The following is a 72089-nucleotide window of genomic DNA, read 5'->3' on the forward strand; positions in this document are numbered from 1 at the left end:
CAACATTGGCATTCTTCTTGCCACCCCAGGATCTATTTCCTTTTCGGCCTTCAGCCACATCCAGGATCTGAGAGGGGTTGTTAGCAGTCATGTTTGTCATGCCTTGTCATCTCCTGCCTGTGAGCCTCAGTCTGAGTCAGACGAGGACATTAGGAGCTCTGACATGTCTGTCATGTGTTATGATGGGGGAGGCTAGTCACTCTCGACTGGCTGTCTTAGGATGTGTATTTCTTTTTGGCCTCTTTTAGTGGGCAACCAGTGGCTGCCCGGCCACTTTTTGGTCACTGTTGTGGGGCGTCCATTTTAGGGCACTTTTAGGGTTTGCGCCCATTTTAGGGTTAGGGTTAGGGTTTGTCCGTTGCCTATTTATTGGCAGCCCCCCTCCCCACTTGATCACTTGTCTTCTTGCAGATTCCGACACTCCTTCTCCCCAGTGGTGGTGCTGCCATCATCATCAGCCTGATCTCGTGCCCTCACTGATGCTTCGGGCTGCGTGCAGGGACTGATCAGTCCATTTCAGTGTATTCAACATTCATTTCAGTCAGTGCAGATTTCTCTTCCTTATTTTCTGTTTTCTCTCTCTCTCTCCCTCCGTGTTCGTATTTCCTCTTCTGCAGCGCACTCTCACAAATGAATGGGATTAACCATATGCGTGTGAAATCATAGTATTAGTGCTACACTATCATCTCATTGTAAAGTTTGCTAAAACTTTTTTAATTCAATTTTTTAAAAATTTCAATAGAACCCATATTTCACCCTTGAAGGATATAAGTCACGCATCAATTAGACCTTCACGCATGCACACACGGTATAACCAATCAAGTGGTCTACTAAAATTGCACAAGTGCTTGTATTGTTGGTTAATATGTTGTGCTATATTGCCCACCAGATTAGGTAGCACTACTCCACTAATCCACTAATAATGATTATGCACGAGAAATGCCAAATTATTAATATCACAATAAAAAAATAGTGTAAGTTGCACAAGTCCACTCATCCACTCATTGTGATTATGCACGAGAAATGCCAAATTCATCGATCTGACCACATTAAAAAGACAGTGTAAGAATATACGGGAGAACACGGTAGAGAATAAAGAGACAAGCTTGGGATATGGTGGATCCTCGTGCATGTGCTGGGAAGTAAGGCATGAAATCAACAAAAGGAAAGGATGATTGTTGCACCGGCCAAGTCTCTGCTCTTCAACCTCACAAATGCACCTCCATTAGACCTAGGCCTATCACCATCGTCATCATCCCACCGGGAGAAGCACAAGTTGAAGCTGGGAACTACACAAGGCTTCTTAAATTCCATCTCAGAAGCTGCGTTTTCTCGTGACAACGGCACAAGGAAGAATGGGCTGCCTCGTCGTTCCTCCGGCAATGCAAGGGCAGGGATGCTGGAAGACGTGGCAAACGTGCAGGTGCCGACAAGACATGGCAGCAGAACCATCCAAGCATTCCTTGCAGGAGGTCCTTCTGCCAATGCCCAATCACCAGCTTCCGAGAGAAGAAGGGTGCCTGTCGTCATCCTCCTCCATGAGTTCTGGGGTCTGGCTCCTGAAATTTGCGCGTAAGTAGAACTGCCTGTTAATCACGGAGGCAGTTGTGTTACTCTGACAAATGCAAATGGGGAAGGTGGAAATGTTGGCATCTGTTAGGAATGTAGCAATAGTTCTCATTTGAACTTCGAAGCCATTAATTTGCTAGGGTAATGCTTATTCTATGTCTGATCGGTTTTTTGAAAAGAATGCAACAATCAATCCCCATTTGAACTTTGAAGCCGTTAATTCGCTAGGGTAATGCTTATTCTGTGTCTGATTGGATCTTTTTTGGAATGTAGCAATAATACCCATTTGAACTTTGAAGCCGTTATTTTGCCAGGGTAACGCTTATTCTGTGTGCGATTTAATTGTTTCTCTTCCAATTTCTTGTTAAACTTTCAAGATACAGCTTGCAATTCAATAGGCTGTTTCAAATGCTTTGGATCAACAAAAGGTGTGCTTTTCCTTGAAATTCTGGTTAAACTTGCAAATTTAAGCTTGAAATTCAATAGGCTGTTTCAAATGCTTTGGATCAACAAAAGGTGTGCTTTTCCTTGAAATTCTGGTTAAACTTGCAAATTTAAGCTTGCAATTCAATAGGCTGTTTCAAATGCTTTGGATCAACAAAAGGTGTGCTTTTCCTTGAAATTCTGGTTAAACTTGCAAATTTAAGCTTGAAATTTTCAGCATGTGATGTCAATAAAATGTTTCCAATCCTACTCAGGTTCTTTTATCTTTATCTATTTATTATCCAGATTGAATCTGCAAAAAGCCATGAAAGAACATATGCACCTCTGCATCTGAAGGGGCCCTTACATTCTGTAGCTTGCATGAATCTTTTCATTTGCAATTTGCAGCAGGATTTGCGAAATGTTTCTTGTTGAACCGTACAAACTTATAGCGAAAACCATGTGTTTTTTCAATGGAGGGGTTTTCCAAAGATGAACCAGCTCTAGATTAAAGCAAACCTGTCATTTCTTGAACCCTGAATTGCAGGAAAGCTGAAGCACTTGCAGAGGAACTCGACTGCATTGTGATCGCACCTGACACATACCGTGGACAAAGTACTCGTTTTATACCCAAAGCTATCTTACTTGCACTTACAACCCCCCAGGTCAGTAGTTGAAATTGTAACCATACTCTAGGGTAGCGTTGGAGACACTTGATCAATAAATGGGAGTACAACTCATATGGCTAATACATCTATCAGTGCTTGTACAACACAGGAGCATGTCAACGAGGACCTCGATGAAGTCTTGTCCTGGGCTTCTACTCTACCCCAAGCTGACATAGACAATGTATGAACGAAAGCTTCAATTATCCTGTATATAATGGCTGGAGGCAATTCTCCTCAAGTAATTTGAAGTGCAGGTAGGCATCATTGGATTTTGCTATGGCGGGGGAAAAGCTATTCGCTATGCTTTGCATTACAAGAAAGTAAACGCTATTGCAGTCATATACGGAAAACCAGTAGGTCATATACCCTGTTATGGTGTGTCAAGTTGCATTTGTGCCATTACATCTCTTGTGACAAGTTTGTGTTATTTTGCCTGCTAAATGTAAGCAGGTGTTGGATGTTGAAAGTCTGAAGACTATTCAAGGATCTGTCCTTGCAATCTATGGTGATCAAGATACACAGTTTCCACTAAAGGAGGTAAATGACACTCTGTAAAATTCAATATTATGGTGGAGATTGTGAACAAGCTAGACTTATAGACTAGTTTTGCATAGATTTCATGCTGCACTGCTAGGGCTTGCATATGCACATATGAGCTCCTACTTTGAGCAAAATATACCAGCATTGTCAAGTCTATTACTGCAGGTAGGCAAAGTCCCGGGAACTATTTTTTTTAGGTCTTTTAACTCCTTGGAGAGGGTGTCAGTTTAACATGAGCATAAATTTCACATTTGATTTTGTAGTTCAGTCAGGGAGGCTTTTCAGGATGAAGAGCAAAATTTATCCCATTGAAGGTTCATGAACATGTATTCTACATGGTTGTAAGACAGGTGAAACGTTTTGAAGGAGCCTTATTAAAGGCAGGAATCAAATGCAAAGTCAGCATTTATAAAGATCAACGTCATGCTTTTTGGCAGGACATGGATCAGGTGAATTTTAGATGATTTAGGAAGTTCAAATGGGCACTCTGTTAGCTTCATCACAGATAAATGAGTTGTAATATTAACTTGCAAAATTTCTCAAAAAAACCTTCAAATTTGAGACAGAGGGTGAAGCACTAGAAATTTGGCAAATTTTTAATTATATGACAAATTTGATTAAAATTCACTCTAAAATATCAAGTTAAAAATATTGTATCTGCCAACAAAAACATTTTCCTAAACACAGGTCTGTTTTCTTGTCATGTATGAAGCAGGTCAGAAGAGGAGATGGACCCCAGAGAACAGCTTGGATTGAGCTTACAAGCTTTCTTCATACTGCTCTTGATGTGTGAGTTGCAAAGTAGGAGGTTTTTGATGCCTGAATGTCTCCTCTATGAAGAATGCTTCTATATATTCCATATGCATATAATGTATGATGCAAGGATTCACCTAGCCTCTTCCCAAGCACACAGGGCAGCACTAGGATTATCCTGCACCCTCCCTCTCTCTCTTTTGTTGTTTTAAGAGACTGAAAATGTATTTCAGAAAAGGAAAAATTATTGGAAATTGCCTCTTTTGTCACTGGAGCCATTACCAGCAGCGTCAATTCTCAAAACTCTTTACATTAGTTTGACAAAAGAGGGTCTGGAATGCCTTAAAAGCATCTTCCATAGAAGAGAGGAGTAAGGCTATTTTCGTTTTCTGTCTTGTTAATCTTCCTCAGGCCTGAAACATGTCCTTGCACCCTCCTCTGTGTTCTTACGTGAGCGTCAGTCTACACATTGCTGCTCCTGAGATTCAACCTGGGCAGCCAGAGACCAAATTCGTTCAGAGATACTTTTAGTGCTGGAGTCCTTAAATATGCTTGCACAGTCACACAAATCACAAGACTTGAGATCTCAACCAACTCCAAGTTTATCTTAGATTACATTAGGCTTCATGCAAGAGAGTTTCCTTCCAATTAAGTTTGAAGGGGTGAGGATACCTGATTATATGCTGAAAGGCATCCATTATACCTTTATTGTGATTGCAAGAAAAGTAGAGATGGGTATTACATCCTTGGACATCTAGATGGGAGCTAGTACCATTGAGCATAGTGGTCATGAAGTGACTTAGTGTGAATGCACTAAGGGTACTTCATGGCTAGGGCAACTAAGTCCTATTTATAGGACTCAAGGCCCTATTGTGCACATTATTGTGCCATCACCACTCTTGGACACTTATAGACCAACACATACATACACCAGGATGGTGTTAGTTGGTAGTATGGGACTTCAATTCTTGGGACATAATTGTGATCTTGAGTGCTGCAGCTCGTAGGCTTAGGAATGAGGAGGTGAGTTTGAGTGGATATAGCTTGTGTTGTATCTCATGTTGGATTCTGGGTGGGGGCTGCATTAGTATCAACCTTCTATTTGGCATAAAACCACTTTCACTTAAGGATTTAAGGTGGTATGGGGTAGTGACAAGGGTATGCATGGAGGGTACGTGTTATGGGTGATGGTTACGACAAGGTAAATCTCTTGTCTAGTACTCATGTTCGGGATTTATGCTGGGAAGATGCTTGTGTGCAAGGTTTTTCAGTGGCATTGGTGATTAAAGTCTGGGGAGCTGCCACTCCATGAGAGGGAAGCAATGGTGGGTTGTGAGATGGAAGTTATGGAGTGCAAGAGGGTTGAGAGAGAGAGAACATGAGAGTTATATGGACACAAAATGAATTGTGCTCTTATTCTTTGTTATCTTTACCTACATATAATTGTACAATATAGACTTACATAAGAAGTGTTCGCTCGGTTGTAGGCCATTAACCTTTAACCCAACAATCTCTTACTCAAAGGCCAATGCACCTTTATGGGAGTATAAGAAGAAAGTGAATATATTATCCAATATCCATTAGCACTCTATAGTGGAAGGGGGTGAGCCCAGAGTGGAAGCATGCGAGTGGAAGCAAGAGCTGTGGTGGAAGGAGAGAGAGAGTGAGTGAGAGTGAACTCCAACAGTCACAATGTGTGACTAGCCTTTCCTTTATTCAAATGTAACTAAAAGAATTAAGAATGAAATGACAATGATAGGTGCTTGGCACGTGTAGTGTACAGGTATACGGATATTGTCAATGTAGTAATACACAGGTGGTTAGACACAAGTACCTTTACCCCTAATAACCTCCCACTTAAAAAGTAAATGTGTTCCTAGTGAGGAGAGAATATGAAAAAATGTGACAAAGCACAAGTATACATAAGTACAACAGGATAAGGAAAACCGTAATCTCATCCAATGCCCATCAACTTCTTAAGGAAGGCAAAATACTTCTTTAAGAAACTTTTTATGAGCATATCTATAGGATCTTGATTAGTTGAGATCTTGACAAAGTCAATAGACTTGTTCTCAATAGTCTCTTTGATGAAGTGGTAATGCACCTCAATGTGTTTCGTTTTCGCATGGAAGACTGGATTCTTAGCTAACTAGATAGCAATCATGAATCCAAATGCAATGTAGACACCACATCGGTAATACCAAGGTTTATCACCAAATGGCCTAACCAAAGAGCCTCCTTGCAAGCCTTAGTAGGTGCAACATAATCCGCCTTCGTAGTAGAGATAACTATGCATTTTTGCATTGTGAACATCTAAGAAACAACACCTCTAGCAAAGATGAAGACATAGCCAGAGGTGGACTTTCTACTGCTTACATGTCTTGCATAATCAAAGTGAGTGTATCCCATGACTCTTGTATCCTAGCCATTATATTATATGCACATAGTTGTTATGCCCTTTAGATAACCCATGGTATCCTTGACGGCATCCCAATGTCATTTGCCACGTATAGCCATAAGCGTACCACAACTCCCATTGTAAATGCTATGTCAGGACGAGTAGCTATCATGGCATACATCAAATTGCCCACAATGAATGCAGAAGGGATCTTGGCATGTCAGCCTTTTGCTCATCAGATTGCAGACAATTAGCTTGACCAACCTTTACATGAGAAGGGAGACAACAACTATATGCTTACCATCTTGCATATGAAACCTCTCAAGAACTTTTCGGATATACTTCTTTTGTGGCAAATAAAGGATCTTTTTAGAGCGATCATGTGTGATGTGTATCTTTGGAGAATGTGCAAGGCCTATCCCATGTCCTTCATCTCAAAGCTCTTCTTAAGCTGAATTTTCAAGGCATTCAGCTCATCATAAGCTCTTCCAACAATAAGCATATCATTCGCATAGAGTACCAAAATCATAAAGCTGTTATCATGAGTTTTCTTTGTGTATAAACACGGACCCATAGCACTACAACTATATCCTTGTGAATACATAAAAGCTTCAAACTTATTGTACCATTCCCTAGGTGCTTGCTTAAGGCCATAAAGGCTCTTTCTCAACTTGCACACTAGGTGTTCCCTGCCTTTTTCTTCAAAGCCCTTTGGCTACTACATATAGATCTCATGATGCAAGTCCCCATGTAAAAAAGTTGTATTTACATCCATCAGATAAAGATCCCATTGAGCAATCAATGCTAGTACAAAGTGTAGGATTGTAATTTTGACCACGAGAGAAGACTTCATCAAAGTCAACACCATATTTCTGTTTGAAATCCTTAGTTATCAATTTGGCCTTTTAAGCGGGGTTGGGGCGTCATGGGATACTTTTCAACTTGTATACCTACTTGCATGGCAATGCCTTCTTGCCACTAGGAAAAGGAACCAAATCCCATGTATGATTAGTTTGTAAGAAGTTAAACTCTGACTACCTAGCCTTGTCCCATGAGTTACTATCATCTCTATGCATGGCCTCATTATAAGAGAGAGGCTTGCCTACATCTGTCACCATAGCATAATCCATGGAGGGTGTAAAGTACGCAGGTTGATGTCTAGCTCTAGTAGAGCGTCTCAAAGTAAGTTGATCTATACAACATGCAAGGCTTGGGTCATTGGCACATCAGTTGTTGCAGGCTGTCTAGTTAGTTGTACGGGAACAAGAGGCTCTTCCTGAAAGATCACCTTGCATGCCTCAACCACCTACGTAGGTTGTTTATACATCTTTACCTCGTGGAAATCTACATCATGGCTATGGATAATCTTACAAGCCTACGGATCCCATAGGCAATAGCCCATCTCACCTGCATCCCCATAACTAAAAAAGATGCATTTCATAGACTTAGGATCTAGCTTATTGTGCTCGTCCTTGGGAACATAGTTGAATGTCTCACAACCAAAGACATGCAAATGAGCATATAATAGAGGTTTCTTGATCCAGACCTTCTCTACAACCTAGCAATCAGTAACAATGCAAGGGGACCGGTTAATCAAGTATATGGTAGTAGTAAGTGCATGAATCCAAAAGTGTTGTGGTAAGCATGCCTAGCTAAGTATAGTGCAGACTCTCTCTTGAATCGTCATATTCATGCGTTCGACAATACCATTCTAGGGAGGGGTGTAAGGAGCAATCAACTAATGCTTACTACCTTGCTCATCGCAAAACTGTTCAAAAGCTTTTGAGGCATACTCACTTCCATTATCAAATCTTAGGCATTTCAACCTATATCTAGATTGGTTCTCAACAAGAGCAAGCCAACACTAAAAGGTAGACAAGACATCTATTTTTTGTTTAATAGGGTAAGCTCAGACCTTATGTGAGTAAACATCAATGAATGTGACAAAGTACTTCGCACCATCTAGTGACTCATAAGGCATAGGACCACATACATCCAAATGAACAAGAGCTAAAGACTCCCCATGCACTTCATGCCAATCTTCTTATGCGTATTATGTGTATGCTTGTAATATAAACAATGATCATAAGACTTAAAACTGAAGGGGAGATTGTGTAATGGTGTGCGAGATGAAGGCATTAGTTGAAGAGAAGAGCTGATCTGAGAGTTAGAGAAGTGAACGTAGAGATAGGTGTATCGTTGTGATGGTACACTTAGAATAAAATAATGTATTTATAAGTTAGAGTACATTAAGGGTTTGTTTATACCCGTAAGTCTATTTACACGGAGACGAAGGGACTTTACACCCAACAACCTCCCACTTAAAGGCTCGAAGTGGTACCTTTAAGCTAACCAACTTTCACTAAACGAATGCAATGCTCATATTGAGCCTTTGCAAGAGACTTAGTGAGAACATCTACAGGGTTATCTTGGGTTTTGACCTTAGTCAATGTGACCAGACCATTATCCAAGACATGTCGAATAAAGTGATACCGAACATCTATGTGTTTGGTACGTGTATGGAACATGGCATTCTTAGCTAGACATATTGCCCTTTTGGCTATCACAACCAAGCACTGGAGTACGTGAAGAAAGACCAAAATCCTTGACTAAACGGCCAAGCCAAATAGCTTCCTTAGAAGCTTCAATGGCTGAAATATATTCGGCTTTTGTAGTACTCAGTGCCTTTTTTGCAATCTTGAACACCAAGAGATAGCCCCACCAGCCAAAGTAAAAACATACCCACTGGTAGATTTCCTATTATCAATATCTCCTACCGTGTCTAAATCACAAAATCCCTGCAACTCTAGTATACCCTTTCCATAGCATATACACTTTTCTTGTGTACCTTTCAAGTATCTAAAGATACATTTCACTGCTTCCCAATGTGGCTTGCTAGGGTTAAGACATAAATCTACTAACAACTCCTACTGCATGAGCAATGTCAAGGTGAGTTGCAACCATAGCATACATTAAAGGTCCAGAAGTTGATGCATAAGGCATACCCTTCATGACACTAGCAGTTGCATTATCCTTAGGGCTATCAGATTTGCTAAGCTTTGTATGTGGCGGTAAAGGCACACCAAGACGTTTAACATCAATCATATTAAACCTGTCAAGTGCTTTGCTGATGTACTTGTCCTATGAGAGAAACAACAAATGCTACCCTCTGTCTCTTTTAATGCGCATGTCCAAAATGTGTTTAGCTGCCCCCAAATCTTTCATAGAGAAGGCTGAACTCAATTGCCTTTTAAGAGCGTTCAAAGTACTCTTATGCTGTCCTGCAATCAGCATGTCATCCACATATAAAACCAGCACAATAAGGTTGCTATCATCAGCCTTTTTAGTGTATAAGCAGTGATCTGCATGACTGTGTTTAAATCCATGATTGAGCATAAAAGTATCAAATTTTTTGTACCATTGTCTAGGGGCTTGTTTTAGCCCATATAAGCTGCGTTTCAGCTTACAAGCCAAATGCTCTTTTTTTGGAATAGCAATTCCTTTTGGCTGCTTCATGTACAACTCTTCATCCAAGTCACCATGAAGAAAAACAGTCTTCACATCCATCTGATCCAACTCTAAATCCAAGGATGCAATGAGAGTAAACAAAACATGGAGCGTAGTTATCTTCAGCACTGGTGAAAATATCTCCTGGAAGTCTATGCCTTCCTTTTGTGTATAGCCCTTAGCAACCAGCCGTGCCTTGTACTTGGGCTTCCCACCAATACATTTCATTTTGTAAACCCATTTATTAGGAATAACTTTCCTATCCTTGGGCAAAGGTACAAGCTCCCATGTGTTATTTGCATATAGACACTTCATCTCTTCATGCATAGCAAGCTTTCACTTTCTCTTGTTTTCACATGATTGTGCCTCTTTAAATGTCAGAGGCTCACCCTCATAGTCAACAAAATGTAATCCAAAGATGGCTGAAACCTCTGTGGTTGCCTTATGACACGTGTAGACCGTCTTACCCAATGATCTGTATTATCAAGCAGTGGATCTACATCCTGATGAATGTGCACACCATCACTAGGTAGCTGATTTTCAGTATTTTCTTGCTGTTGTAATCTATTTTCAGAATGTTCTTCTGTCCACGATCTTCTGTCTTTAGCACAATAGGTTGCTGCTCATTTTCAGCATCAAAAGGGACATAATTTTTAGTTAATGGCTGCCAAATGGCTGGCTGTTCATGCTAAAATTTGACCTTTTTGTCAAGATCACCATGTGTAGTATTTTTCAGCAACTTTGCCTCATTAAATACTACATCTTAGTTGCGTACTATCTTCCTACCCTGAGAAAGCCAAACTCTATAGTCCATCTCTCCCTCATCTCCATATCCCATGAAGATGTCCTTGATGGATTTCATGTCTAGTTTGGTCCTTTGTTCTACAGGTGCATGTAGAAAGATTTCACAACCAAATACACGCAAATGGTCATATGAAGCAGGTTTGCTAGACGAAACCTCTTCAAGAATGCTATTTTCCAATGCATGATTGGGAGAGCGATTGCATACATGAACTGCAGTTTTAAGAGCCTCTCCCTGGAATTTCGTGGGGGAATTAGCTATGGACAAGGTGTGCAGTTAAATCTTTCAGTCACGCCATTTATAAGGGGCTGTCAACTCCCTCTTAATGCCATGTATCTCACAAAACTTGTTAAATTCCTTTGAGATATACTCACCCCCATTATCTGTTCTTATGGCTTTCAACTTAAACCCTTTTTGTGTGGTAACAAAAGCATGAAACTTTTTAAAAGAATCCAACACTTTCTTTTTGCTCTTAAGTATATACACCCATGACTTTCTACTGAAATCATCAATGAAAGTAACAAAGTACCGTGCACCCCCATACGAATTAACAGGCATAGTGCACACATCAGAGTATACTAAGTCAATAGCATTAGACTTCTTAACGACACTTGATGTTCACAAGTTTACACATAAGATGCACTTGATTCACATGAGTTGTATTTTCGTAAGTATCCTTAAGCTTTTTCCATATAGCATAACCTATATCAAGACGCTTGATGTCTGTAAGTACATCATCAGACACTGCCATCTTAATGTATGCAATGACCTTCTTATTAAGTCTAGCCCAGTCCACATCTGTCATAGCTGCAGGCTTAGTCTCCAAGAGAGTATCTTCATAGTCCTTGAGAAACAAAATGCCTTGCATCCTATCCTTCCACAAGTCAAAGCTAGTGCCATCAAACCTCTTGATTTCAAAGAGGGATTTAGTGTCATTGTTGCTAGAAGCATTTGCAGCCATTTTTCAGCAATAAACCAGAAATTCAATGTTGCAATTTATGAGAGCAAAAATGAGCTGAATATTCATTTGATTTCAGCCAAATTTTCTAGCAAATAATAGCAAGATTCAATACAAGTACATGTACAGTAGTAGAATGAATGACTTTCAACAGTATGATTGCAATTTCAGCATACATTAAATGCATACACCACTGCCACGTAACTCCCACTTCAGCAATATCAGCAAAAATACATATGCACCAATCCCAAATCTGCAAATGATTACTAAGATTGCTGCAACATGAATAACAAGCAATACAGTAACTCAATGGGAGCCGTCGAGCAAGTGTACTACATACGTATGTGCTTGTATCGTCTTTTGATACCCAAAACACCAAGAAATCTCTGCAATTTCTCTAAAATCGTATAAGTGGAAGATAAAAATTGTCAAATCACTTTGCTTATAACCACAAGATTGCTTCAACAATATTCCCAAAGTGCATCTCACGCACTAACTTTGCCAAAATCCACAGATTTCAGCAAAACCTCAGAAATTTTACTATGAAATCTACCCCAATTGCATTAATTCATGTTCACAAGAGCCTAAAATGGGCAAATTTAGCAAAATTTCACAAAACTTTGCAAAAGCCCCAAATGTCTCGAGTCCAATTGTGCTCGAATGTTAGCCACTTTAACTCAGCTAAACAAAATTTCACCAATACAGCCAAAGCCCCAAATTTTATGGGTCCAATGTTGAGAAATTTCAATCGGATGAGCAAAATTTTAGTAAATTTGGCAAAATTCCCAATTCAAACGCGCACAATGTCCGCAATTTTTGACATAGATACCTCAATTTCGCATGAGCAACACTCAACTTGGAAAAGCCCCAATTTTCTGGGCCTAAATCTACACAAATTTGCGCACTGTGCTTGCACGTGGGAATACTCGGAAGAGAGGAGGTAAAAAAAATTCTCAAATATTTTTGAAAAAAAACCGAATATGGGTCCGTTGAATTGACATTTAGGTCGACCCGTCAAGTGACGTGACGTCTGCCAAACTGTCGCCTATGCTGGTCGCGTTGCGCCAGGTGTTGCTGGCGTGTCGCAACTTGCAAGTCCACTTCTTGATGCCGTCACGCCCGTCTGATGCGCGTCAACTGTCACGCCCTACTGTCTCACGCTTGCCTGTCTGACGCTCCATCACACATCTGCTACCCGCTGTTGCCCACTGGTCCATGATGGACCTTCGTCTGTTCTGCCGGACTGTCCCCCCTCGCCTACGACTACTGAGTGTTGGCTGTTGCTTGCACCTGTCTTGTTTGTGAGCTTGGACCGTCGCGCTCTGATACCTGTTTGAAGGGGAGATTGTATAATGGCATGCGAGATGAAGACGTTAGCTGAAGAGCAAAGCCGAGTTGAGAGGTAGAGAAGTGAACGTAGAGATAGGTGTACCATTGTGATGGTACACAAAGAATAAAATAATGCATTTATATGTTAGAGTACATTAAGGGTGTGTTCACACCTGTAAGTCTATTTACATGGAGACGAAAAGACTCTGCACCCAACAAAAACACTTATAGTCTAAGTGTGAAAAATATTGCAAATTGATAAGTGTTTTCATTCATTTCAAAGAAATGTGCCCAAGGCTAAGATACCATGAGATACATGTGGAACTGCAACTACAACCAAAACATGGTTAACTAGTCCAGATACAAACAAAGAAATAGAGGGTACTAGACTTAGGACCATGTGCAATAACAAGATTCCCATGGGAAATCTTCCATGAGGAACCACAAAAAATGACAACATGAAGAGTGAATATGTTGCTTGAACCAAAATGCAACTAGATATTACCAATACTAACTATCTCCAATGCTAGGTCATTATTAAAATGGATAGATCCAATCATACTACGATAGGAGTGAAAGAAAGCCCCTAAATTTATCAACCAACACTGATTATCTTGACAAAGCATCAGTCATTTGTGAAGCATTCAAAGAAGCTACCAAGATAAAATCATCAAATACATCAAACTGCACCATATTAATATCTTCAATCTTGACACTAGATTTACTAGGGACAAAATGCTACAATTATCATTTTTATCCTGCTCTTTACCCTTTTCCTTTTCCTTGCGCTTGTCTTCGTACATTTTATGACATTGTGGCCAAATATGACCTACTTCCCCATAATAATAACAAGTAAGACCAGACTTATGTCCATGCGACTTACTATGAGATTGTCCGCGTGTCTTAGACCAAGACCTGTCAGAGTCTCTACCACAGCCATTTCCATCTTGTTGGCCTCTCATAGTTAATGCATGTGGCGCACGGGAAGCATCCACATTCTTTCTTTTCACCTCCTTTGTTAAGAGGGCAGTTTTAACATCGTGCAATTTCAGCCCATCCTTAGTACATAGAGCTCTACGGAAAGTGTCCCATGACTCAGGTAGAGTAGTGAGCAAAAACAAATGATGCAAAGTATCCTTGACTCAATCTCTTGCGAAGCTATAATCGTTGATGATGGAGTGAAACTCATTAAAGTGTGTAGACATTAAAGTCCCTTCCTTCGTGTGAAGGTCCATAAACTATTTCAACCAATACATTTGAGATGCAAGACTCTGCTTGTCATAAAGATTCTTAATTTGTGTCCAAAGCTCATATTCAATCGGATTTCTAGTTACAACATTGTAGTGAACCTGCTTAAAGAGAGAAAATAATTATGGACTTGCATAGCTCATACAGTTCATTCCAACCTTTAGTTGCAATGTTTTTGGGTTTGATACCCCCCATTTTTGAGTGGTCTAACCTGTAGATTCTGCACTAAACTTGCCATATTCGGGTCTTCCAATAGCTGTAATTGGTTCCATCCAGTTTCTCAATATTGAAGCTAGCATTGTTGTGAGAACCACTAGCCATAATGAAACTAAGCAAGTTCACAGAAGGGCCAGACGGGTTGTTGTAATACCCTGCAAATTAGCCCCAAAACCACTGCTAAATCAAGCGAGAGATAGAAGATACTGCCAAAGTAATGAGTTATCCACAAACTATAAGCAAAAGACTGTCAAATCCAGGTGATTGTCCTCAAGTAGAATGCATAGAATTGAAATGATAAGTTGTTGCAATAAATTGTAGCAATATGCAAACAATTAACTATGAGCAACCAAGAAGGAAGAAGCCAAGAACAACTAGTACTGAATGCTCTCATAACTTTACTATGTCAAAAACCATGCATGCAATAGGCATAGACATCATGCAAAAGGTAGCTCTCAAAGGTAAATGAAGAGAACTGCCAAATGCTTAAGCCACTGAGCAAAGCTCAATACCTAACCTAGAAGTACATAAATACCACTAACAATACCCTAACTAACATAAGTACCATGTCCAAGCCAAAAGATCAAATTAGTCCATGATAGGGTAATTGGATCCAATAAATATCAAGAGAGCATGTACATGTCACAATGAGTCCCACTATCTCATTGTAATAAGCTCAAGCTCAACTGCATAAACTAAATGCTCTATAGTATATCCAAGTGTCAATGCGGCTTAGTATATAAAGCCGAGTAGCTCCCACTGAAGTAAAAGTATTAAATGAGCAAGCAAAGCTCAAAACATGACATGAATGACATTTGAGTATACAAGATACATGAAATATAAGCCAAGAGCATAAAACCCAAAAGATTCTTTAAGCACGTAACTACATAAGCCAATGAAGTAACCAAGGCATGTAACCACATCCGATTTCAATGTAACAGAGGTTAAATCTCTGCTCAAAAGCATGCCATAGCATATCAGAAAGTATATATAACAATCGAAGTAGTGGTACATCCCCTAAGTATCCCATAAAGCGTCAATGAGCATTAGGTATAAGCTTTTTAATAACAAATGCTTGTTGCTATATTATTATAGTACTAAAATTAGAATGAAATATGATCTATTTGAAGCTCAAATCAATCCCAAAGGCATAACCATACCATTCAAGCACCAAAATAGCATCCCTGAAGCATCAAATATATATTATGGACTTTATTGTTTATTGTCTAAACTAGAACAATTCTATTCTATGTGAAACAGAGAACAAAAAACTACATAGAATCAACTCTATGAGTGCACAGATTTGTAGCTCTCGTCGTGCTCTTCGTTTCTAGCTATAGAACACCTAAATTCTATATTATATGTAAAAGTTATGGTGGCCAAAATATGACAGCGCTGTCAAGCTGCCATAATTGTCCATGACTTCTACAACATGCTTTGTATTCACTCAAAATGGATAAAATGGCTACTCCTGAACTCAATAACCACTCAACAAGGCTCAACAAAGCATTGGAAAGCTTCTTAACAAGCGTGAAGCAAGGTGGGAAAGACTCAATACATATCTCGAGAGAAAGGAACAATGGTTGCTATGAAACCTTGAGTTGAAACTTTGAATCTAGGTTGAAGCAAAGGATGAAGAAACTCTTCAAATGTTTGGCTTTGATACCAATTGAAGGGAGCGAGCCTAGGGTGGAAGCATGCGAGCGTGAGCAAGAGCTACGGTGGAGAGAGAGAGAGAGAGAGAGAGAGAGAGAGAGAGAGAGAGGTGGAATCTCCAACAATCACAATGTGTGACCGGTCTTTCCTTTGTTCAAATGCCATTGAAAGAATAAAGAATAAAGTGACAGTGACGGGCATCTGCCACTTGCAGTGTACAAGTGTGCACGTACTATCAGTGTAGTAATACACAGGTAGCTAGGCATAGGCACCTTTATTCCCAACATACAAAGCATCCGAAGCTAATCTCTTTATGAGGTCTATAGGGTTATCATATGTTATCATATGTATGGATCTTGATAAGCTCCATGGGATTATCTTTTAAGCACCTTTATGATAAAGTTATACTTCACCTCAATGTGCTTTGTCTTTGTATTAAAGACTAGGTTCCATGCCAATTGAATGGCGCTGTGACCATCATAATGCAATGTAAGTATCTTTGCTATAATAAACCCAAGTCTTCCACTAGACGAGTAAACTATATAGTTTTTTTATAGGTCTTATTGGTTGCAATATACTTTGTCTCAATAAAAGATAATGCCATACATGATTGCAATTGAGAGATCCAAGAGATTGCATCACTTGTAAAAGTGAAGATAAAACCTATAGTGGACCTCCTAAAGTTTACATTCCTTGCAAAATTAGCATCTATATATCTAAACACAGATACATCCTTCTTATCGAAGCATATACATATAGACTAGTGTGGCTCAAGTTATCTCATGATACTTTTGATTGTCTCCCAATGCTTCTTATTAGGGTTTGCCATATATTCGCCGACTACTTTCATTGCATAGGCAATGTTTGGACGTGCAGCAACCATTGCCTATGTTAAGATATCAAATGTGGATGCATAATGAATCTTGGCCATTTCAGCCTTCTACTCATTTGACTTAGGTTGTCCTCTTGGCTAAGTTTCAAATATGGAGGCAATGGAATATTGGTAACCTTTCCTCTCTCTATATGGAAATGCTTTAGTACCTTTCCAATGTATTCCTTCACATAACATTCTCGTGGCTTATGTAAAATTTAGAAATCTAGGTTGTCCTTAAAGGTGACAATGATTGGCCTAATTTGACATTTCATCATAAAAGTGACAATGAATACTCAATTTGATTTTTTCAACTTTTACTCGTCTTTTATCCATCCTTATTTCCTTATTTCTTTCTTCTCCTTTTTGCTAGTTTCTTTCTTATTCTTTTTTTTTTTTTTGAATTCACATAGTTTTCTGATACTGACATGTAAATCGTATCGTTAGCTATTAATCGATCATCCAATAATTTTTACATTGTTGGTAAAAAAATCTCTTTATTATATTTGTATTCAACTAGAATATAAGTATGAATCGATCATAAAAAGAACAAAACTTAATACTATTTTAGAGTCTATGAAGTATGTGTGGAGATTTGAAGAAAAGAAAAAACTTGATATTTGGTTGGATGGAATGTTATATTCTAAAGCTTCCATAAACAATAGCACATCTTCTTTTTACAACTCCTATTTGTTGATGAGTTTTATTGGTGATGGTTTTAATTTTTTCTAAGAATATAACACAATCTTTTAGAGAAACATGTTTGGAGATTGAAGAATCACTTATTAACAAAAGTTAGAGATGAGTTGTTGCATGGTAAAAGTAAGTAACAAAAGTTAGAGATGAGTTGTTACATGGTAAAAGTTAAAGATGAGTTGTTGCTTTTTGCGTTTATTAGTAGTAACATATTAAGAAAATAGGTGTACAATAAAATTTTTACAAATTAAATCATAATTCATCGCAATTACACATCAAGATTTCTTGTTTGAAGAGCTTTCCAATGTTACATAACAAGTTTGCATTTCAGATTATATTTAGATCTAGCTAATATATGTCAAATTTATGTTCGTTAGCATGTCCATGGATATACTATTTGATAAACATTTAATTACTTTCAATGGAGCTCCATCTATAGTAATAAGAGTAGTCTTAGGAGCATTAGTGACTTAAATCAATGTAATGTACATAATTGTCAATTGCAAGACTCTCTATATATCTAGATATAATCTTCCCTATAAACTTAAAGCTTGTTAATAAGATCCTCTAGAACCTCTTGAAAGTTGAAAGGAACATTCAACCTTACCTTTATATAGTTGAACTTGGATGAATTTTCCACTTTGTCAACAAAAGATCCATTTATTGGATTTTCAAGATGTTTTGAGATTGGACTCCTTATTAATGAGGTTTCACCTAGTAATAAGAGTTTCCTTGGGAGCACTAGTTGCTTGGATTAGTGTAATGGACATAATTATCAATTGTAAGGCTCTCTATATATACTATAATCTTTCATGTAACTTGAAGCTTGTTAGTAAGATTCTCCACAACCTCTTGAAGTTGAAGGAACCTTCAACATTGCCTTGATATACTTGAACTTAGATGACTTTCTTGCTTTGTGAAGAAAACGAAAAGGCATATAATTACTTATCTCCTCAATTAATTTGTGTGTCACCTCTTCAGAGGATAACATATTTTTTATCAAATTTTATCATAAATATATTTACATGTTCTTTTTCTCTACCTAAAACAAAAACCCATATTAAAAGTTAGAATGTTGTAAGAAACATGAATTTCTTGAAGATAGGATACACAATCATAAACTAAAATCACATTTCATAAGATAAAGAATAAAAAGTTAGACTATCGTAATAAATGTGAATTTATTGGAAACAAGCTATAGAGTTGGAAACTAAAATTGCATTTCATAAGGCAAGGGAGAAAAACTAGATTTTAAGGTTTAGATGGACCAAATCTTGTTATAAGGCATGCACAATATAAATCTATACCATTAGTTGTTATGTTGATTATATTCTTATTTCATGAAATAATCAAGTTTTCATTTGAATCTAAAGATTTCAAAATATACTAGTATGAGAAGTTTTTTAACATTAGTTTTAAATACACATTGTAATAAAACATACCTTAGCAATTCAATATATAAATATTTATTCTAATTTATTTAAAAAATAAGTAAACTTTATTCCATAACATCTGAAATGAGCAAATAGACATATTTAAGAACCTATAAGTTCAAGGTCTTGAGTGTATGCATGCAGTTATATAGTTTGAGTGCCTAAAGAAATAAGTTGAGAATTAAACGGAAGTGTTTACAAAGGGACTCCAAAATAGAAAAAAAAGAGTTGTTTTGGACTTGAAAAGTATGTATCTTTTTTACAAAATGGTCCTCTTTTTTTGGATCTAGGACTATTGATCACATTTTGAGAAGTCCTATATAAAATAGCTCTCTATTTTCAAACAAGATATATATGAGGACTTAGTTTATTGCATTTCAAACCTACTTTTCACGAAAAGAAGTCTAGTTTTGGCAACTGCATACCTCTTGGAAGATATTAATTATTGAAACAAGAAAAATGTTATTCCATTAATTCTTTAAAGAAATCCCATGGAAATTCCAAGATGTAAATGAAATGATTCAAGGCTTATCTCATCATTTAACTTTTGCTACTTACAAAATATTCTAATTTTTTTAATTATGACTATTATAGCATATGGTTATTAATTGTATCCAATCAGGAGAGAAAGATCATCAAGGTAGAAAGATATTAAAAAGGATGTTGACCAAAGAGAAGCATGCCATGGATAGAGTGAAAGTGGACAAGGAAGAGGATTTTCCCAAAGCCATAACAAACTGAAGGCATGCTCTTAATACTTATGGTAACTAAAATATCAAAGAAAGCCAAAAGGGCTCCTAGAAAGGATGTCTCTTTTAGGAAAAGTTATCATAAAAAGCAATAGCTTTTCTACATTGTCTTATAAATACTCTTGTATGTAATTATGAATAAAGCAAAGAGATTTGCTTCAATATCAATACTTGAAACTATATTGAAAGTAAAAAGAGATTTGCTTTAATATCTTTGTATTGTATACTCTTCTTCTCCAATTTAATATCTGCAAAACTTTCAACACAAAGAAGTTGAATCAAATACGACTCCATTTTCCATAATTTTGAAATGAATTAAATACAAGTACGGATTTCTACATCCATGGTTGGAGAGAGAGAGAGAGAGAGAGAGAGAGAGAGAGAGAGAGAGGGAAGTTTGAAGCACCCAACTTTTTGATGATTTGAATTGAGATTCAATATGATTAATATGCAATCATGATCATGTCATTAATGTGAAGTGAATGAGATCCTATGGTATTAATATAATAGTTGCCATAATTATAATACATGGGGCAAAAAATAGATATTCAAAGTAAAAAATCCATAATTATGAATATTATATCTATTTTTAAAATGAATTTTTATTTTTAAATAAAATTTATGTTATGGATGCTTTACTTTTATTAGTCTAGAGCACTCTCTACATCTTAAAAGGTATGTTTGAGATCTTAAAACTCCCTTAATGATTATCAGAGGTCATGAAGCCCTTTTATATAGTCTCATCATTTGGAGTAGCCTTCTCCTCCCCCCTCTCTCCATGTTTTATAAAAAGCCCATTTGACTAGCTTTAAAATGCCTAATATGGCACCACCTATCCAAGTGCCTACTCTCCCTTCTTTACTCAAAGAGAATCCACTCAATGGTTCCAACTATTTGCTTTCGTCATGTAAGATGAAATGCATCCTTGACAAAGCTCGATCTTTGGAAGCTTGTTACCCTATCTATACCCTACCTTGTGTTGGAGGATCTGCACGAGGGACCATGAATGGATTGTGCAGCCCTATGGGATTGACTCAACTCTTGAGCTTGATCCTTCATTTTCGCGAGCGTATGCGATTTTATCATAGTGCATGTTCATAGATTGAAGATAACAGTGGAAGTGCGGAAGACGCTTGTGCCTTTGTACCATAAAGGGACATTTTGCCCATAGGATTTCTCTTGAGAAGAAACTAGGAATACTCAACATTGATGACTTTCCTTCCATGAAGGATTGCATCAACAAACTGGATGACATGAGAGATGAGCCTCTATCCCTTGAGAGGACTATACTTTTGGAGGATATGACAATGATTCTCTTAACTTAGCTGCTATCTCCAAAGTTTGATGTGTTCTACACCAACCTTTTTACTTCAAGGACCCTATGAGATTCTTTTTTGGGAGAAGCTTGTCTTGCTAGTCTTGGAGCATGCTCAGTGGCTCAAAGAGGTAAGAGCCAGTGGATCCTGCTCCACAAAGGCTTTCACAACAAGTTTGGGAGGAGGGAAGAAGAAGGAGAAGCCTAGTGCTAAGAAACAAGATGAGGAGAAAGAGGACATGAGGGATAATGAGAAGCCCAAGTGCCCACATTGTAGGAAGGGTATACATTCGAAGGAGAAGTGTTGGTAGAATAACTCCACTTGAGGCCCAAGGAGGGGCTTAAGGATTCAAAGGCTACCCCAGCTACCACTGAGTTCATCTTTGTACATATGTCTGAGGGAATGATACTACTTTTGCTTCTTCCACTATACGGAAACCTTGGCTTGTGGACAGTGGGGCTTCTTTCCACATGACCTATTGACACGATTGGCTTCAGGATATGTTCTAGAGGTAGATTTGTCACCATTGGTAACAATCCTTTTAGATCTGTTTATGCAGTGGGGGCCATTGCCCTCTTTCCAGATTGAAAATATTCTTCAGCCAAAGTTCTATACGTACTAGATTTGGGTTTTAACCTATTGTATGTTCATAGTCTTACATAGCTAGGTATCCGTGTTATGTTCACACAAGATGCGGTGACTGTGGAAGATGCTTCTATAGGAGTAGTTTTGTGGATGGGTACACAAGAGGGTAGGCTTAATACACTCATAACCCTTGTCACAAGGACTTTCCACGAGTTCGGACCATTTTGGCCTTTCAAAAGAAGATGGTGAAGGGACTTTTCAGAAGAAGACTTGAGAGGCAAGCAACATTGGCAACCCCATCCATAGGTTACCTCTTAGAGGGCTTCTACATCATTGGAGTTGGTCCACACTAACATATGCAATCCTATGGGTGGCCTCCATTAGGAAGGTCAAGTATTTAATGTTGATCATTGATGATTTCACTCATTATGTGTGGCCTTATTGTCTAGAGTATAATAATAAGGCATACTCCAATTTCTGTGTTTGCATAAATGCAAATGTCTTTGAAGATTTGAGGCATTCAAGCAAACCAAGGTGATGAGTTTGTTCTAATGTTTTTTTGAGTTTGCAAGGATAATGGCATTTGGATAGAGTACTCTCATTGAAACACACCATTCGACAATGATGTGGTGGAGTGTGCCAATTGAATCATTTTGGAGATGGCCTGAAGTATCGGGGTCTTTCTCAAGCGGGTGAGGGGGTGTTATTGCAGTTCACATCCACAATCGGTCTTCTACCTCTGCCTTATAGATATGATTCCTTATGAGGCTTTCTTTGGAAAGAAGCCTTTCATTTCCCACTTTTTCATCGTTGGATACAATGCCTTTGTCCATGTGGACAAGAAGAGGAGACCGACTCCAAGTCTAAGAAGCTTATCTTTGTGGGCTACAACATGACCACGAAGGGCTATCAGCTCTACAACCCAAAGATAAGAAAGATTGAGGTGAGCAGCAACGTGATCTTTGATGAGGCTTTGGTCCCCCATGATCCAATTGATGGTTCTTTTGTAGGTGTCTCTTTGTCTTTGACTCCACATCCTCCTCATCCTCCTCCTCTCCACATCCTCGTCTTCCTTCTTTTGCACCCCCCTCCACATCCTCCTCCTCTCCCCTCTCCCCTCTCCCCTCTCCCCTCTCCCCGAAACCATTGGGCCCTCCCTATTTGCACTTCTTTTTCTGTGACTCCTCCCCTCCTTCTCCCTCTTCACCTACTTTCCTCCTTTCTTTGACAACTCCTTCTTCTTCTACTTTTTCTTCAATTAATCTTATTCCATTCCCAACCCTCAAGTTTCTTCTGGGGGTGTGGAGAGGGGAGCCTTCCTCTATGAATTAGGGGGATTTGACTTCACCTCATGAGGGGGAACCCCTATCCTAGATAGATGTATCATAGGTACTAGAGACTACTTAGTCTCCTTCACAATAGGATGATCCTATCACCATTATGTGGTGGAATCGGTGGTTTATGCATGATGTAGGTGTCAACCACTTTCTTGCTACCCATTCAGTCCCACATAGATTAATCGGATTATAGGCTTAGCAAATAGTTTGCTTTGTATGAAATACATTCTTATATAATAGATTCTTTAGGATTGTGAGCCTACTATAATTGATGAGGCTCTTACACAGGATATTCGGTGTTATGCTATGCAGTTGAGCTTGATTCTACGAGTGAAACCAAACTTCAAAGTTGGTTCCTTATCCAAAGAAGCAAAAGGTAATTGGTGTAAAGTAGGCCGATAAGACATAATATCTTGTATATGGATCCTTGTGAAAGGTGGAGCAAGAGGTAAGAGCACAAGTGGAAGTAAGAGGATATAAGAGCTATGGAGGTTCAAGTAAGAGAGAGCAAGATAATATGTAAAAACTCTAGCAATCATTATGTTACATGCCTTTCCTTATTCTATTGTCATAGAAAGAATAAATAATAAAGTGATAGCGATGGTGGACGGCTGCTACTTGCATACATGTGTGTTGATATTGTATACAAAGTAAATGTAGGTGGCATTTAACGCTCAACAACCTCTTACTTAAAGGCAAATCTGCTTGAGTGAGGAGAGGGCAAGAGAAAAGTGATGAAGTACAATGTATACATAGAAGTACAATAGGATGAGGAATAGATGTCATCTCATCTTATGCCCATCAACTTCCTAAAGAAGGCATAAAATTCCATTGGGGGACTTTCACTAAACAGATCTATAGGATTCTCATATATAGAGATCTTGACAAGCCCTATTTGCTCATTCTCAATCACTTGTTTGATGAAGTGATAATGGACCTCAATGTACTTGGTCTTTACATGAAAGACATATTATATGTCGATGACATGACACTCATAGAGACTGAATGCAATGTAGGAATCATAGTCATACCAAGGTCTATAACCAAACGACCTAACCATAGAAGAAAGAAAACCTCTAGCAAAAGTGAAGATACAGCCAGAGGTGAAGCTCCTATTGTCTGTATGTCTTGCATAATCATAGTTTTCTATAGCCCATGACTCTAGTATCCTAACCGCATTAACAAAAGCACATACTTGCATCACCCTTAAGGTAACTCATGACACCCTTCATGGAATCCCAATGTTGCCAGCCAAGTGTCACCACATATAATGAGCTGCAACTTCCACTATAAATGCTATGTCAAGTGTAGTGGCTATGATGGCATACATAAAGCTATCCACTACAAATGCATATGCAAACTTGGCCATCTTAACCTTCTCATCATTTGTTGACTAGGGACAATAAGCATGTTTGACCTTCACATGGGAAGGTAATGGGCAGCTAATAGACTTACCACCCTAGATATGGAATCACTCAAGTACTTTGTGTATGTAATCCTTTTGGGATAAGTAGAAAATTCCCTTGAGTGATTGCACGTAATACACATTCTAAGCATATGAGAAGTATGCCCCATGTCTTTCATCTCAAAGATCTTCCTGAGATGAGTCATCAAAGCATCTAGCTTAGTATGAGAACTCTTAATATTAAGCATATCATTAACATATAGGACCAAAATGATAAAACTACCATCGTGGGCCTTCTTGGTGTAAAGACATGGATCCATAATACTGTGGGAACGACCCTGCAAATGTACAAAAGCATCAAACTTGTGGTATCATTCCCTAGGTACTTGCTTAAGTCCATAGATACTTTTTCTCAACTTGCATACCAGGTGTTCCTTGCCCTTGTCTATGAAGCCCTTAGGCTGTTGCATATAAATGTCCTTATGCAAGTCCTTGCATAAGAAAGTTTTCTTCACATCCATTTGATAAATCTCAAGATTTAACTATGCAACCAAGGCCAAAACCAAGCGCAAGGTAGTCATATTGACCACAAGGGAGAACATCTCATTAAAATCAACTTCCTTTCTTGTTTAAATCCTTTGCAACCAAACGGGCCTTCTATGTTGGATTAGGGCAACTAACGATACTTCCATGCATGATTTTTCTACAATGAATCAAACTCAAGTTGCATGGTTCTCTTCAAAGTGTGACTATCACCTCTGTGCCTCATAAGTAAGGAGCTTATTAGAATCTATGACCAAGACTTAATGCATAGAGGGCTCAAAACAAATAGGAGGACATGAGGCTTTAGTGGAGCATCTCAAAACTTGTTGAGGGGTATGCACTGCCTATTCTCTTTGTCTAACATGATGATCCTACACAACATGCAGATTCTAGGCTACTACATGATCGTCAATAGAGGTGCTTATATTGTAACATGAGGCTCCTCCTGAAAGATCATCTTGCATACATTAGGGGAGTTTTGAGGTCTCGAAAATGCCTTTTAGGATGCGGAGAGAGAGTGCTCTAGAACAAAAAGAGCAAAGCCTCCGTAACGAAACTTTCATTTAAAAAAAAATAAAAAATCATTTTACAAAAATATATAAATATAATAATATTATGAATGTGTATTTTTACTATCTATTTTTAGTCTCTTATATTTGTGATTATGACATCTTTTGCATTAATGGCATAGAGTCTCAGCTACTTTTATTTAATGATATATCTAAATTAATGATAATGACTGATGTAATCGAAATTCAAATGAGTGAAAAGCATGGCGCTCAGTTCTTTCCCTCCTTTCTTTTATTCCTCTATTGTTTTTTCCTCCGTTATGGTAGCCTAGTCCTCTCTCTCTCTCTCTCTCTCTCTGCGTGTCTCTCTCTCTTCTACCATGGATATAGAAATTCGACCTTCAACAAGGCGTCCAAGCTCCCAAATCACATCCATATCAGTGTTTAACTCATTCCAAATTGATGGAGGATGGATTTCTACTATCATTAGCAAAGGTAGTTGGATCACCATGCAATAAGCAAAACGTGGAAAAAGGCAAAGACATGAGAGCTCGTTTATCTCTGCTTAGAAGGACAGAATCCAAGATTTTAGGCTTGGAGTAAATAAGAATAGTATCAAAGAGGTACTAGTGCAACATGTGTTCATGCATAGAGAGCTGTGTTTGGAACCTGGATCTTCAAAGCTTCCAATGCATAGATCAAATTGTAAGAATTTGATTCTTAATTTTCCTTTCTTAAACATGGTTTAGGTTTTTCCATTATAATATTTGTTTGTCTTGTAGATGTCTATCCCTGTAATCTTGAGAAATGGCAACCAGTGGAGTCTATTATTGATGTTATTGATGTTATACATGGTTCGATTGGAGAAGAAATGTATAGAGGCAGAAAGAAGACAGAGCTTGCAGAGAATGGAATATTCTTTTATGACCATTCTTATGTTATTCCTATGTGGCGTTGCCAATGGGGATAAATAAACCTCATTCCTTTGCCAGATTTTTCAAGCTTTGAGTGGCCTTTTCCAAGTCTAGCTACTAGTGAGGGCTATAGGTGTAAGATATTTTTTGAGATCCAGAAAGCACTAAAATCTAATATCTCAAGTAGGGTAAGCAAAGCTACTTTGTTTATGCCTATTAATATATTTATTGATTTCTTCTCTAATATGGAGATAAGAATAACAAAAACCATGCTTTCAGTGAAGAGACTAACATATGATCATATCATACAATTTGTTGATGAAGGATGGGATACAAGGACAGAAGGAAAAATTATATAAAAGATAGATCAAGACTTTGTAGCTTGAAAATATATAATTGCTACTCAAAATTTTATCCTTAGCTTTTACTATAGTCGATGGCATTTTGTTGGTAGTAGTCTAGTTGCTTTAGACCAGAATCTTGATGATTTCATCAAAGATCCTATAGTGGATCTTGATATTTGGTTCAATGAGGATATTATTGCAATCTTAAAGATCAGAAAATCATGTACGCTACATTAAGTGAGGATGGATTTACAAAATGAAGACATTGAACTACCATGCTCCTTTGTATTCCAACTTGACAAGAAACGAGTAAGTTTTCACATCATATTATATCTACTTAGATGTATATCAAGATCTCACTTCCTAACCAACAAACATTTGTAATTTATTTTTTGTAGATATCGAAAAGGAGAGAAAAGAATATACACTGCAAGGACATTCAAGAAAAGATATCTTTACTGTCAATATAAAATATATGTATAAATTTTGTAGCAGATGTCTATCTGCCATCTCTATGAGATATACAAGGGTTGAAGGGCAAGTTTCTATATATGAAGGCTTACAAGGTGATATAGCAAAGCTATATATATATATTTTTGAGAACTATCCTTTCTAGGAGTCCTTTTGCCTTTTTTTGATATCTTGGGTATAGAAGGTGTGGGTAAAGGTGTTGAAGCTGTGGCTTCACCTTCCGTGGTTATAGGCACCGCATCTCCTTCATTGTGTAAATCCCCACCAATCTCTATTGTTGGTTGTATACAATTGACCATTATATACTTCAAGAGCTTTGCTCTGACGTACCAAACATGCTCAGATGCATAGCAATCCTTCGAAAAGTGTCACACATTTATAGAAAAAAGAGTTTTAGCTCATTATTGTTCTTACAATAGACTATATTTTTATCATCAACGGACTATTTGCAATGAATATCTATCTTAAAGTTTAGCATCTTTCATATTACCTTTACATGCTTATCATCATTAAGATAAACAAAGTTAACCATTCTTCTAGCATTTGCAATCACCCTCCAGCCAAGAATGGCTATCATCTTGATGAGGACACTGCAACCACCAATACAAAGTGAAACTAATGAAATTTACAGATGGTAGTTCATAGAATAAACTTATGTTTCAATTATTTTAATCAATAACTTACCGCAACTTGTCTATTGCATTGTTGCAAGCAAATCAAACGGCATAGGGGGCCTTTTCTCTAGCTCTTCAATTAATCTTTTTGCACCTCTATATATAAAATATATTGAAATTTAGAGTACTTACAAAAAAAAAGAATTGAAATATCAAGGAGCCCTTGGATAATATAACTTACAATTTAGCATTTCCATGGCTTCCTTTCATAGAGTTGATTAAAAAACATTGCTTATCCACACAGTCTATTGCAATCAAGCTCCAATGAGAACTGAAAGCAATCATATCTCAACAAATTAGTAGGATAAAATCTCAAAAACTCTAATAGAATACTGAATCACTTACTTTTCATTATATGGAATTATATTGAGCTCCAAAGTATCGAAGTCAATTAGATTGAACCACTGCTCAACAAAACTTGTATCAAGCTCATTCCTCATAAAGAATGAGATAGATGGATCAAGAACCTCAATTTTTTGTTGCATATTCAAAGGAAACTCATGCATTACACACCTAGAAAAGGCATAGAAATAGTGAGTATAAACAAGAAAAATTTTATTATTGAAAAAATATAAAAAAGTAGAAGTAATTTTGGGTGGATATACCTTAGGCTAGCAAGAATAATACTGTCATTTATTTCTCTTCTTTTATCCTTAAGAATCTGAACACATGCAGCATTAAAGGAGATAATCTCAGTTCTTTTGCCTAAGTCATCAGGTAAGAAACAAACCACATTGAATCCTTTTGGATTAGCTGCTTCAAGAAGGGTGGCCAGCTCATTTTCAAAGGACTCTAGTTGCTCTGCTTCCCTTTCTTCAGTCCTTTGCCTCCTATACTCTGTCCATTTATCTGTCTATTCCTCTTTAGCTTTCTCATCTTTTTCATGTTGCCTTGTATCCCTCTCATGGGTGACATCCTCAACCTTAGGACCAGAATCATCTTTCTTTCTCCTAACTGGGGGCACATTAAGGATATTAAATGTCTTCTCATTAGTGAGGGGAATTGGCTCAAGGACCTTTGAGAATCTATATCTTAGCCTCCTAAGAATTACCATGTTCTTGTCCATGAGTGTGAGCCTATGAGCATGAGCAGCACAAATATAGGCATCTTGAAAAAACTCAACTAAAAAATACTCTGTGCCTTCTTGTATACAATTAAGGGCTGTTCTTGTCCATCGAAAACTATCCAAACTATATTCGTCACAAATCTCCCTGACAAGCCTTTGAAAAGACAGCTTTGGAATTGCATTGTGTGTTAAGAGCCTTGATTGCCTTCTTAATCTCCCTTAGGCACCTGACATTTTGAGAAAACTTTCTCTTTCGCTTTGACTTTCTAGAGAGCTTCTGAGGCTTTGAAGATTGATGAATCTTTGATGTTAAACCCCTAGGATCAATCTTCTCCTTCTTTGCTGTTGCTTTAGTCCTAGCCATCTGCCAAAAAAAGACATGTTACTTCTTGTCCAGTGTGTCCAGTGAAACGCGAGTTTCAGATAAGAGACCTCCTTGCAGCATGTTGTTTTCGCGTTTCACTAGACAATACATAAATAGTAAAAGAATCAACAAAACGAAGAAAAACAAAACATTACTCTAAGGAATGCCATTACAATTACCTAAAATCTCCACACCATTAAAGTCGTAGAAGCAATGTTATAAAACATTAGGGAAAATAATTCTTTATAGTGCTCATAGACTCACACTAGGGAAAAATTTAGTTTATAGTGCTTATAGGGTCATAATGTTATAAAACATTAAGGAAAAGTATAAAAAAAAATGCATTGAATGGATGCCTGGGCATTGAGAAGGACGGATGCAGAAAACCATACGCTTTGCTGGGAAAAATCCATTTGAAACCAATTTTGTCAATAGCTCTGGTAAAACATGAATACGTTCTTTACAACCACAGCTCGAAGACCCTATTGCATGACCACGAAAATGTGCTCCATGACCATAAAAATATGAAATGAATTTGGCCGTTGTTTTCATTTATTGGGGGATTTTTTTAAAATCGATGGTACATGCATTACTTGGCGAAGTGTTAAGTAAAACACGTGCGACGTATTCTCGAAAAAAGGGAGTGCGCACATCTTCTGAGAATTTTGATACGGTGTGTTAAGTGAGACACGTGCGTACGTATTCTGAGGTATTTCGTGTGTGCAAAAATATTGAAAATTTCATCCAAATTTACGGTCGCGTTTATTTTGCCATCATTATGTAAACTTTTTCGTTGGAACTATCAACACACGTTTGACAATCAATATAAAAGCTTTTCGAAGTCCTGCTCTCTGATATTGTCTTTCTTTCTCTTGAAATTTTGTTTCGATTTCCCTTCAAGGTCCTTGCTTCGTGTTTGAAGAGTAGTTCAACAATTTTTGATAGGTAACAAAATTTTGTTATTACAAGTATCTGAACAAAATCTCATTGATTAGTATAGAAATAATTTTTAATAACACTTGAAAAATTACAGATGTCATGTGCTTTGTGAGCTGAGGAAGAGCAACGGATCCAAACACCGTTATAGATGAGATGGAGAATTTTGGGAACTTGCAAAGTATTATCACAGTGGATTATCATAGCTTCTCCATGATCCTATTTGATGTGCAGTGGTTCAATGTGGTACTGCAAGGAGTTGGAGCAACAGTCCGATGAGATCCATCTAGATTTCTCGAAATATATTCCAAAAAAAGATGAACAGATTTGTGCAACACTTTTGTATTATCAGCCCATTGTGAACGAGTACATGAACTCATGTTTTTTTTAAAAATTATTATGACAGGGTACATGTCACAAAAGTTAAATCTCTCTTGTACACAATTTTGAACATGTAATTTTCTATGCAAACCCTCGACAACCTCGATGGTGATATATTATACCTTTAGCTCCCTGAAGTGCAAGAGTATATGATCATGCTCCAAGCATAGATGAGGACAATATCAAATAGAGGGGTCAATATTACAAGGGGTGGAGGCTGCCGAAAGCTTGGAGCATGTAGAGGATCCAAAATCGAGTAATAATGATGGAAATACAGGAGTCCAAGAATTCTTTGAGAACGAGCTAGACTCATCCTTTTGTGATGACCTGTCTATTGAAAACTAGAAATAGCCCACAAGGTGATTAAACAAGGGATGTGTCCCAAATCCAGGACACAAGTCTCAACCTGATTGGGCAAGATCATCGAGGGAATCTATTGAGAGTAGGCTTGATGCCACAGGAGGTTGATGCATTGGGACTCCAAGAAGAACAACCACAGGAAGCAAGAGCAGTGTCAAGCCATGATGGGGCACAACGAGATGAGGAGTGGATTCCACCACCTCCCTCACCACAACCAGAGCCCCCTCAAGAGCAAGATGCCACGGCAAAAAGAAGGGCAAAAGTGAAAAAGAAGGGGGCCAAAATGCTTGATCAAGCACAAAAGGGCAAAAGTGCAACCACTTGCAATTTTAGAGCCTCCCATCCCACCAAAAAGGGACTACTCATCCATGAATTGGAATACAAAGCTATTGTTTGGGAGCAGTGGGAAAATTACTGCCAAAGCTTCGATTTTACCTTCCGATACCTAACAGCCCTAAGCAAAGTATTATCCATTGAAGTGGTAACAAAAGTAATTGCCATGGGAAGAAGACTTGTTGACCGATGGCTCACTGAAAGAGAGAAGAATCCAACGGCTTGGGGGATGAAATCCCTAGATTACTGGGAAAACAAGGTCGAGGAGGTGCCCCACACGGTGAAAGGCTACGAATCCCAACTGAAGTGGAGAAGAAGAGTTTGGAACGGCAATGTGGATGCGTGGATGTCATATTGCAATTCCTTGTCCTTCGAATGAAATGATCCGGACCTATGTACCATATCCTTGGAGGGTGGCAATAGATTTTGACCTTGACACCATCCATGGTCGATACGACTTCTCGAAGATCTACAACATCAATGCCACAAAATCGGAGGAAGCACTCACCTTCTCAGAGCAAGATCTATGGGACTCCATGGCTCATTTCCTGATGGAATTCTCCTCCTGCCCAAGACTGCGCCTTTGTAACAACATGTAATTATATTAGATTACTTAGGACTCTCCCCAGGCAATCCCCCACACTAGCAGAGCACCATCTTCCACCACTCTTTTTTGACATTAATGTGGGAATAGATTGATGTGCCATGACTCGGCTAATGATGTGCGCTACTTTACTCCCATCATTTTGCATAGCACTCCTTGAGGACATGAATGACATCCATTTTACCAGCTATAGCTATCCATTTTTTTCCACTATTGGGGCTAAAGGCGCCTCTGCCTAGCCGCACGTGTATTACCACACTGACAGTACATGCCACTGCACATTGTAGGTGGCGGGCACTCGTCATAGTCACTTATTCTTTATTCTTTTAGTGACAGTTTGAATAAATGAAGGCCTGACCACACATTGTGGTTGTTGGAGTTCCCACTTTTGAGTCTCTCTCTCTCTTGCTCTTGCTCTCCATCCACCATAGCTCTCACTGCCAAGCTTCTTCCTCCTGGGCTCTACTTCCCTTTCAATTAGTATAAGAGAAAAGGCATTGGAGCTTGCCTGACATTCTCTTCAGCCTGGATTTGAAGAGCTTCAACTCAAGCTTCAATGGCAGCCATGGCACCTTCATTTGCAGGTATGTTTTGATCTCCCACCTCCTCCCCGATCTTCCGGCCTTCATTTGGCACCTTGTAGGGCTGCATTGGAGCCCCCTGATCAATGCCAAGTAATCAGTAGCACTGTTGAAGACCCCCAAGCCCCCAGAAGTAGCCAGGGTGAAATGCGTCGCATTTTTAGGGGGCTAGGCTGATCCACTTCTAGCATTTCTAGCTCCTTCCTCAACTTTTCGAAATTGTATGCAAGCTTCTTGATCATCTTCGGCCTCCCTCACATTGGTCCTTGGCTCCTGATTATCGATACAAGTGCTTCTACCTTTTGCCATTGTTGTATACACAGTCCTAGGATTGTCAAAAACAAGGCAGCACCTGACATTTGATGTTTGATGCTTCTTGGCATTGACCATTTGATGCCTATTGATGCTTGGTGATGCCCCGATGTTATGGGATGCTATGTCTATGCTTTGGGACTGATTTGGAGCAGATTTGGGCATTGATTGAGCTTCATTTGACCATGAATATGCTATTGTAATACAGTGGGCTGAAGTTCATTTACTTGGTGTATGCATTGGTTCTTGGATACGGGGTGCTTACCAGTGATTTGAATGATCACATAGATGTATTTGGAGATTGTCAAATGCTTCTTTTTGATTTTGGAATGCTTTTGAGCTTGGATTAGGCTCCGTCTTGGTCATCATTCACTGGCATTTGGATTGAGTTGGCATGCTTTGGACTGGTTTATGCCTATTGTCACTGCTTGACATGTAGGATATGGATGCCACTTGGTTTTCCCATTGTTGACAGTCACTTGGAGATTTGTCTTTGGATGTATTTGACATTTTGGACCTACTGGGCATTACATTTGGTTGTCAGTTACATGCTATTTGAATGCTTTCAGACTGATGCTTACTGCTTTTGAGATAACTTGGGATTTATGCTCTGGATATACCCTATTGATATTTGGCATGTCTGATGCTATGTACTTGATGTATTTGAGCATTGCTTGCTGTATTTGCATCTGACTTTACTTCGAGTGAGAGCCTCTTGGCATATTCAGATGTACACAGAGTTTTACTTACACTTGAGCTTGAGCTTGTGGGACAGTTACATGCATTTGCTCTCTTGAGATCTTTATGTCTACAGTTAGTATGTAGTGGGTTGATTTGATATGCCTATTGGGGTCGGCACCTATCTCTGTCACAGGTTTGTCAGCTTTGTATGCATCTTGGATGGTTATGCATTGAGTTCTTACTCTATCAGTTGTGCTTGTCTTTGGTCTCTTTTCTTGCCCCAAGACCCATTACATGCATGACTTCTAGACCTATGAGATGCCTCTTGCCTGGCAACTTATTGGTTTGATAGTTCTTGGTACCTTCTTGCCCCTTGACACTCACTGTTAGATGTATCTTGCTACCTAGGAGTTGTAGTGACATATGTATTAGTGATTGCTTCACTTTGGGTCAGTTTTACATACTGTTGTAATTTATTCCAGAGCAAGCTGAAATCTGCAGATTTCAAGCACTTGTATGAGGGTAATGCTTACTATTTGTTGTTATCTTGGTCATATTTGGTGGATAGGTGGTTCTCTTGGTGATATCCACTCTTTCAGCCAGTTTTAGCAGTGGTTTTAGTGCATTTTTTGCTAATTACAGCAACCTGCAATTTTGCATTTTTGCTTTGATTTGGGACAGTATGGTTGGTCATTTGAAAGATGCATCTCTCTTTGACATTGCCAAGTTGGATGGTACTAACTATGGGTATTGGCAGCCCCAGATATGGCAGGTTTTGGTGCAAAAGTTGCAGATTAAACCCTTGTATTTCAAGGGTGTTAAACTCGAGGATATCGATGATGATATTTGGATGGAAGTTGATGAGCTATGCAAGTCTACCATTATCTTGTCACTCTCTGAAGAAGTCCATCATGATGTTATTGAAGATGAGAATCAAAGTGCATGGGACTTATGGGAGAAGATTCAAGAGCTTTATGTGTAGCAGAGTCCTGCGTCACAGATGTATTGGTTGAAGCAATTAATCGATCTTCTCATGAAGGAGGGGACATCCCTATCATCTCATTTCAACCAGTTTTATGCTATCATGAAGAATCTGTTGTTACAGGATATTGAGTTCAAAGACAACTTGCACCCGTTGTTTCTGCTTGGCACCTTGCCTGAATCATGGAATGTCTTCCATACTACCATATGCATGAACAAGCTTGATGGGTTGAAAATCAAATATATTGAGAGTGCTTTATTGACTGAGGAAATCAACAGGAGAAACAATGATGCTTCCTGCTCTTCACATGCATTGATCGTTAGAGGTGGAAGACATGGTAGGCATGATAATGATCATAAGGACAGGGACTCTCAGAAGTCCAAGTCCAAGTCATGTGGTCGCAGTAAGTCTCGTGGACGGAAGTTTGATCTTACCTGTCATTATTGTGGGAAACCCATTATGAGGAGAAGCCAAATGTGAGCTCGGACATTGGTTGAGTCCTGACTTGTATATCAGATGAGGTCTATGTGATCGGATTGCAAAAAGGTGACCGTTGTGGGTCTTATATTTGGGTTAGACGGAGTGGTTAAGCTGGTAGCAATGCGAGGAGCATTGCATCGAGTTGCGGAGTAAGGGAATTAAAAGGGGCCCCTCGATGGTAAAGGGAATATTCCTTGGAATATTCCCTGGCCGACTAGTGGAGGCTTATATGGTAGGTCGGTCAGGCCGACCTAACGGCCTTCGTGGGCTATAAAAACTAAACCCCTTCACAGCCATCTATCATTCATCTTTCACCCAGTCAAAGTTGTTGTTCTAGCTAGCCTTAAGCTCTTCACCTATCTTCTGTCTAGATCGCTATCTAAGCTTCACACAGTGGAAGCGCACAGGTGGACAGAGCCATCTTTGTATCAATTGTTTGGAGCTAAAGAATTTACTGATTCTCCTCTTATCTGTTGTATACTCTCTATCTCTTTCTTAGATTCTGTTCGCTGCTATGTATATTTTTACATGGTATCAGAGCCCAAGGGGCTCTAGAGATTGGAGAGTGTGAAGAGGCAAAGGCTTTAACAACAAAGAGAAACTATGTCGACTTCTAGAAGTGGTTCTGGCCCATCAGGAAGCGGTGCAGGAGGTGGTGGTGCTGTACCGGCTATTCAAACACTGAGGATTCATCCACCAACCTTCAGCGAAGGCAAGTTAGATGGTACAAACTACACCTTGTGGAAGTTCAAAATTACAACTATCCTTGATTCTTATGAGCTTCTAGAGACTGTGCTGGGGACTGACGCAGAACCATAGCCTACCCCCGACCCATCAAATTCTAGTGTGATGATTCCTTCGAATGCAGATCTTCTACGAGCTTGGAAACAAAGGAACGAGGATGCATTGTGTGCCTTAGTTACAAGCTGTTCTGACATTGTTCTAACTTTAATTCAGCATACAACCAAAGTGTCAGAGGCTTGGAATGTACTAAGGAGTCAGTATGAAACACGAAACCAAACAAGGATTCAAAACTTGGAGAATCAACTAGCAGCGGAGAAGTTTGTTGAAGGAGAGATGGTTGAAGCATTCATCACTTGGATTAAGAATCTGCACGACCAGATGGTTGGCGCTGGGATACAAAAGATTAGCGAAGAGCTAGCTCGATCGGATTTGTCTACAAAAGTTTGATGGACTAGTAATTGCCCTTAATACTCAAGTGAGACCTCAAGCTTTGACTTTTGAGGAGTTTTGTGCATTATTGATGGAGGAGGAGTTGAGGCTGAAAGCCCGAGAAGGAAGCAACAATGGAGATTCTGCATTCTCTACCAATGCAAAAGGCAAAGGTGGTTCCTCCACCAAAAATGATGGTGACAAAAAGAAGAAGGGCGGCAAGAAGAAGTTTCAAGGAGAGTGCTTCTACTTCAAGAAGAAAGGACATGCAATTGCAGATTGTCGTGTCAAGAAGGCAGATGAAAAGAATGGTACCCTTAAAAGTAAAGGGAAAGAGACAGCCAATACGATTGGAGTTGGAATTATTCATGGTGACCATTGAGGAAGTGTGCTCCTCGACGCAAGAAGAATCTACCACTGACCCATGGGTGTTGGATAGTGGGGCCTCCCGTCACATGACCAACAAGAAAGGTCTATACAGCTCTATGCAGCCTCTACAAGAATCCATCACTGTGACGGTTGGAAATGATGCTAAATGCCCTGTTGCGGGCACAGGTACTATTTCTTTTGTTGCTGCAAATGGTGAAGTCAAAAAGCTTTCAAATGTGTTGTATGTTCCCAAAATTAGGAGAAATCTGTTATCAGTTTTGCTGCCATAACTAATCTTGGTCATGAAGTGAGGTTCAAGAAGACATGTGCAGAAATTCTTGATAGTGCTAGCACAATTGTTGGCACAAAGGAGAAAGAAGGAACAACCTGTATGAGCTAAGTGCTCTTACAGCCACCGCTGGAGTGGGCACAAGTAAGCTTTGGCATGAAAGGTTTGGAAACATCGGATTTGTAGTGTTGAAGGAGATGCAAAAGCAAGGTATGGTTGCTCACCTACCTACAATAGCTGAATTGAAGGAACCATGTGAAGCTTGTATGATGGGCAAGCAACAGAGAAAGGTATTTCCACAAGAAAGCAAGAATAGAGCACATGCTCCTCTAGAGTTGGTGCATGCTGACTTGTGTGGTAAGATGCCTACACATGCCTTGGGGGGATCTTCTTATTTTATGTTGATTGTCGATGACTACAGTAGGAAGATGTGGGTGTACTTCCTTCGTGATAAGGCTCAATCTTTTGGTAAGTTTAAAGAATGGCTAAAACTTGTTGAGAATGAAACAGGGAAAAGTGTGAAGAAATTTAGAATCGATGGTCGTGGTGAGTTCAACTCAAAGGAGTTTGAAGAATTTTGCAAGAGCAAAGGGATCAAGCGTCAATTGATGACGCCTCACACACCTCAGCAGAATGGTGTTGTGGAATGCAGGAATCGCACCATTGTGGAGATGGCAAGATACATGCTAAAGGGCAAGGGATTGCCTAACCATTTTTGGGCTGAAGCTGTTAATACTGCAGTCTACATTCTAAATTGGAGCTACACAAAGGCTCTCAAGGGAAAAACACCTCATGAGGCTTAGACTGGTAAGAAACCATCTGTCTCACATTTCAGAATTTTTGGATGTGAATGTTATGCACATGTTCCAGATGAGAAGAGAAACAAGTTAAAACCAAAAAGTAGAAAATGTATCTTCTTGGGTTATAATGATGAGCAGAAGGCTTACAAATTATATGACCAAGAGGCAAAAAAGATCATCGCGAGCCATGATGTGGTGTTCAAGGAGGAGCTGCATACAGTGGAGGAGGAGAAGGCAAGTTCTTCCACTTTATCATCAAGCGAAGAAGTAGTCCACTATGAACCTGTCCCGAGAGCTGTCCCTATCCTTAAGGAGGAGGGAAGCATCATCTTCAGATGATGAGGAAAAAGTTCACCAACCTGACATCACCCCACCGGAAAAGCCATTGCCGTGGTGGGTGAAGCAGCTCTATGACCACAATAATCCTATGCTTGCATTTGTTGAGGAGAAGGAAGACGGACCAAGGAGGGCTCAGAGAATAGAGGAGCAAAGAAGGGCTTCTGCTCACATAGTCAATATGGCCTTGATGGTTGAGATTATGAGAGAAGTAAAGGAGCCAACTGACTTAGAAGAAGCACTTGCAGATCCATCATGGAAGGCTGCTATGCAAGCGGAGTATGACAACATAATGAAGAATGACACTTGGGAGCTAGTGGATTGACCAGCAAAGCGGAAGGTTATTGGCACCAAGTGGAACTGGAAGGTAAAGTACAAGGCTATGGTACCTTAGAAAAGCACAAAGCTAGACTAGTTGCCCAAGGATTTTCACAAGTTGAAGGGTTTGATTTTCAAGAGTCATTTGCCCCAACTGCCAGAATGACCACTATTTGCATGGTACTTGCAGTGGTTGCCCACAAGAAGTGGCCAGTGTACCAAATGGATGTTAAGTCAGCGTTCTTAAATGGTGACCTCAAGGAGGAGGTGTACGTGGCTCAGCCACCAGGGTTTGAGGCTCCAAATTCTGAGAACAAAGTGAGTAAGCTGAAGAAGGCACTGTATGGGTTGAAACAAGCCCCAGAGCATGGTACCAGCGGATAGATAAGTTCTTTTTAAACCTAAACTTCAAAAGATGTGCCTCAGATGCTAACTTGTATGTTTACAGGGATGGTAAAAAGTCTGTAGTGATTGTCCTATATGTGGACGACCTTCTTATTACAGGTGACTATGAAGATATGATCAACCAAACTCGAAAGACTTTGAGTTATGAGTTTGAAATGACAGACTTGGGCTTGCTGCACTATTGTTTGGGGATTGAAGTCTGGCAAGAGCCAGGAAAGATCTTCATCTCTCAGAAGAAGTATCCATGGGAGATCTTGAAGGCATTTGGCATGACCGAGTGTAAGGAGATAGCAATACCTATGGAGGTGAATGCAAAGTTATTCATCGAGGATACATCAACACTAGCAGACATTGGGAGGTATAGGAGGTTGGTTGGCATTCTGATCTACTTGCGTAACACCAGACCAGATATCAGTTTTGCTGTTGGTGTTTTGAGCAGGTTCTCAAACCAACCTTATGAGAGTCATTGGAAGGCTAGGATGCGGGTGCTCAAATACTTGAAGAAAACTCTTGACTATGGTATCACATACAGTTTCAGAACTTCTCTTGTGGGGAACTGTGACTCAGATTGGGCAGGAGATAGTGATTCCAGGAAGTAAGTTTCTGGTTATTGTTTCTCTTTGGGTTTAGGAATTTTCTCTTGGATTAGTAAGAAGCAGCCAACAGTGGCATTGTCTTCTACCGAAGCAGAGTACAAGGCAGCTTGTTTTGCTGCATGTGAAGCAGTATGGTTGAGAAGGATTCTATGGCATATGGGAGTGCAGGATGAAGAACCAATTGTGCTGAGGATGTGACAATCAGAGTTGCATCGCCATTGCCAAAAATCCAGTGTTTCATGCATGCACCAAACATATAGAGATCCAATATCACTATGTGCGTGATTTGATGGAGGATGGGATAGTGGAACTAGTCTACTGTCCAATAGAGGAGAATGGAGCATATATCTTCACCAAAGCACTTACGAAGGATCTGCTTCAAGTTCATCTTCAGAGACTCGGAATTGGGCCGAGGAGATAGTTCACCTATGGGTGGACATTGAGGGGGGGTGTTAGATATGATCAATGCCCCACCCTCATTAGGTGCCACCTATGATCCATGGTACTCAAAGTTGTAAGGCCCCCATTATGAGGAGAAGCCAAATGTGAGCCCGGACATTGGTTGAGTCCTGACTTGTATATCAGATGAGGTCTATGTGACTGGATGGCAAAGAGGTGACCATTGTGGGTCTAATCTTTGGGTTAGACAGAGTGGTTAAGCTGGTAGCAACTCGAGGCACATTGCATCGAGTTGTGGGGTAAGGGGGTTAAAAGGGGCCCCTATTTTGGGGTTCGGGGGCCGCGGAAGCGGCCCTTGGCTAGGGGGTCCTAGGGGGGCCAGCAGCCCCCCTTGCGGGGGTCTGGGGGTAGCGCCCCCGGCCCGATGGCAAAGGGAATATTCCCTAGCCAACTAGTGGAGGCTTATATGGTAGGTGGGTCAAGCCGACCTAACAGCCTTCGCGGGCTATAAAAGCTAAACCCCTTCACAACCATTTATCATTCATCTTTCACCCATTCAGAGTTGTTGTTCTAGCTAGCCTTAAGCTCTTCACCTATCTTCTGTCTAGATCACCATCTAAGCTTCACACAGTGGAAGCGCACGGGTGGATAGAGCCATCTTTGTATGAGTTGTTTGGAGCTAAAGAATTTACTAATTCTCCTCTTATCTATTGTATACTCTCTATCTCTTTCTTAGATTTTGTTCACTGCGCCGTGTAATTTTTTACAGATAAAAGGCGTAGACAAAAGATAATACCAATTTTTTTAATAGCAAATACCATGGCCAAACCCTCTCTCTTTGTTGTTGAGTAATTCATTTCGGTCTCCGTGAGTTGTCTACTAGCAAAGCTCACTGGCTAGTCTAGGTCGTGTTCACCAAGTTGGAACAATACAGCTCCTACTGTGAATTTCAAAGCGTCAATGTGCACACGAAACATGGGTATCCAATTTGAGGCTCGTAGAATTGGTGCCATGGTCAGAGCCTTTTTTAGTTACTCATATGCGTATTGGCATTCCTCAGTCCATTCGAATATGATCAACAACTTGTATAGAGGTCTAGCAATCAATGCATAGTTCAACACAAATCGTCGATAATACCCTATATGGCCTAAGAAGCATTGAAAGCCCTTGTAATCAGCTGGGGGTGGAAGATCGACAATGACCTTGATCTTCGAGAAATCTATGGCAATGTCGTTCTTCGACACCATGTGTCCTAGGATGCATCCATGCTTCACCCAAAACTGGCACTTCAAGGGGTTCAATGAGAGACGATATAGTCGACATTGTTCAAAGACCGTCCAAATGTTCCCTCCAAGTAGAGTGAACACACAAGTCATACATGAAAACCTCTAACTCCTTCCTAAGCATGTCTTTGAATATCGTCCACATCAGTCGTTGGAAGGTGGCTGGTGCATTAGTCAACCCAAAAGGCATGACTATGTAGGCAAAGACGGCTCATTCAGTGGCGAATGCGGTTGTATGTCTATCATTAGGATGCACTTGCACCTGATTGTATCCAGAGAAGCCATCTAGAAAATTGTAGGTCTCTTTTCTAGTCACTCTCTCAAGCATGTGCTCGGCATACGAAAATGGATAATTATCTATCTTTGTAGCTGCCTTTAGCCTCTTGTAATTTACACACACTCTAATCTTTCCATTCTTCTTTAATATGATAACTATGGGCGAAATCCAATCCGTGTGTTCAATTTCATAGATGAATCTTGATCTCATTATCTTATCAATTTCTTCCTTGACGGCATGGGTGTGCTTTGGATTCATGGGATATGGTCACTGCTTGACCTGCATTGCATCAGGTGTCATGGGTATGTTGTGAGTCGGTACACTTGGGTCTACCCCTTTGAGCTCTTCTAGGAACCAAGCAAAGATGTCAATATACTATCGTAAGAGAGCAATGAGACTTGCTTTGTCTTCCTTAGTTTAGTCATCGACTATAAAGACGGATCGCGGTGTCTCCCCTTCCCTAGCTAAATTGACCTCTTTGACCCTGGCGTGCTTGCCCCCTCTCGTTTGGCTCCCACAAGATCACCTCCCTATCTCCTTTTTTGAATTTTGTAAATCTCTTTACTAGGTATTGCGGTTTTCGTTGCTCTCCTATTTGCGTTTCCCTAGGTAGCTTCTGTCATTCCTCCCTTAATCGCCGGCGTCTTAGGTGGACGGGTAGGTCCCCCTTGGTGCACCTAGTCTTGGAAGGTCAAGGTATCTTAGGATCACTATCCAAGCTGACTTCCAACTCAGAATCGAACTCTCTCTCTTCACTAGAAGAGGGAGTCTTTCCTGGTGGTCGCATCTCAGAAGGTGAGTCCATTCTTAGTAGTGATGTGTCACTTGGTTGGACTAGACATGCCTACTCGTAGTCAATTGCACCTATGTGCTCCAACTAGGTTCGATCATAGCCCCTGTGCATGACTCCTTTCTCCATCCTAAAGGTGTTTTACTTGTGTGGTATGGAGTCAACTCGTATTTGTTCAATTATACATCCCCCAGTGTCATATTCTATAGTATCTATTTTCCCTTCGCTCTCATCACTAAAGGAATAATAGTATTCATATTCGTCGTTAGGGCTATTTTTGTCTGACCGCTCATCATTCTCCAAGTTTTAGTATGCCTCTTCTTGTTGGTTGAGGACTAAAGCCCAATTGTACCTCAAGTTTAAACTATGCATCTTAGACCATCTCCATTCAAGCTCATCCAAGAGGTCTAGGAGTGGCTTGAGATTTGCAGCTAGATTGCAAGCCAACTTGTCGATCAAATATCATAGGGTCTCCAACAACTCTCATCTATTGTTCGGGACTTGGAATGTAACAGGGTTGAGTCTTTCGCGTAGGCTTCCAACCATCATGCAGACTAGTAATGAGGGTGTGTTCTTGGGCTTGCCACTCGTCTTGATGGCTTGTTCATACTCCTCATATAAATAAACGACAAACAAGTCCTCTAAACAAGATCATAGAGATAGCAACATATCAAGAAATATGAGAGACTAGCATTAGGAATGCATTGCATCCATGCCATGCGTCAATTTTTTCCGTTAAGAATATGGATCATTTTTCTTGGAGGTAGGTCCCCACTTGTGCTCTTGATCTAAAGCATGCATAAATCTCTCAATTACTAGCTTCCAATAGTCTTCCCAAGAATTTATTCCCTCTTGTAACTAGTGTCTTCTCTTCCTCGATATCCACAATGGTCATAGTGAAAGCCCTCTTGCTCTCAATCTAGTTCCCCATCTTGTTGAAACTCCTCACCTTGCATATGGCCTTTGTCTTGATCATCATACACAATGGAATATGTGGAGATGAAGATCCAAAAATTAGAACTATCTTTTCTAGAAAATCATTTAGGGCCAAGGTATGCAAGATCTTCCCATAGACCTCAATCTTGATTTTCTTTTTGCCTCCATCACATGATTATGTTATCTCGACATTTTCTCCATCACTAAATTGTGTTGTTGTTTCTATGTTTTCTCCATCCTTAGATTGATCATGATCCTTAGATTCTTTGATGTCTCCTCTGTTTCCTCCCTTGTCTTTGTTTGCTTAGGCTCTCCATGTTGTTCCTATTCCTTTGCTTCCCCCTTTCCCTCCACTTCCTCCTCTTCCTTCATTTACCTATGTCATCCATGTTGTTCCCCTTCCTCCACCTTGTCCTTTGTGTGATCAATGACCCTCTTATAAAATTGGTCATTTCTCCTAGTTTCATCCACAATGCGGTTGAGGTGGAAGACTACTTTAGAGGCATTGTTCAGAGCTCGACCATGTGTTGCATATATTTCCTAGTCTCCTAGATAGTTTGAAAGATCTTTCATCCATAATAATCTTACCCTATGAATTATTTCTTCATATTGAAGGTGGCAATGTGAGCTTCCATGTTTTGCACATTAGGTACCCTCCCTACAAGACAATGTTATGAAGTAATTGACACTCATACACAAGTTGCACAACTATTTCAAAAAATGTAGTAGCACACAAATTTAGACTCAAACCTAAGCATGTTTTTAGGTATCCCATGACAAATAACATGGGCCTATCACTGTACATACAAATGCATAATGAACTAGAGCCTTGGGAATTTTAATAAATCTAGAGTCTCACTTAAAGACAATAGAAACAAGATTCCTTTTGAAGCTGCACTTAACGTTATTTAAACTAGGTAGGCATAAGAACCACCCACCTAATCCCACACCATTAGTGAGTGAAAAAAGAGCCTAAGTGGAGAAGTAGGGAAGATTAAACAATGACCCACCTCCAATGTAGTAGATAATTTCAAAATTTTTAGTTTGTATCCCCACTTTGCTTTGCATTTCACTCCATTAGACTACTTGACTATCTAATTCTCAATCCATGCTTCACATTTCACGTGGAAATGCCTTTTGATTTTCACCTTCATTGCCATTTCTTTGTTGGTCTTTGTCCGCTCACATCTATAGTTGGTCTCGCCAACTTGGAGGTAAAATCTCTTGGTTTTCACTACAATGCACTATATGGTATGGTATGAATTCATGATCGAGTTTGATCTTCAAGAGACCCTAACAACAATAAAACCACATAGGATTCCCTATTTATGGCAATTATTGGCATCACTTCTTTGGTTCCATGCAAAAAGTAAAGCAATACTTGCATTAGCTATAGCAATACACTAGCCCTCGTCATCCTTGTATTATCTGTACTAATATGTTGGCCACAAGTGACCACTATGTATGCCAACTTGCTAATGCCTCCCACTAATAGACCATGCACATGTAGAAATGTGTTAAGATGAATAAGCTCAAAGGGTAAGCTTTTTGAGTAATGCTTATGTCTATCGTGTACATTTATCACAAAGACATAAGTCTACAAAATGGGAAAAGGATGCTAGGGTGGGATGTCTAGAGGCTAAAGGCTAGCTAAAGGATTGTGTACTATGATCATACCCATGAAACACATTGATGCATTTCAAACCTATTATTATTTAGTATCATGTGGCATTTCACTTATGAATTACGGAAGGGTAAAATGTTTCATTTTGAAATACAATGTTTTAGACGTGAAATGGTTTGTGATTACGTTGTTAGCAACAATTGATCTTTAAGTATGCTCAATGTGCTTGAACATTAAAGAAAATGCTACCTAGTAAGAGCAACTTGCATGGTATTGAGAGGGTGTTGGAATAGCAAAGAGGGTGTTAGTTTCCATTCATCATTAAGTGCATCAATGTATTGAAGATTTGGGCAAATAGAGGTCACTAAGAGCAATTCACATGGTAGTGAGAGGTCATTAGCATGGCAAAGTGGATGTTGGCTACCATTGATCTTTAAGCATGCTCAACACACTTGAAGATAAGAGAAAATGTATCCTACTAAGAGCAATTTGAATGGTAGAGAGGGAGTGTTGGCATGGTGGAGGGTGTTGGCTACCCTTGATCTTTAAGCATGCTTAGTAGGCTTTAAGACCAAAGCAAATGCTAGAGCAACTTCCATGGAGATGAGAGGGCATTGGCATGGAGAACATGTCATTGGCTACAATGGATATTTAAGCATGTATAGTGTTCTTGAAGATCAAAGCAAATGTAGCCCACTAAGAGCAACTTGCATGATGGTGATAGAGCATTAGTATGGAAAAGAGAGCAATGGTTGCCATTGATCTTTAAGCGTGCTCAGCGTGCTTGAAGATTGGAGAAAACGCAACCCACCAAGAGAAACTCACATGATGATGAGATGGTGTCATCATGGCAGAGAGGGTGTTTACTATAGTTGATTTTTAAGTGTGCTCAACATGCTTAAAGATCAAAGTAAACACATGCCAATCTAGCAACTTCCATGGAGGTGAGAAGGAATTGGCATTAACAATGACAAGGCAACAATGCCAAAGGTTAAAAGTTAGCTAAAGTGTTTTTCTAACATTGATCTTTAAGCATTCTCAATGTGTTTTAAGATTAGATCAAGGGCTCTTGTACTTGAAGATTAGACCTAGGGTGGTAGGTGGTGAGATGGTGGGGAGGTCAAAGGTAGTCGAGCCATGGTAGAGGGCTCATGCCCACTTAAACACTCAATTTCTCTTCGAGTGAGTGATGGTAGGTCACCATGGAGGAGGTTCCCAGTTTTGTGTGTGCGAGTCTCATCTCATAAAAAATTGCATCTAAATACCTTCGAGAAAAGCTTACTATATTTGGGGGGAAACAAAATCTCACCTAACAAACTATTAATGTCTCAATACATTTTCATGAAAGGCTTTCTTTAAAGTACCTTGTCAAATTAAAATAATGCTTTCTTGAAATAACATGTAGAGAATATAATTACAACAATGTGATAATACTAAATAACATTGACACAATAAGTCAACAATGAAAAAAATTGAAAAAAACCAATAGCCCTAAATACCATTAAATTGCTAGAGATGGCATCGTGCTTTTAAATACGACATTACTAATATTAATTTACTTAAAATATCTAGTGATTTACATTCCAGTAAAGATGTATAAATAAAGTTGATTAGAACAGTTGAGTTTGAAAGTGAGACTAAGGGTAAGACTGATTAGGGGAAAGGTTGAGGTTGAAGATTGATGGGAGCTAAGGCTAAAGGTAATGAAAATGGAGGCTAAGGCTAAGGCCAAGGTTGATGATTCCCAAGCTTGAGGCTATTGAGGACTACTTTTTCTTAGTCCCAAAGTTTTTCTCCAACTCTTAAAAATCATATATGAACCCTTATATCTCATATGACAAAGAGGGCCATGCATTCATTATCCAATGTAGATCAGTTCTAGTAATGACATCATTAGGTAGATGAAGGGGCTATGGGGCTAGAGGCATGCAACCTCAAGACCTACTAATGTAGTAATGACATTAGGTAGAGGAAGGGGTTATGGGGCTAGAGGCATGCAACCTCAAGACCTACTAATTTGTTGGAATTGTGGCAACCCTAGGCATGTTGATTCTTTGAGAAAGATTAAGCTGGATTTGAGATGCCACAAATGCAATATCACACACCTATACATTGATTACTTGAAATGAAAGGCTTCCACTAGCAAGGAAATAATCTAATTTGTGCCTTCGGGGTCTCTTTGGAATCGAATCTTTAGATGAAGAAGCAACCCCAATTCTGTTTAATGTAATAATTAGACCATAAGCAAAGAAAGCAAGACTCTCCATACTAGGACCAAGTAACTTAACCTTCTTAATCAAATAAAAGAACAATAAGAAAATAGAGAGGTCTAAAGTAAAAATTAACCTTAAGAGTGATGGTGCAATCATACTTATAATAACATGAAGACATGTCGCTAATGTAGAAGTAGAAACCTCAACACCCAAAATGGAGAAGAAGGAAAGCACTAAAATATGAGAATATCTTGACCCCAACCATTAGATGAAAATTACGGGGGGCAAATATCAAAGGTTGGGTAGAAGAGGCCCAAGTGCACCTTAATGATGTAGATTTGGTGCCATATCAATATGCTTAGGATCTTTCAAGCATAAAATTTACTATGCCATGTAAACGATTGGTTAGAACCATTAGAAGAGACCAATGCCAAATCCCTCAATTCACAAGCCTATGTCAAATCATCCCAGGTCTCTATTTGGTCCAAAATCTCTTGGGGTAAAGGCCAATATAATGAATAGCCAAGTGGGCACCCCTTATATACATTGTACAATCATATATTAGTGAAGATAACAAAGAATAAGGATACCATTCAATTTTCATCCACATATCTCTCTTGTGTTCTCCTCTCTCTCAACCCTCTTGTACCCCCTAGCTTCTACCACACATCCCACCATTACTTCCCTCTTAATTGGTATCAAAGGGGTTTTTGGTGTTCATGGGAGCTTGTGCTTGGAGCAAGGAGTGTGATGAGTGAAACTTTGTCATGAAGGTTAAGGATTTGAGCTTCTTCTTCGACATTGATATACCTACTAGTAGTTGCACATTGATAAAGGTACTATTCTCATCATCAAGATCTAGATCCGAGTTAACTAGGTGCTTGAGCTATTGATGCTTAATTTGTGGCTGTAATAGCCCACTTTGGCAGTGATTTGGAAAGCCTTAGTAGTTGGATTTGGAGCAAAATAACTTGGCTTTGGATGCTCATGAAGAAGAGATCTTGATACATGGTTTTGATCTATGCAAGCATAGGGGCTACTTAAGCACAATGATATCTTGTTTTTGGGAAGAAAGGAATTTGCTTGGATTTAGTATGGATTCTACTTCATTTTGAAGCAAAGGCTTTATGTCTTTAATAGAGAAATAAAAGCACAAAGAGACTTGATGATTTTAATATAATGATGTTTATGGGCTGTGCTACTAATTTGGATGCATCTAGTTGCCACTACAACTCTCCTAGATTGCTTTCAACTTTGGATTGCACATGGATTTTGATAATTTTTTTACCTTGGAGGGATTTTCATGCTAGTTCATGTGCACTTTGTAGAGATCTATGCTAAAATTGATTTGTGAAGGCATTTTTCATGTACTTGGTCTTTGGTGTGATTGTTTTATACTCAAAAGATAGCTAGAATACTTGATATAGCTTGCAAAAAATTCATATACCTTTAAGAGTGCTAAAATATCATTTTTACATAATATTTATGTTGGTTTGATATTTGGATAGCCATTTTTTAGCTTTTTAGGGCACTCTCTTTGCAGTCTGTTGGTCTATTTTGAGCTTGCAGTTTGGTATACCTTGTTATTTTTTATGTGTATACATACTTTTGTCATTATGGCCTCTTTATAGAGTTCAGAGAATGCATTATTCAATATTCAAAAGCTTGATGGTACAAAATTTTTGTATTTGAAGGACTAAATATACAATGTATTGTTCCAAAAGAAGTAGCTAAAGCTAATCAAATGTAGTGGGATTAAGCCTAGGACATGGATGCAAATATATGGAAGGAATTATATGAGCTAGCATGCTCTACTATTATATTGGTACTCTCAAAGTCTATATATTTTTATGTGAAAGACACAATAGAGGCATATGGTATATGCAAAAATCTTGCTGACTTATATGAAAAAGAAAGTGCAGCATGGCAGGATTATTGGTTGAAAAAACTCATTAATCTTCACATGAAGGATGGGGCTTTGATGTCTAATCAACTCAATGAGTTTAAAATTATTTTTAGCCAAGTGATATCTCAAAAGATCATCTTTCATGATTCAATGAAGGTCATGTTCTTGTTAGTCACCTTGTCCAAGAGTTGGAATACTTTCATCACTTGTGTAGGTGGTCTTACAAGTGGTAATCTTGAGAGAAGCTTACTCAACAAGTAGGTGAATAGAAAGAACAATGTAGGGTCAATGAGCTCCAATGCACTTATGGTGAGAGAAAGGTCAAATGCACGGGGAAACTCTTGTGAGAGAGGTAAATCAAGAAGCAAGTTATGTAGGAAAAAGGATGTGGAATGCTACTTCTATAACAAGAAGGGATACATAAAAAAGGATTTCTAACAAGTGGAAGAACAAGCAAAAAGGCAAGAAGATAAATAAGGATAATGACAAAGAAAAAAGCAAGATAAAATTTGAGGAGATTATTACATGTGGCAATGATGATCGTGATGTCTTGTTTATATCCTCTTTTGGCGATGCATTATTGGTTGCCATGGATAATGGTATGTCTTAGAATTGGCTTATGGAGTTTGGAGCATCATTTCATGTTACTCCACATAGGGACTAGTTCTCTACTTATGATGTTGGAAAAAGAGGATGCATATGTCATGAAATGACAATGTATGCAACATTGTTGGCATTGGGGATATACATTTGTCATTGCCGAATGGTTCTTCTTTTATATTGCAGAATGTACATCATGTTCCAAACTTGACAAAGAGTTTGATCAGTACATGATATCTTGATAATTGTGGTTATAGAGTAATCTTTAATGATCATGCTCAAAAGTTTTTCAAGGGATCTCTTCTTATGGCCAAAGGGCCAAAATCTAGCACTTTTTGTATCCTTTGCATATTTCTAGTGTTAAAGACCATGTTATAGGTCTCATTGAATAGCCATCTATTTTTTAATGGCATCACTATTTGGGACATATGTTTGTCATTGAAATGAAAGCTTTTTGCCATTTGAACTATCTTCCTTGTCTAAACTCTATTGCTCTTGGTTTTTATGAACGTTGTCTCCTTGAAAGCAAAAAAAAATGTTGACAAGATAGGTAGTAGGAGTAGAAGATCATAATTTCTTGATTTGGTTCATAGCAATTTGTGTGGGCCACAATGTCCATAGTTTCATGGGTAGATAATTGTACTTTGTCAGTTTTATAGATGATGCCACAAGGAAGGTTTGGACTTATTCTTTTCACAAGAAGATCCATATGTTGGATGCATTTCAAAAGTTCTTAACATTTACAAAGAATCGGTTAGGCAAAAAGCTTAGGCACTTGAAGATTGATAATGGTGGAGAGTACACCTTGCATGCCTCCACAAACTTTTATGTGCAATCTGTGGTATCAATAGAGAGTTGATAACCTTGAGAATCCTACTCAAAATGGTATGGCTGAGAAGATGAACAAGACCATTTAGAAAAGGGTTCCTAGTATGCTCTCTAATGCTGGTCTCACTAATGGATTTTGGAGCATGTAAGGAAGCTATATTGCTTACTCGTCTAGTGGGAGACTTGGGTATTATAGAACATGTACATACATTCATTGTGATACTCAGGAGTGCCATTCAATCGAAATGAAACCTTGTCTTTCATGCAAAGACAAAGCACATTGAGGTGAACTATCACTTTATTAGAGAGGTTCTTGAGGAGAAGTGCATTGAGCTTGTCAAGATCCATATACATGATAACCCTATAGATATTCTCATTAAGAGTACACCTTCTGAGTGCCTTGCACACAACAAAGTGCTAATGAATATTGGATAGTATTTTCACTCTTCTTATATTCCCATAAAGGAACATTAGCCTTTAAGTGGGAGATTGTTGGGGTAAAGGCCAATGGCCAATATCTAGGTGGGTACCCTTGTATATGTACACACTATATAGTCATATATAAGTAAAGATAATGGAAAATGAGGGTCTAATTTATTTTGTACCCATATAACTCTCTAGTCTTCTTCTTTGTCTCAATGCTCTTGCACTCCATAGCTTCTACCTTGCATTCAACTATTGCTTCCTTCTCAAAATCATCCCTTGGCCACCACCATATGTGAGTTGTTCTCCACTCTTCATACCATATTTCAGTCCCCCTAACACGACATTCTTACCAAGGATTTGCATTTTTAATGCATTCCATTGTTGACCTTTGGTGGTTGAGATGTTCGAAGTATACATGGAACCCATTGATAAAGACTTTTCTCTAGTCTTGATCACCACTTATAACAGTTTCCATCTCCCCTTTTCCACTTGAGGCTAGGGGCTAGTCATCCCTAACTAACAATAGAGTGCCATCCCTACCAACTACATCATAGAAGTTGGATTATCCTTGTACATGAAAGATCTTGCATGCTTCCTCATTTAGCTTCATCACCTACAAAGCAATGATTTGACGTTTGTGTTTCTTGATTACTCCATAGAAGACCTATTTTCATAGGTCAAAATAAAAACCATGAACATTTAGGGAAAAGAAGTTAGTCTTGGGTGACAGTTAGTCCTTTCAACACAGTTCATTCAGGACATCCAATAATTCATGACAATTGATTTATACATAGTAGCTTCTACCAAGGGGGTCCTAAAGAGCTTCTTGCGCGACACTTTTCTTGTTTGCTTGCTCTTTCTATGCTTGGATGTAGGGGCTTTGGGGTTCTAATTCTCTTTATTCTTTCACTCATCCATTGTTTTGGCTTTGCCTCTAGATTGCTTGATGTTTAGGATTGGATCATCTTGCTTAGCCTCCTTATTCATAGCCTAGTTAGACACTTTGCCACTATTAACTTTGTTAGGTGTAGCTATAGAAAGAGTGGGCTAGGTTGCCTTTCCATATTGATATTCTCATCCTCCTTTCTCTCCTTCATCTTTCTCTTCTCGTCCACCTACACTAGTTTAATAGAAGAAGCTTTAGTGGGGCACGAGTGGGCAAAGTTGCCACTACCTTTGCAAAAGGTACTATGAGTCTAGGAAATTTTCCCTCTCCCAGAGTATGTATGATGCCAGGAGGCATATTCCACGGTGGATTCTGTGAGGTTTTTTGGTGGATTCCATAAAACTAGAGGCATATTCCACAGTGGATTCCGTGAGGTTTTACGGTGGATTTTGTAAAACTATATGTATTTACCGGGGCTTGTACACAAGGTGGATTCCTTGTGCGAGAAGTTGACATGGACGCTTGTCCTTTTCGAGCATCACATTAATTTGATGTGCATGTGGGTGATTCCATAGTGGGTGATTCCATAGTGGGTGATTCCATAAAATACATATTTAAATTAATGGACGTTTATAAGTTTAGAGTGCACTCGTATTAAATTAAGGTTAGGACAAAGTTTCGACCTATTTAATTATTTTATAGTTGAAGACTGCTAGGTATTCACTTTTGTGGGTTTTATCTTATTATTTTCTAACAATTGTGAATGCTTCAATTGATGTGTAGAGCAGATAGCGGTGGCTTTGGGTAGCACTGGGCATTAGCATAAGTCCAAGTGTAAATTTCATAATTATAATTAGTTATCTTAAGTATAATATATAATATTATGTATTTATATGATATTGTATTATCAAAATTACTACTCTATTTCTAAGTTATAAGTTTAAACTTTTTTAGTAATAATTAGATCATTGTCCTTAATACTATTTATTTATTTATTTTTAATATGGATTATTTGGATATGAGATTTAAGATATGCTTTTATTGAAATAAGCTTTCTTTATGGAATACATTGCTATTTTCTTAATGTGGTTAAGTTTAGAAAGCTTTTCTAGCTTTCTTTATAAAAGCAACAAGACCACGTGCAAAATAGGACAGGAGGGTGAAAACTGAGTTTTTTTTCGTTGCTTCCTCATCCAGAATTGAAATTCAGAGCTTCAAGAGTCATTTTGGGAGTTTTGGCATGCTTCGGATGCGATGGTGATGTCAAAACGTCAAGATCCAGAGCTTAGAATTTTTTGCAGCAACTGTAGCATGTTATAGGATACCTCTTGACTCTGAAAACTCTATATTTCAATTGATATTTGTACTTTCTTTGTAATTATATGTAAGATATGAATGCAAATATCCATGTAAAACTATAATATATAATTAAGGGTGGCAAACCATGGCTTTTGCCATGGGGGAGGTTGGGCCCAATCGTGCATTTTTCTCTTATCTTTCTCAATCTATTGAGTTATTCAAATCCTCTTATGTATTATAATGTTGTTTGTATTTAATAGTTGAGATGTTTGATTTGTTAGTTTTTCCACTAAGTTCTTTGTTTATGATTGTGATTTTGATTTTCTAGATTTTCCACATGTTCCGCTTTGTAACAATGTAGACCCATCGCTCCCGTTTGAACAGGCCCCAAGGGGTAGCCACAACAACTATGTAGAGGGCTTTTCCTAGTGTAGAAGCAAGGTTTGGAACTTCATCTGTCCAACCAAATTGGATGATTATCTAGACAAGGCATTTGTGCTATAGGATTCTATTCGAGGTGAAAAATAAAAATCAAGGTAGATAATACTTATAACAAACTCCCTTTATAACCCCACTATCAATGCTAGAACCCAATCCCTTTCTATATTTGACTCAAGCATGACCAAATAAACTCCTTTGCCAACAAACTAAAACTGCATAAGAGTTGCCTTCTCTTTGATAGGTAGAATCAAATCATCTATTAAAGTGTTCCTCAATATGAGGCCAATCGAGGAAATATAGGTAAATGCATGTAGCAACAAGGATATTAGGATAGCTTTGTCAGACCTTATTAAATGAAAGAGCAATCATTTCCTTGTGCACCTTTGCACCTTTCATTATCTTTGCCTTGTAGATCTTATTGTGTATCACTTGGTCCTTTTGTAGAGCTTTGTCAACCTTGGCTATGTCAAGATCATGGCCCATAAGAGCCTACTTGAAGTCTAGGCATCTCTCTTCCCAAGCAATGACCATCTAATTAGACTATTTCCACATGCTATTGATGCTTGCGTGTAGGTCCAAGTGCCACATGGATAGTTATTGGCACATAAATGCATCATTGCCACCACTAAATTTGATTATTACTTATCAAAGAATTTCATCAGGTGTCTTGTCCCTTCCCAACTTTTGCTATGCATATTAGTGCCATCATGATTCTCATGCATTGATGATTACATGTTTTTGAGACAATTGTCCATGTAATCATCCTTTTAGATTGTTTATACCTCTACTATTATGCGTTTGAAAGTAAAATTAATTTCTAAGTTATACCCTAAAGATGTTCCTTCAATTTCCCTTTGTTTGTTACACTAAAATTCACCTTCTTCAAGTGTAGAAATGTTGGGATTCTTGTGGTTCATGTAGTCTATACACACTGCACTCAATGAGGTGGTTGCTATAAGGAATTACATTGGGAATAACTTTGTAATGGGTTGATAACATGCCAAAAATTTCCCAAATTAATGGCATGAAAAGGTTGATTGAACACTGATGTGGCAAAGGGATTTGTTTAGCAATTACTTGATTTCAACTTTTGCATGCAAGGATTACACCAATTGAGAAAATGTTCATGTTTAGTTATCCCCTTCATATTTGAATAATCCCTAATGAAAAATCCTATGAATCCTCAAGACAAGGAAATCAACTATTATAGGAATCAACTAATGATTTTATTACTAAGATATTTGAGCAAGTTGATACCCAAACCCTCCAAGTATGACATCAATTTTAATACAAACCTTAAGGAGGTTGATGTCCATTTGCAATTCCAAAATGATTTCTATTGCTTGCTGGGTTTGTAAAAGAATTCACATAATATATGTGGCTTATTTTATGAATATATATATTTGGATAATTGAAGCCAATATAAATTTGAATAGCTACATAAACTAGGACCAAAAAAGTTGTAAATTTGTGAAAATCCTACAACCTCCTTGTGAAAATATGAAATCAAGGAGAGGGAAGGGTTGAATTATGACTTGGCCTTAAAGATTGATGCTTTAATCTAGGGTGGTACATACCATATAAGTAAGTTCTACCTTACTTGTGTGTCCTAGTTCACCCTAGAAATGGGATCATTTGAGCAACGGCCATGATGCACCCAAAAAGCATGCTCTTGTTGAGCCCTATTCTTGGCTTTTTTAAGTGTTTGTGGGATAATAATCATGAGATCTCTCTCTCTCTCTCTCTCTCTCTCTCTCTCTCTCTCTCTCTCTCTCTCTCTCTCTCTCTCTCTCTCTCTCTCTCTCTCTAAAACTTACGAGCCATGATGCACTTGTGTGCGTGTGCGTGCGCGCGCTAGTCAATAATGGAAAGTGTATGTTCATACTCCATAATGTTATTAGTAAAGAAGATGCATGTTATCATGCCATGTTTCTTCATGATTACTCAATCAATGTCTCCATAGCATTCATTTATGACCTTTTGAGGAGGGCACACTTTCAAAGCAAATAGTATTCTTAAAAGAAGGGAAATTACGTACTTCAAATTTGACTTGTTACTAAATATTTGCAAAAGAATGAGGTATAACATTAGTTGAAAGCATTAACTCGTACCTTCACTACTAGAAAGACATACCACGAAAAATGTCATCATACAATAATTTTGAAACATGTCACATGGATATATGCAAAAGTGGGCCATCTTGCCACCTACCTAGTTTTGAGTGAAATATAAAGAATGGTATACAAAAGAGCACCTTCACATCGTTGTAAATATCCATCAATATATAATAGATCATTTTGTAGCTCCCTTCCAAGTGTCCATTCTTTGCACTTGTTAGCATCTCAACTTTTCCTTCAAATTCTCTAGCACTTATTGCTAATAACTACATCATATGAAATTATTACAAAATGCAAATTGTCTACTTCATGGAGCCAATTGCAACTTCTCTAATAATTGGACCAATGACATCATGGTGCAACCTGGAAGTTGTACTTGTGAATGGTCTTCAAAAGCCCAAACATAGATCCTATCGTCATAAATACCAAGTGCACCATGAGCTAGGAAAATTTGAAAACTAGAAATGACATTGTTTAGAGAGTGGACTTTAAGTGAGTAAAGTCTCAAAAGTTTGATGTCGAGGAATGATGTGTGTGCATTATAACAACCTTTTCTCAAGTTAAATACACATATCAGCACATGACTCTAGACTAGAGAAAACCATTTTTTATTGATTAACGATAAGGTCTTGCATAGTAGTGGCACTATTAACAAAAGAGTTGGCATACATTCATTTTGAAGACAAGTGACAAGTTTGTGGCTTTTCTCTCAAATGTGGATGAGCTCATCAAGGGAAATCTGTTTTTGCTATGTGCATGTGGTGGGATCATGATTCTTGTGCATTGAATGATTACTTAGTCTCAAGACAACATGTAAGACAAGTCTATTTTATTCGTTCATGAAATAACTATGCGTTTAGTTTGTGTGTAGCTTCATTATTACACATTTGAGCGCGAGCTAGAACCTAAATCATTAGGTCTAGTAATGCGGGGATTCTAGTGGTTCATTTGCACTATACAAGTCTCATCCAACACTACAATAAGGAGATGGTTGCTATAAGGAATCTACTCAAGCAATAAATTTATTGGGAGTCAATAATATGACTATATTTCCCCAAGTTAATGCCATGAAAAGCTTAGGAGTGATGAAACAAAGAAGATTTTTTAAACATTACATGATTTCAACTTTTGCGTGCAAGAACAAGCATGATGATGCCAATGTTGAGAAAGTGTTCATGTTTAGCTATTCATGTTGCTTCAGATAATTGATGCATTAGTATTGACTTAAGTGGTCAACCCGTCGAGTTGGTGACATTAGAAGAGATAAGATATCTAAATGGATGGCTATACCTAGGCCATAAATGTTTTGCAAAATTCATGATGGACATCGTTTCCATGACCTTTGTTGTAAGTGCATATAGATCGTGTGGAAGAAGGTCCATAGATCTAATATGCATGATACATTAACATGGAAGCAAACACTACTTGGACTAGAGAGTAGAAAGTCCTGAATCCCTTTTCAAGCATGATGGATCATTAGAGGAGTGTAATATTTATGGATAAAATCATAGGGATGCCAAGTATTTACCTTAATCATCAACAAATGTTTGAGTGATATTGTATTCAAATTATTGGCCAAACAAAATTGTCACGCTTTTCAAATTTGGAATCATTGCTAGAGAGTAATGATGTTGCAAAAGAAATATCCTCTTGGATAGTGTAGTAATGAATGGGAAGAGATCTCAAAGGCAAGTTGAAGAAAAATGCTTAATAAATATGTGCTTGGGTGAGATTTGGAACATCATATAGATGCATACTCCCGCACACATACCTATACACACACATATACATGTTGCTACACACACACACGCGCGCACGCAGGCACACATAAAGAGAGCTATAATTAGAAAAAAGCAAGAAGGTGGTGTCTATCTATGTATTACATATATATATATATATATATATATAGATATAATTGGAAAAAAGAGCAAGAAGGTGAGAGATAATGGCAAAAGCTTTATACCATGAAGGCCTTAGTTCTAGTGATCCCTTGATACCCAAACAAGATCATAAAATCCTAAAAAGGGGCATGCCACATTGGCAACCCTTCCTATGTCAAGAAGGTGGTTTACGTCAAGTTAGGAATACATCACATTAGCTATACATACAAAAGATGATCTAAAGTTCCTATACAATAACTTCTTTTTGGATGATGCTTTTTGTGGTCCTTAGGAAGCTAATGCAAATATCATTCGTGTCAATACTTGCATTAAGTTAGAACATGTCCCTTTCATCCTTTATTATTGAAAAATTTTTGAATGAATTTACTTAAATACAATTTGAAAAGCACAAAAATAAAACTTGTGTATATTAACAAAAAAAAAACTCTCTCTTCCTTCTACATTAGCAACCAACTTAATGGGACTACTTAAATACTACATAAATTGACTCCCCCATTGACATGCATGACATAACACTTGCCAATCAAGATTTTGGCTAAGAAGAAAGCCACTAGAGCAACTAGTCAACAAAATAAGCTCTCTTAGCAACAAAATGCTAAGCTATTTTCCTTCTTGATATCCATAGCAATAATAATTTGCCTCCTCTTACAAGATTGAACACTAGATAATAGCAAGTAAAATCTAGTGCTACACTACTAGGTAGATAGAGTCTCTATGGTCCAAATTGCTAACCTACCCCAACATAAGGAACAACTTGTCTACCTACTAATTGATTATGTTAGATATTATTACAACCTCTATCTTCTTTTATTAGAGGTGTTTTTTTTGTGTCTTTTAAAGAGACTTTCATTTAGATCCCACCCCAAAGAGAAGTAAGGCATTAGACATAAGGCAATCCCTATAGATTATCAGATCCTTATAGATGATGGGTATCTTCTTTTGAGGGTTTTCTTTTGTTTTTTAAAATGGTTGTTTTTTCCCATTTTTCATACACTTTGTTTTCTTTGTATATTCTAAGAAGATATTGTACTGTACTTATGTGTTCACTATGCAAAATTGAATCTATAGACACTTTAGGTCAACAATCCTCCTCAAGAAGCTTAATCTAAGTCACTACACTAGTGTTAAGCCAAACACACCAACTGGGACTTTGGACGGTGGACTTCTATTGTTTCAAAAGATGCAACTCACTTCAGTGAAAATGTCTCACATTGTCTCTCAACACTTCAATCTAACTAACCATGCATCCTCCTCTCCAAACCAAGAAAGCAAGAGCACAAGACTAGCTTCGAGGCACAATGAACTCACTAACTTACATTCCCACATTGTAGTCCAAAAGCTTGAATATTTGAAGATGGTTCCACGACCATGATCAACATGATCCAATGCTATTGCTCCTTCGCATCCACCACGAAGCACGCCAATAAGTCGAGAAGCTAGTAGAGAAGAAGAGAAAAGCAATAAAACAACAAAGACCTTCACCTTCCCTTAGTCCCTTGCTCAATGCACCTCTCATCACTCTCTCTAATTCACTCTTAACAATGGACAAGATAATAGAATAGGAGAAGAGAATAGAAGGCTTCAATAGTTGCACTGATAGAGCTTACACAACATGAGATGTCCCACCCTTCTATAGACCCAAACTAGGGTTAGGGTTAGGTCATCTCTCTAGGATGATGCATCACTTTAAGGTTAGGGTTTGCACCCCTTTTATGTTTTAGGGTTTGTGCCCCTGTGAATTAGGGTTTGTGTCCTCTTTTGGCCATCCTACTAGGCCGGTTAATCCTCATAGCATGCTTGAACCTTAGCCTAAATAGGCCAAGCCTACATTAATATTATGAGAAATACGTGTGCGCAACTCACACAACACCTGAGGGTGTGACGAATACAGCTATGATTGATAAATACAATGTGTAAGGGAGTGAGCCGCCCGACTCCCATAAAATAATCCATTCAAGATAATTTGATGATATCCATAATACACAAGCTCCCAAAATAAAATAATGAGGCTTTAAAAAATAAATATCCACAAAAAATAACATCTATACTTGTGCTTTAGCAGTCTTCTCTCAAAATACCGTTAACATTTTTTTCCCCTAGATGAGTGTGCCGATCCCATGGCACGCATGTTATAGGTAGCATATTGTAGCTTGCACCGAAAATGCAAAATGTTGGGAACAAAAACTGGAAGAAGTAGTGCTCTTGATGGTGGAGAAATTGATTTTGTTGATGAAGAACTTGTGCCGATGAAGAATAATGTGATGATCAAGACCTAGTGCTAAAGAAGATGATGCTCTTGTTGATACTATAGATGATGTCTAAAAGATGTGGCTCAATGATGGAAAATGATGGTTTTGCTAAAGAAGAAATCATGGATTACTAGTGAGGATGTAGAGGCCACCGATGTTGATGGTTCTTTAGTTCTTCAAATAGAGCCTCACAAAAAAAAAATCATAAAAGCCAACGTGTGCTCTCCCTAAGGGGTGTGCCTAACTTACTTTTGTAGTGATTTGTGCAATTACAAGTGCAACTGGGAGATGGTTTGCGAACTTCAAGCAAGCTTGAAGTGTTATCCCACACTTGAGGACTCAATTCATGAAAAGTTATTATGGGTTGCAAAACTTAGGGTGACTGGTCGTTTGAGCAATCCCAAGATGTCTTGCACTTGATGTGCCCTGAGATTATGTAGTAAGGGAAGGGCTAGGGGGTTAGATATAAAGCCACTAGATACACCTAACTTGAGGATCCCTAGGTGTAGTGAAGTGTGAGTGCATCCAACCAATCATGGAGCTTTTGCTCTCTTTTCTTTTCTTTATTTGTTTTTTAAATTTATTTTCCCATGTCAATGTATAAGTGATTCACTCCTTGGGGAGTGGTTGCAAGGTGAAAGATAGCCTTTGCTCAAAAGATATGGCTTAAGAAAAGTTCGCATATGTGAATGGGTGATTCTAGATAGAAGGGGTGTGTACACTGGCCAAATCTGCTATCCACCATATCCTTGACTAAGGCCATATAGTAAGATGGAAACAATATAGCTCAAAGAAGAAGACTTGCCATGGCAATGTAGTTAATCCCCATGTTGCTGTTGAAGAATAGAGGCAGAAGGCCATCCTCATAGGGACTCGATGGCTATTGTAAGAGCTTGACTATGAGGCAGAGATAATTGCAAGTAACTATAAATGCAAAATCCAGGCAATTTGAGTACAAATTAAGGAAACTGTCAAAAGAGGGCAACAAATCATGCAATTGGAAGTAATAGATTTCACTCTCATGTGGAGCATTGATATTGGGAATTTTGGAAAAGTTATGTCTGCCATGCTTTTCAGCATCATAGTCTCTTCCATGCCTTCTTGGATAAGGGCAATGGAGCACATCTATCTTCCAATTGGAGTAGCAAAAGGAAAATTGGGCCATTTCATTTGCTTTGAGGGTAGGATATCTTCATTTTTCCTGGAGCTTCCACACCTCCCGAGGGTTCTCAATGAGATACTCCTCTGGTTCTTCTCCTTGGGAATCTTACAAGCTGTTTTCAAAGTTGATCTATCCTGTTTCTTCAACCACTTCCTAGTTGTGTTCTCTCCCACTTTGATGAGCTTTTGCACTATACTGAGTGGTAAGGGTATTTTGAATTTGGCATGTTCATAGACATCGAAATAAAAACGATTTTTTGCTCATTTTGCTTCTCATGATAGGTCTTAATGGGTTCACCTAGATCCTCTCTTTGCACTTTAACTCCGTACATGTCAATTGGATACTTTGGCACATTGTGTTGGGTAGCCTATAAGATTTGAACCATCCTATCAAAGCGCACTTGGACCTCAGGTGCTATGTTTAGTACTGGTGGTGGTTCTTGAGTTTCCTCTATAGCTCCCTCCTCTTGTTCAACAAAATCTTGGGGGTCCATGTAATCAAAAGAAGGAACCATGTCCTCAAGAGGCTCTAGTACAATGGGGTCTTTAACAAGTGACTCATGTTGTATGTCACATGGCTCAATGGATGTTGGTTGCACCATTCTTATATCTCTCAATTCTTGATCATTATAGCCCATGTTATGCAAGTGATTAATCATCTGGCTTTGAATTGGGTCTGAGGTTGATAATGTGAGCTCATTCCCCTTGTCAAAAGTGTCCAAGTCACCTGTAGCAATTCCCAATTGAGCTTTGAGTTCCTGCACATGATCTATGCCTCTGGATTATATAGTGCAAATGGCCTGCTGATAAAGCCCTTGTTGTAATGATAGGGCATGTTTATAGGTAGCTGCATGAAGCTTAAACTGGCATTCCTTATGAAGGGAACGTGCCAAGTCTATGAGAAAATGCTACAACATCTCCTCATAAGCCATGTTATCTTTCTCCTCAACTTGGGTGACAATAGTAGTTAGACTTGTTCTGATTGTATCCTACAACACTATGAAGGTTATCTTCATATGTGCCTGAATCAGATGTGCCTATGCTAACTCTTTAGTGAGAGCTTCTAGCCTTGCCTTTTTCTCCTATAGCTAGAACATAAAATCTACAACCTAAGCATGGGTAATCTCTTCCCTTTTCCTCATGATCTCAACTTCTTGCAATTGTTCTCTTAGCCCCTCCATCTCCTTGGTGTTCTTTGCAATTCATGTTTGTAAGTCATGTAGTTGTTGGCATGTAACTATTGGGATGAGTGTCAGAAAAAATATTGATGTGTTATTCTCCCTTATACTTCTTCTACATCTCCAACCTCTCTTGGATGGTGCGCTCTTTTATCATGTTTCAACTCCTCACAGAAAATCTCTAATGTGCCAAGGCCACCCAAATTCACTAATGTTCTTCTTGTGCATTCTTTTGAGCTAGTTGAAGTCTCAACAGTTTATTGCTGTTTTGCACCAAATAAGTGACTATCACATCCTCCTTTTGCGGCCGACAAACTGATTTTTTCTTGCATGTTCTGGAGAGTGGTCATGAGTATCTGATACTCTCCTAGAACAATTAACGCAACACGTAGGGTTGAAAGTCACCATAGGGGTTTGGCAAGAAAATTGGACAAGATAGATGGAGATGTGTCTTCAAGAGATAAGTAGATTCAAGTGAATGTTTATAGGTTCAAGAAGAACTTCACAACCTTCAGTTCATCGTATATTTTAACTTAACTTGGAAAGACAGATTTAAACATAAGATGGTTGAATAAATGGGTTAAGAGCTTGAAACTTATGGTCACAAAGATGGATGAATTGCAAACAGAAGTACAACTTCAATTGATACAAGAAGAGTCTTGCCCTACCTTGCCTATGAATATAGCTACCTATTTCAACCTAGGCATGAAGAAGATCTACAAGATACTTTCTCTTTTCAACTGATTAGTACAATGGAGATAGAGGTTCAAGATAAAGACTACCTATATCATCCTTTGAATGATTCAAGGTTATGGAACTAGCATCACTGTTGCTAATTTTTCATAAAAAGATCATGAGATTCATGACTTAGATCAACATAACTTGAATAAAGCAGCTGCATAAAAGCTTCAGCTTATGGATTGACTGTTATGGATAGCCAAGATTAATTCCAAAGCATGTCAAGAAATCACCACAAGACTTCTTTGAATCCTCCCTTGAATGAAGAGGGAGTAAGATACTATGTAGAGGGAATTACAAGTCTAGCTTGTACTTGCAATGATTGTAGCTGAAGAAGAATCAATGTTTATAGGTTTCAGCCCTGAAATACCTTGTTTTAAGCTGAGAAGAAGAAGCCAAAACTATCACATAACAATGCCAAAAGATGTCCTTGAAACTTTCTTACAAAGAGTATAGCTTGTAGTCACTCATGAGAACCAAGAACAGCCCATGTTTTACCAAGATTAAAGAAGAGGATCACAAATTAAGATTTAGCCCATGAATACTTTTGGGCTACCAATGATGACACAAATAATCTCCCAAAGAGTACTTTTCAATGCCCTTTCAAGGCAAGAGTGATTAGATGCAACAATTACAAGTGAAGTAGAGTATGTTCTCTTCATAAACCATAAGAATGGAAATGGAGCAACGAAAAGACATGATTCAGCCCAAAAAAAGAGAGTGTTGGGCTGCATATGACAGTCCAAAATTAGAGCTTTATGTCTCCCAAAGATCTCTTCTTGGTAGAGAAGAGAGTCTACATCAAGAGGTAGGTACATAAGACATTGCCCTTCTCTTCTTCTCCACAAATTCATATACCACTTGAACCGTGCAAGAGGTGCTTTTTAAAACAGAGATTTAGCCCATAAAAGAGCAAGCTTGGGCCTTTCAGTTCAGCCAACAAGCCTTGATAATAAAGATCAAGAAGTGGAACAAGAGGCTCTCTTGATAGGAGAGAGTTACTACTTCATAGACATAGACACAAACAATGTACAAAACTTCCTTCTTTCTTCTTCAATGAGTATCAAAAATCCCCTCATGAATGGGCTATTGCCCTCCTCTTGATACAATTTTCCATGTTTCTCATAGCCAAGAGCGGCCTTCCATTTTTGTCAATGCATGGAAAGAGAGGTACTTACATGTCAAGTAGAGTCTTCTTAAGATGCTTGTGGTTGCATGGTTTCATCTCTTTGTGTGGTAGTGTAAGAGCTTCTTTCTCCCTCATCCAGGATGCGCCTTGTTCTCAGCCTGAGGAAGCCCATAAAATGTAGTGTAAAAAATGGAGGGTTCACGTCTTTCAAATGAACCACATCAAGGTCACATAAGCAAGGCTATGGTAAACACAATGTTCCACACTTAGCCAACTTAGACAACTCCACCTTCTTTGTGACTTTTCTTGTCAATATACTTGTAGTTCTTAAATGACAAAAGTATATAACCACATCATAGGATACCCAAGGGGGCCTACCAAGTCATCTGCTCATGACCATATTTTTCATGTTTAATGTTCCATGATTTACAAAACTTGTAGCAACTTCATGTATGCAATGCAAGGAAGGATAAGAGTAGGTAACCAAAATCCAATCATCTTGTCAAGGACCTATGATGATTTTGTTGTGTTTTAAGGTAGAGAGCCCATCTTTATTACACCATGTCATATGCTGGTGGACTTAGGTGTTTAAGATTTATTGCACTAGGCAAGTCTTTATGTAGCATTTTTTGGATACAAGTGACTAAGTGATACATGTAAAGGATAAGAGCTTTGTTTTTAAACCATGGGCAAGGAAACTCATGATGATGCTTCTATCAATTTCTTCATGAATTCTCTATGAGTTCAAGGCTTTGTTTTTGTTGCCTTTAAAGGTCTTCTACATGGCTATGGTCTCGTTCTTTTGGAGTGCTTCCTTCCTGTGTGGCACTTCATTTGGTGACTCCTTGATGGCTAGGAGGTGCCCTTTGGGGTGTCTTCCTTTCTCACTTCCTTTTTGACTCATCATCTTAAGTGATTTCTCAATACTTGGCTTGTGTCCCTCCCTTGGTCTTTTGTTCTTCTTTTGACCCACCCCTACTATAGTTGGAGCCACTTGTAATGACTTTGAGAGCCCTAGAGCTGTAGTGATAACCTTAGTGAGAGCACCACCAAAGTTGATCATGCACAACTTGGCCTTAGTAGTAGCAGTGGCAAGCTTCTCATTAGGAGTTTTGGAAAGAACCACATGTACCTTGGCGAGGATTTCACAAACTAGTTCCAACCAAAACTTATTCAAATCCTCCTCAAGTGTCTTGTCAGATAAAATATTCTCCATAAAGCCCTTGGGAATCCTTCTCATATGAGTGTTGGTCTTGTTGTAAGTAATAAGTGGTTGAAAACGTGTGTAGTGGCCCTAAGATCCTCCTCAATGGCTGAAAACAACAATCTATATGAGTTGTTTGACACTAGGCTTATCATCCCACCTTTGATCCACCAGAGGAGTTTTATAAAGTTACCCTATTTCCTATTGACTTGGTGGAGACCTAAGTCTCGTTCTACCAATTGTGGTGTGAGTGCCACTTCCTTACTTTGTTGTTCCTTGCCCTCCCTATACCCTACCGCACTTGTTCTAGTTTTAGGATCATAGTTTTGCAAAAAGTTGTAACAAGTGGCAAAGTGAATAGGCCCACTGTTTGCGTGTATATAGTCATTTAGCCCACATTTAGCCAACAACTCCCTAGCTTTAGAATACTTGTTGACAATGTTTTCTAGGTTAGCAAGTTGGCAAAACTTCAAAGCTCCAAAGCTTCATAAAGTAGTCTCTAGACCAAACTCCTTGTATTTCTCCATAGTGAATGCTCCCTTGTGTTCATTGTTGAAAAGCATGGATCTAGAGCATGGCTATATGTCACACAAGTGAATTAGGTTCCAAGATTGAGACTTGGACTCAAAACACAATCTTGTGTGGTTATTAGACACTTAATTAAAAGGACAAAAGTACCATCATATTGCATTGAAAATGAGAGGCAAGTACAACGCTTTATAGCTTATGGATAAGTGGTATTTTTCTTCTTTGTGCATATGGGATTCTGGATAACTTGCATATCCTTTACCCAGACTGCTTCTCAAAGAGGCTATACTAGGTGTGATTGCCTAAATCTCAACACCCCTCCTCAATCACAACTAGAAAGGCACAAAGTGTGTAGGGGCTTTAGTGAGTCACAACCTGTAAAGTGTGGGCACACCACAAACATGGTAAACACTAGAGGCTATCACAGAAAAAGCTAAGTATGGGTACCAAACACATGGTGGACATCTAGAGACTGTAACAGGGGGCTCACAAAGTGTACAAAGGTTGTAATGCCAGATTACATGAAGAGTTTACAAAGCTTATGACAAAAGCATTAGGGCAAGGTTATACAAGGCTTCAAAAAAGTATAACAGAAAATTGGGAATAGAAGGACTGATGAGGCTTGTCCGTCTACTCGTGATGGTCGTCTTCTTCTTCTTCTTCTTCTTCTTCTTCTTCTTCTTCTTCTTCTTCTTCTTCTTCTTCTTCTTCTTCTTCTTCTTCTTCTTCTTCTTCTTCTTCTTCTTCTTCTTCTTCTTCTTCCTCCTCCTCCTCCTCCTCCTCCTTTGCTCTATGATCTTCTTCTTCTTTTACAGTTGCAAGGTAGGCCTTTTGAGATATCTTTCTGGCATGGCAAAACTTCTCAGTGTGTTCGGTCCTTTTGCATAAGTCACAAAATAGCTGGTCCTTTCTTCCTTTGTTCTTGTTATACTGACATACAACATTTGTTCATCTTTAGAAGTACTTGATTCTTCTTTACTTTTGATATTCTTTTCTTCTTCCAATTGAGAGGCCTTAATGTCAACCAGTTTAGGATTTGGCATGTTGATTAAGGTGGTTGAAACATTATCATAATCAGAAGGTAAACTTTTTCCAAGTAGACAGGGTCCTATAGGCTATGGCTACCATGAAGGATAAAGTGAAGCTAGAGGTGAAACATGAGACCTTCAGCTGAACTTGAACTAAGCAATGATGAAGAGGAGCTGGAAAAGTAGAGAAGGGAGCTGAGCCATGCTCACCATGGCTTTGATACCATGTTGAAATGCATGGATCTAGAGCATGGCTATGGCAGCTTGAAGGTATAGAGTGAACTCATGAAGACATAGAGTTGAAGGTAGAATGTCACACAAGTGAATTAGGTTCCAAGATTGAGACTTGGACTCATAAACATAGTCTTGTGTGGTTGTGGACAATGACTTATTGCACTTAACTGAAAGGAAAAAAGTACCACCATATTGCATTGAAAATGAGAGGCAAGTACAATGCTTTATAGCTTGAGGATAGGGGGCATTTTCTTCCTTTATGCATCTTGGATTCTAGATAGTTTGCATATCCTTTACCTAGACTACTTCGAAGAGGCTATACTAGGTGTGATTGCCTACATCTCGACACTCTTAGTGAGGCTCCTCAATAGCCACCAATATAGACATTTCAAATCGTGAACCTTTTCCTTTTTACCAAAAATGCCAAAATTGAGTGGCCAAAATTTCCTACTTCAAACAAAAAGGACTAGCGAGCTTCCCACCTTGCAAGTACCATAAGCAAAGGACGAGGAAAGATAATAGTGCAACACCAACAAAAAGAAAGAGACAAACTAGACTATGTACATAGAAAATCCAAAGACAGTTTGATGGAGGGTCAAGATGAGGAAAGGGTGGACAACAACCAAGTTTAAAAGGTGGGGTTATACTCCAATGTTGCAAAATCATCTAGGTCAAGTGGTCACATAGCTAAACTACACAAATAAGTGGTGATATCTATGAGTAAACAAGGAATGGTAAAGCAGCTAGCCACATGTAGTTCCTCCTCCATAAGAATCTTATTAAACAATGGATGGTGTTGCAAATTGGATGACACTTTTAGTGTATGAGCCAAAATGATAGCATAGAGTGAAACATTAGAATTATAGGTAGGATCATTTTGAAGGGTGCTAATGGCATGCGGTTGCTCAACAACTGTGGTCATAAGGCGACTACTAGCATGAGCAATCTTAAGTTGGTGGCCATACTCGACAGTGTAAGAAAGGACTACAAGTGGTGTGTTTGATCATAAGGTTTGCAAATTCAATGTCATCATCACATTTGGTCGCTCATAAGATGAAATGAAGTGGGAAGACTGGAGATGCTTCTGAGGAAGATTCTTGGCATATTCAACCTACGCTAAGAGACTTTTGTGGAAGAGATGTTCATTCTTCTCCCAAGTGGGATTCCATCTAGTAGCAAGTTCAAGTGCCTCATTGTCAGCAAGACCGAGGTCATCATAGCAAACAATTTTGCAAAAGTGGTAAACGTAGAGTCAAATTGGAGTAACCAACTAGCTTCTGAGGAGTTGTGCTTTGTGGCCAAGTTTGCTACCATGTCGTGTAGAGAGAGCAACATATGAGCAAATATTTTAGACTAGAAGGTGGATTAGGAGTGGTGGAACTAGTTGGACGATGAGCTTGTACAAGTTTCGCGAGTTCATGTTGGATTTTAGCTTGGGCTACATAATCCAATTGGTAAATTGGCCCTAAGAGAGAGTGAAAGAGGAGGATGCCTCAAATGATTCTGAGGGCTCAAGGGTGGGTTTGGAAATGGGATTAGGAGGTAGATCTAGAGCAATATATTGAGATGGTAAGTTAGAGAGAGGCAGTATAAGTGACTCCTTAGGAAGCGATTGTGCACGTGGAGCAAAAGGGGTTGTAGAATCTAACTCTACATGAGACTTTGGTGATTTTTCACTGAAATGAGAAGCTCATAGCAGATAGGGAGTTTGGCACTTGGATCTTCCTGGAGCAAGTTTGGACAAAGCTTGAGGAAAAAAGACAAACAAAAATTTAGATTGTGTGGCAGTCCAAATGCAGGCATGCAATAGGCTTGAGCCTTCAAGAGAGCATGTGCTAGATAAAAATTTAGATTGTGTGGGAATCCAAATATAGGCATGACCTTTGTAATAGCCTTGAGCCTTCAAGAGAGCACATGCCATCCAACACAAGGAAAATTTTGGCTATGGAGGCGTCTTGTGATGTCGAATTGGCTTCCTCAGCACTGGTAGATTTGAGGGTTGTGAAGGTGGAGATAGGATTGGTAATGGGAGGTGAGGTTGCCATTGGAAGTTAGTAGACTTCTCGAGTTTGGGTTTTGAGGCTTAACTAACAAGAGTAGCTTAGTGATGGTGGGCTTGGAGCAATTGATGAAATAAGAAGCTACTAGATTGTGAAGGGGTGAGATGAGGATTTCACATTTTCCCTGCAAAAGATCCCCTTTATTGACAGTAGAAATGACCTGAGCGCTTGGAAATTGCAATGTAATGAATTGATAAACATAGTTGATGGTGCATGGAACTTGATACTTAAAAGGTTGACCCAAGAGAATTTCCTTCCACACATCCTCTCAGTTTGGGAGAATGTAAAAAAGAAGAGGGATGCTCTTAGTTGTTGCAGTAGTAAGCAAGAGCTTACATTTGCCAAATAGTGAGTAGGGTTGGCCACCATAGGGGTAGCTTAATGTGAGTGGGTGTCAAAGTGGGTTGGCTGAAATGTGAGAGTGAGGGATCAAGAGGGTGAAGCTCTTCACCATCTCCTCTCCTCTACTTCTCTTCTCTTCTCTTCTCTTCTCTTGTGCGCGCGGCTATGGAGGATGCAGCTTCGAGATGGAGGAGGCTTGAGGATGCTTGAGCTAGCATCTAGGATCGTGGAGCTACCGGAGTCCAAGAGAGAGGAGGGTACTCGATTGAGCATCAAGGTAAGCTCACTGCATTTGTAGGATCGCCGGTGCGTCGGCTAGGTGAGAGATAGCCATTAGAGCTCACTTGGAACGCTTGAAACAATAAGCGGTCCGTGGGTCTTGGCGGTTGAGCAAAAACTCCCACAAGAGTGTAAAGCAAAAATAGTATTGGTTAAAATGTTAAGCAAAATCTTATTGGTGGAATTAGCTTGGCCATTGGTTTGAGGATAGTATGAAGATGACTTGTGGTGGATAATGAGTGGATAATTAGAAAGCTAGAGAGAATATGCTCAATGACATCATTCAAAAAGTGAGTCCCTTGATCGTTAACCAACTCAATCAGGCAGCCAAAGTGAGAAATCACTTGTTCCCACAAGAACATAGCTGTCATAAGGGCATCATTCTTATGGGTGGCTTATACCTCGGCCCATTTAGTCAGATAATCAATTTTTTGCCACAATGATGTAGCATGCTTGTGAATACTGGGTAGCTGGAGTGATAGGTCCTACAAAGCCAATCCCCAATTTTTCAAAAGGTTTTTGAGCAATGACAAGTGATAGCTCATCCTATCCTTGCAAATAGGAAGTTTGGTGCATTCGTACTCATTTCAATGCTTAACAAAATGTGTAGCATCCTTGAACAAGGTAGGCCACCACAAACTGGGCCTATAAAGCCTTATGTGTTGTGGCCAGTCCATCAAAATGGCCACTAATAATGCCTCCACGGGATTCTTGGAGCACACGCTCCATGTGATGTCCACACACACATCGTCGAAGGAGATTATCCTGCTTTAGTCGATAGAGTTGACCAGCAAACCATCTAGTAGGGTTGGGTCTTTATCAACAAGTGAGTGAGAGGAGCCTTCTCAATGGGGTAGTCAGGAATTCCATTCTCTAAAATAGCAACTATATCATCAGCCCAATGGGGTGTGAGGTCGGCCTTGATCAACTAGGCCTCTTGGTGAAGTTGAAATAAATGGGCATTGGGTAAATTATCATCAATGCCTATTGCCTTTTCTCCATTGGTCAATTGAGACATGTGATCAACCATGTAATGTTGTTTTTCTTTCCACACAACCACATAGAAATCAAACTCAAGGAAAAGTAATAACCATTTGGCAATCCTGCCTCTAGCACATGGCTTGTTCACAAGATAAAGTAGAGCTTGATAATGAATAAAAAACGTGAAGGGAGTGGCAAGAAAATAATGTTGAAACTTCTTAACTGCATAAACCATTGCTAAACCTTCCCATTGAATGGTGGAATACTTCATCTCAATCTCAGTAAGTTGTCTACTTGTAAAGCTCACAGAAAACTCTAGGTTATGTTCACTAGGTTGTCATGAAACAAATCCAATGACAATTTTGGATGCATCAATGTGAACATAGAACATAATTGTCCAATCTGAGGCTTGTAAAGTGGGTGCAAAGACAAGAGCCTTCTTCAAGGCCTCATAGGCATCTTGACATTCAAGAGTCCATTTCCACACAATTTCCACACAATCAAAAGCTTATAAAGTGGCCTAGCAATAGTAGCATAGTTTAAAACAAAGCGATGATAATAGCTAGTATGCCCAAGAAAGCATTGAATACCCTTGGTGGGAGGTGGATGCTCCATAGTAACCTTGATCTTAGATGTATCAGTGGTAATACCATTCTTGGACACAACATGTCTTGGAATAATGCCATGCTTTATGCAGAATGGACATTTCAGAGGATTTAGGGAAAGTTGATACTATTGATATCTTTCAAAGACAAGGCGAATCTTGGATAAGTGCTCTTCCCAATTGGTATGGACATAGAGGTTGTCAGCAAAGACTCCAAGCCACTTATGCAACATGTCTTTAAAGATGGTGCACATCAATTGTTGAAATGTGCGGGTGCAGGTGCATTGGTCCGCCATGGCATGAGAATGTAAGCAAAGGAGCCCCACAGTTAGTGGCAAAAGTAGTCATTTGGATGTGCCTAAACCTGATTGTCATCGAAGAAGCCATCAAGGAAGCTATAAGCCTCCTTTCCAACCACCCTCTCAATCATGTAATCTATATAAGGCAACAGATAGTGATCGCATTTGGTCCATACATTGACCTTCTTATCGTTGACACATACTCAAATTTTCCCATTCTTTTTTGGTACCACAACAATGGGTGATATCCATCGGCATGCAGAATAAATCCTTCTTTTTGCAAATTTTCCAATTCCTCCTTCACATGCTACACATAGTGGGGATTCATGGGATAGGGCCCCTGCTCAACAAGTTTTGGCATTTGGGTGCATGGGAATAATGTGAGTAAGTACTTGAGGTGGCACTCCTTTGAGATCTGTGTAAGTCTAGAAAAACATGTCATGGAACTCCTTAAGTAACTCAATGAGTGCCTCCTCATCTTCCTTGCTTAAATCCTTAGCAATAAAGGTTGGGTTAGGTGTTTCCCCCTCCTCACCAAGGTCAACTTCCTTTACATTAGCTTGGCCTTCAATAGATTCGCTAGTTGCACCTTAGCGTTTGGCATTAAGCATAACAACAATCTAATCCCCTTCTTGAATCTAGTAAAGCATTTAAGGAGATCTTGGGGCGCTTACATTGAGAGCATGCATCAGAGTTAGGGTTCTTTTGAGCTTTCTTAAGATGATTCCTTCTTAAGTGAATCTACAAGGTAAACTTGGAATGGCGAGGTAGGGTAGGGTGAGGTATTTCAAGATCCGAGTCAGTGCTAGAATCTAACTCCAAATCAGGCTCCTCTAATGTTGGTGGAGCATCAAAGGGTAGGCCTTCCA

At 38.9% G+C, this 72089-nt stretch overlaps 1 protein-coding gene across 2 annotated transcripts; it reads left to right on the forward strand.

Annotated features, from left to right (window-relative positions):
• The first annotated feature begins 1053 nt into the window (after window positions 1–1053).
• On the forward strand, window positions 1054–4207 carry LOC148028530 (uncharacterized). 2 transcript variants are annotated; one of them, XR_015692500.1, is made up of 7 exons: window positions 1054–1572; window positions 2540–2657; window positions 2770–2841; window positions 2915–3013; window positions 3111–3197; window positions 3547–3649; window positions 3916–4207. XR_015692500.1 is itself a non-coding variant. In XM_087688813.1 (7 exons), the coding sequence occupies exons 1-7, from the start codon at window positions 1172–1174 to the stop codon at window positions 3991–3993; spliced, it is 954 nt and encodes a 317-aa protein (XP_087544939.1). In that variant the 5' UTR covers window positions 1054–1171; the 3' UTR covers window positions 3994–4207. The 2 variants fall into 2 exon arrangements, 1 of the variants encoding a protein (XP_087544939.1); XM_087688813.1 differs by having other exon boundaries at window positions 3551–3649.
• The last annotated feature ends 67882 nt before the right edge of the window (window positions 4208–72089 follow it).

The sequence above is a fragment of the Lygodium microphyllum genome, chromosome 11, assembly GCF_053477565.2.
Source record: "Lygodium microphyllum isolate KBCC chromosome 11, Lygodium_microphyllum_v1.1.10, whole genome shotgun sequence".
Lineage (NCBI taxonomy): Eukaryota > Viridiplantae > Streptophyta > Polypodiopsida > Schizaeales > Lygodiaceae > Lygodium > Lygodium microphyllum.

Bases quoted from the DNA above. Each gene is read 5' to 3' on its own strand.
- LOC148028530 (XM_087688813.1), top strand. From the start codon at position 1,172: ATGATTGTTGCACCGGCCAAGTCTCTGCTCTTCAACCTCACAAATGCA. The intron at 3,014-3,110 runs GTAGGTCATATA...AAATGTAAGCAG, and splicing joins CAGTCATATACGGAAAACCA to GTGTTGGATGTTGAAAGTCT. The intron at 3,650-3,915 runs GTGAATTTTAGA...TGTATGAAGCAG, and splicing joins TTTGGCAGGACATGGATCAG to GTCAGAAGAGGAGATGGACC.